Consider the following 69983-nt stretch of genomic DNA (forward strand, 5'->3'; position numbering starts at 1 on the left):
CAATGGGGCTGCTGGCGGGTGCATTAGTTTGTCGCTTTGCTCCATTACATGCTTCCCCGAACCGGACGTCGCGAACCCGGGCTGGCATTTAGAGCGACATTAGAAACGGTAGGAGCCACAGAAAAAATAATGGAAAACCCGGTGCTAGACGAGCGGGAGGAAGAAGAGTTTGCAAAAACGAAAAAAAAAACGGCGAAAGTGTCCGGCATTAGAAGCCGGCACAAGTGCAATCGATGCGTGACGGCGGCAACTCCCTTTCGCGTGAATTTTTACCGAACGCAAAAACCACACCGTAGGAAGTGGCGATTTCAATGGCCAATTGTTCACCGGAATGCCGGCAGCCGGTGGTGTTTGTTTAGCTTTCCTACACCGTGCCAGCCCTTGTTCCATCGTCGCGTTTTTTTTTTCGTTGCTGTTGCCATTTCCAAAACCCGGTCGCATTGTGCAATTGCACTTTGCACGCTGCAGTTACTTTCGCTTTCAATTGTCGATCACGGGCGCAGCGAACCAATCGAACCGAAATGCGCCCCAGACGGGTGAAGATGGCCACTAGAAGGCAGGGTGCGCGCGAGAGAGAGAGAGAGAGTGAACGTGAGAGAGGTCCTCCAGACGGAGTGTCAGACAGTCTGGGTTTGGGTCGGTTGCAGACAGCGACCCGGGGGTTGTGCGATTTGGGAAATAGAGGTCGACCGACGGAACGAGCGAAAATGAGCAAACAACGCAGCACTAAGGGCACACATACAAACACACACACATACAGGCATACGCGCCGTCTGACTGTGGAAAGGAAGCAGACATCAATCGATCGCAAGCAGGGGCGCTCAAATGCACGATTATGCAGTTTGTGTGAGTGCAACGAATGCACCGAAAAAAAAAAGGCTGCACAACCCGGCGTGGCGTGGTTTGGCGGATCGACTTTGGTGCGATCCCTACGCGTTCGGTACGGTTCAAGGACAACGCTTAAGCAGCGTTGGCTTGCACTTTTTTCTCCTCGTTTTGCTTAATTCGTTTCGCGACTCCTCTCAGGTTTTGTTCCACATTTTTTTGTTGTTGTTGTTGCTGCTCTCGCCACGCTGCCTGGCACTTGAAGCGCTAATTTTGCGTTGGCTGCGTTACTCGTGTGTCGATCATTAAGGACTCCTTCGGGTGGGCAGAAGTTTGCGGTGCATTTGGGACGAACCGTTCCCGCAATGGAGCGTGTGAAACGATTCGCAACGACGCCTCGACGCCCGGCCCGGCTCGGCCCTCTCGTGCGCTCAATTAGAGAGACTTGTGCGGGATTTGTTCGCAGCCAGCGATGCGCTTCCCCGCTTCGCGACTCCTTGTGCTGGTGGGTGAGAAAAGGTAGAAACGAGAGTGCAACAAACAAACAAAAAATAATAACGCCCCCTAGTCTCGAGATGCCCGCGATGAGCGACATTCGCCCGGTGCACCGGAGTCCTGTGGAGTGTGTCGCCTCCCACGCCGAAAAAAAAAGCCGATCCCATCTCCGGCCCACTTGAGCGGAACCGAAACCAACGAAAAGGACCCATTACCGTTGGCGGCCGCTGCAATCGAGCCGAAAGTGAGATGGATTAGACGTCGATGGTGTTGAAGCCTTCCCACCGGAGTCCATCCCTCCAGCAAGGGTGCAGCGTTTGGCGTCATCTTCCGAGCTGCACCGTTCGTCGGTCCGATGAGGACGAGCTTGTTTTTTTCTGTCTTGCTATACTCGTGCTCGCAGCATCACTCATTTTGCACGGGCGGATTTTACTTTTTTTTTGCTGCTGCGCTCGAGTGCGCTGTGGTGTGAATGGGAACTCGATGGATGAGAAAAATAGCGCCTGAAAGCAGCAGCCATCCAAATCTGGCTTCTTGGTTCGCTGGAGTGTGCTGTTCTGTCGGGAGATCGCCGTGGTTTATGGCGGTCTAGCTGTTCGCCCCTTGAGCCGTTGGTGTTGAGTGTGAAGTCTCCAACACAGCCCCGTGTGCACAGTGGGCTGTGGGAGTGCAACTCTTATGCAGCTTTGTATAATTAAACACATTTTTGTTTCGTAAAATCGTTCCTGAAGAAATGCTAGCTCAGGATATCTGCATAGTTTTGTAATAACGTATTTTCAACCCAATCAAAGATGGCTGTTCTTTACTCTACTTGTCTCCTGGCAAAAGATCGAAGGGAACGAATTGTCAAAAACTCTAAGGGATATTTCAATTTCATAGCATCTGCACCAAAAACCTTCATCGGAATCCCAAAACAGAAACACCGCTCCATCGGAACGCTGTTCACAGCATTTGCATCCTTATTCCCAACCGACCCGTCTCGTTGGAACACTTCCAGATGGATGGTTCCATCCTACCATTCGTGGTGGGCGAAAGTGCGAAGAGAAGCTGGCGCATAATTATCACAAAATCCCGCACTAATCCCCGGTCTGGGAACGATTTCCACCCGACTAGTCCCGGCCGGCGGTACCACCACGTGCACACAAAGGATGTCAACGGAGGCGCGCGAACGCCTTCCGGAAAATCTGCGATGAAAAATGATGACGCGAGCGATGAAGTGGAAAGCGCGCCAAACACACAACCTCCGGCGAGTGATCCATGCCCGTGGTAAGGCGATCAACACCACCCAAACGCTCGTGGGGGGGCGTCGGGAAACACTTACTCTAATGAACTCTTGAGGCTTTTCGGGCCCGCGCACGCGTCCCATAAGCGATGGAAGAATTCCACCCGAAAGGCATGCAAATTAAGCTTCTCTTTGCGCGCCGCAAAGGCTGGACGCGTTCTCCGGACGCGTTCCCTGGGCGCACCCACTCGAGTGGCTTGGAAGGTCCTTGAGCCACCCGCCACAGGAGTGGTCCAGGCTTCCCGAACCCGGATGTCGTGTCGTACACTCCGTTTGGCGGTGACAATTGGTTCCCTGGTGTCCCCCTCGGTTTGGGTTGGGCGGTTGAGTGGCCGCGAAGTGAAACAAAGTTGCGACACGGTGGAATGCAATTGGCGCGAGGTGTGAATGGTACCGCACGAATGCAATCGGTTGGTGCATCTCATCAACATTCCTGCTGGCGGGCAATTGGCAGGCGAGGGCTATTGTGTTTGTTTTCCACGCAACCGCACAGATGTGGTGCTAGTTTTAATTGCATTATTACGGGGCAAAAGGTGCAGCACGGGCGTTTGGAGCAAAATTGTGAACGGTTGGTTTCACCAGCACCAGCACCCGAAGGGCTCCATTTGCGAGTGGAGTTGAAAGAGTTAAAAAGCACCACCATCTAAGATAGACCTCTGGCGAGTTGAGTCACCCAGCAGTTCTACTCTTACGTTCACCACTGTGCACCCGGGTGCGATAAAACAAACCGAGCTTTCCGATGATTTCCGTGGGGCTCCATTGCACCGAGCCACACCCGAAATGCTAAATCATTAAGCAGTCACTCGCAGGTGATGGACAACCGGCACGAGACCAGATCGGACGGGACAAACAGACTCCCCCCGGGCCGGTTGCATTCGACAGGGGGCGCGTTACTTTGTCGCGAAGGTGCGTTGGGCCACACCTTTCGAATGGGCCTTTGTGCTTGTGCGGGCTTTGAGCCGGTGACAAAGAGGTGCAACCGTGAGGCGAAAGTGCATCCTCCGGTGGAAAGAGGGCTTTCACGAATGGAAATGAACCAAACATCCGAAAAGGCCGGGACGGGCCGGTTCCGGTGGGATAGTTTATTTTCGATTCGATTGACGCTCGAATCTCTACGCTTCGTGACGCGAAGCGATCGCTCTAAAATGGGTGCAATTGGGTGTGCTTTTATGGAGCGATGAAGCGATGACGTTTTTTAACACTTCAAACGCAGCTAATTTTAAGCGAATCGATTCAATGTTGCCCGATCAAAACGGGCCACTTTTTTAAGGCATGCTAAATGTTTTTCGATCCCTTCGGTGTGGCGTTCACCCGCAAATGGTATGCAAAAATGTGGCCCCGTGTCCGTGGGCACGAACATTCCTAACGAACACCGCTTCCCCTTTGGGTAACCGGGTGTACGGTTGGACGCTTTTACTTACGAAACACGAAAACTGAAATCATATCGATCGCTCGATCAAAGCTCATGCCCTTCCGAAAATGCGGCTCCAAGCGGGACCGATAGACGGTGACCAAAACGGAACCAGGTACACACACACACACACCCAGCGATACAGTGGGTCGTAAATAAACCCCCGAAAAAAAAATGTAACACAAAAAAAAAGCCAGAGCCCTCGACAGACAGCCCAAAAATGCTGCTGATGCTATCACACTTCCTTCCCGCGGCGCAAAGGGCTCACGCCTGGCTGCAGGACGAAGCGCCCCAAGGCGCTCCGTGGCCACCGGAAGACACGATTCCGTCTCGCCGCCTCGACGGTGGTGGTGAAGCGTGGTTAGGTCGCGGATGGGTCGTGGCGGCTGCAACTGAAACGCTCCCCAAAACCAAAAACAAAATATCATCCGCTCACACACACAAACTCAGGGCCGAACAGGGAAAAAGCCAAAAGCCGGTCCCGGGCCGGGAAAAGAAACCCAAAATTAAACGAATCGCTACGGTACCGGTGGGTAAAATGGGCCTCGGATGCGCGCGAGCGCGACCCCAAAAAGCCAGGCGGACCAGCGAGGCAGTGAATGCAAAATTTATTGCCGATAAAGGGAACATGATTAGACAACAATGAGCGTAATTGAAGTTGAACATGAGCATTGGCTTCGGTTGCAAATACGGGGAGGAAAAATTTTAAAACCGGGTCCGGGACAAAACATCGAGTGTGCGACGGCTGACAGCCATGGCCGTTTCGAGGTCCGGTCGAAAAGGTTCGCACGAAGGAAACTAAACTAAAGGACCAAGCGACCCGCAATGCGCCCTTCAAGCCGTCTAAGCAGCTGGTGTGGTGCGATCGAGCATCTGCACGATCATGCCGTAAGTCGGATTAGTTTCCATTTCAGTTGTGAAAATTGGGGTTTGATAACAGCAAGGAATTCGAATGGTATTTCCTTTTTACGATATAGTAGGCCATGATCCGTACGCCAGTCGTAGATGTCCTTTCGTTTGAAATGTTAATGTATCATAAAGAAAATAAAAGTATATATTCTCATCGATTAAATAAATGCTTGAAAATGTATTTTTAATTCAGGAGCAATTGAACAAACTGGAAAAACTGCTCATTTTCCTCGATGCACAAGCCATTAAAACCGCGTCTAAACATTTATTTTTCTTTATCATCCACGATGAACATAAATCTTTAAAATCATCTAACGCTTTCCTTAGTCTAGTCTGGTATTTGGCCTGGCATTTGCACTAATGACGGCTGGTAAATAGTTTGTATAGAAAAGGACACAAAACAATACGACCCTAACGGAAGTAATTTCGCTTTTTTTGAGTCGTAGTTTCAATTCGCCAAAGTACACCACGTTCAAATGAGAAGGTTGTCGAGCTCTGCCCATGTCACAAGGAACCACTTCCTGCTGCGACTAAATGTCTCCCGCACTCTTGCATTTTCCTTTGCAGCATTCGAGCCAAGAGCCGATAATTATCTCGAACCGCAATCGGAAGCTGCATCGTAAGGAAACCCAACCCGCACGACCACAACTTGCCGAAACCGTTTACAGCACATCACATGCCCAATTGCCCACACGGTTTGTTTCAGCCCCAAGGACCGAGCGGAAGCCATCGCTTCGAATGGTGGCCCGAAACCGACCACCCAAAATGGGCCGCCACATCCGGGGGACAATTAGGAAAATCCGGCCATTTTCCATCCACTGCATCGGCGTGAGTTTGTGGGCAAATAATTGCAATTTCTTCCCGGCAGCACCGGGACAAAACTCCTTGAAGCCCTCTTAAACGTCTGTCCGGCTGCTGCAGGCATGTAACCGAGCTCGCTATTGTTCCGACGACGGACGGAAACGGAACAGGAACAAACAGCGCACCGTGCTCAAAGCCAAAGTCGCACGAAGAGACGGACAGAAAAAAGGAAGCCGATCCGCACGACACGCGAGGCGGCCTCCATCGCTGGTGGGGGAAGTATCACGCCATCCGGATAATAACCCAAATGGGTTTCCCGTAGCATTCGCGTCCTTGTGCACGTTCCTGTCACGGTGCACGGTTACGTGCAGTGGCATGAGATGTGTCGCGATGTATGCGCCTACACTTGCGAATCCTGGCCAGGCCGTGCTTCGGCTGAGTGCCAACCGGGACCACGCTAATGACGATGGAGGACGCGGAAGTAGCTATTATTATGCTCCACGTACTGCCGTGACGCAGATTTCGCTTTGTCGGGAAAACGTCGCTAGGGGAAGAAAAAGTGGACGAAATGGGATGGGGATTGCAAAATACATCATTGTTGGAGACGCAAAACATCTCGATCTGTTCATTTCGCTGATGTGCGCCACCGTTGTACCGGTTGGCTCCAAGGATTATGCATGTGGAAATGGAAGACGAATTTTCCAGCCACATGTCGCAAACGATGCGTATCGTATGTCAAGTGGAAAAGATGTTACTGGTATGCTAACGTTTTCCCGGGTATGCTACTGTGCACGCGAAATCCGCCACCAGACACAGGAGCGATCGGTTTTTATTTTTCAAACGAATTTTATCAGCATGTTAAAGCCATTTGCAACTTATCAGACCGTGCAGGTGTTGCGGGAAAGATTAAGAAGAACACAAAATATGCACACTATTTGCAACAGAGATCCGCGGCGCGATTCGCAAAAATTCCCAACTTCAAATGGGTTCGCAAATTCACACACGCCAAACACCTGCCTTTGGTTTGGGCCCGATGAAAAATATGTTTTCCTTTGATGTGTTAAAGTTGCAGCAACGGCTGCAAAAAAAAAGGCGTTTGAAATAAATTGTGTGATAAACCATAACCTGGGAGGAACTCCGCGTACGATCCCGTGTTCTACGCGAGTAACGAGTTAAAGTGCCCACCAGGTACGGCACGGTGTGTGTGTGTGTGTGGTGAAAAGTTTTCCAGGCGATTAAAAAACGGCCTACCTCGATGATTTTTCCAGCAGGTTGCTCAGCATCGTTTTGAAGTCACGCCGCAACCACACGCCAAAAAGACCGTGGCCGAGTCTGCCGAGATTGTTTTATCGCTTCCCGCCTCCGGAATGATGATCGAGATCAGATGGGGAGAAAGAGAGAGAAAAAAGAAAATTTCTCTCCATACCGCGACGTGAGTATGTGCCGCCTTTTATCTCGCGCGGTATTTCGCCGGTATTTGAGCGGTACTGCTAAAAACCAAACCATCGTAAGTTGATGGACTTTCGAGCGTCCCGGGCCGAGGAAAAATCGCATCTCAAAAGGAGGCTTCGGCGCTTACCATATGGGACCACCGGCCAGGCCAAGGGATAGAGCGCGCACGGGAGGAAATGCAAAAACACTTTTCCATTAGAAAGGATCAGCGATTTAATCAATTTCTTATCCTTTCGTTGGCCTTTTGCACGCGCGCGCGCGCGCGGCCCCTCGATGGCTTCGAGGCCGGGAACGGAAGCTGTATCGCGACGCGCGGTTCCTTTTTGCGCCATTTTCCGGCCCTAAGCTTCCACTTCAGCGGCTGTTGGTGGTGGGAAAATCGCATAAAAGCGCACCGCTAAGGGAGCGAAATCCCGCGCGAGCCGAATATAGCGCGGGAAAGCGCCTTCGACGGCAGGCAACCAAACCACCAACTCACATGACACGATGTGCAGACCGCAGGGCTCGTGGAAAACGCGGGATGAGCCCCATTTCCTTCCTGTCTGCCTTCCCTTCGTCCCTGGCCACCCATCCGAGCTGCCTCGCGGTGTTGCTGATGGGGCTTGCACTTGCAAATAAAAATGGAAAATCGAAATAATCCGAAGGGAATAAAGTTCCACGAAATTATTTCCTGTTTTTCGCCGGGACGAGTGTACGGCCACCACTGCCGCCGATGGGGGCGCGCACACCATCACAGCGGATGGAAATTGGATTTCTTCAGATAAAACTCCCGGCGCCGCCCGGCCGAAGGGATAGGAATTTAACGAACCTGTTTACGACTTACGCGGTGATATTTCGCGTTTGCCTTTCGCCCGCGCGAGTGGCGCGATTTTTCCGGGCGGTTTTCCAACCCCACTCGTACGTTCTCTCTTGGCCGCCGAAACTCGCACTCCGCGAAACCATTCTTGCATTCGCTTCATTGGGCGGGCCGGTGACCGCGTGGTCGGGTGCGGTATTGCGTGCTTAACAAAACGAATGTAAATTACGCCTGAATTACACCGGCCTGAAGGCGAAGTTGAAGCAGTTAGGTTCGTTCGCTGGGCGGTTTTTGGGCCCGGTTTCCGGCACCATAGCGGATGATGCCATCTGTGCGGGCCGATTTTCGACACCAGGGAAAACCCGTGGCGGGAATGAGGGTGAGACAACAACAGAACAACAGCAAAAAAAAAGAGGCCAACAAAAACTAGCGAGTTTTTCGCCCCGGTGGAAATTGCTTTAAACTTTCAAATCAGATAAGCCTCACATCATCCCGAACCGTGGCACTATGTTGCCGCTTCGTAGGGGGGCTGTTGCCTTTCGGGTGGGTTCTAATTTCGTTTGCCAGCCAAACTCTTTATTGGGGCTAGAAGAGATTTTCGTTTCGAAATCCACCCCACACGAGCCCGCCCGAGACGTTTCCGGTACAGGATCCGTGCCTGAAGGTTTCGGCTGTGTACACGGTACCATGTGCTTGTTGATTGAAAATAATCATTACGAGAGCGCAGGGAAAAACTACGTGAATGAAAATTAACCAATACTCCAAATTAACCAAGACCAAATGCGTTCGATGTTTAACTTAAAATTGTTAGTCATTTAGAAAGGCTTTATCTACAAAGCCTAGCGCACACAGTGTCTGATGGAAGAGCGTTCAAACACTACCAGACAGACCATCATACACATTACAATAAATAAAAAGGTTCGATTTGTGCAGCATCAAAATTATCGTGCCATTAAAATGAGAAGTTTTCGTCTGCGACGTTATCGGGGAAATATTTTAACACCACGAAAGCGCCAACGGACCAGTCTGCAGCGACCAAACCTTAACCGATCTCGGGCGCAAGCTTTTTTGTCACAGCTTTTCCTTGCCAACGGCGGAAAACGAGGCCCCAAGTTCCGCTCATAAACAGCCACCCGGGGACGATAACGTCACTGACGATCATCGATTGTGAACTGCAACGTTCGGGCTCCCATTTCCAGCGAGGCACTTTCCCAGCCGTTTGGCGACACGTGTGTTGCTTTTCCTTTTTCCCTGATTTTTTTTTGTGCTCGTTACTCCTCATCACGACCGTCATGTCCCAAATGGCTATCTGCCAACTGAGTCCTGTTAGGGACACAGAGACAGAACCGTCTGGGGGATCTGAATTCAATTGCATCAAATCGCACCCCGAGACCAAGGGTTCACGGGCCGAGCGGACCTGATGGGTGGGAAAAATTGAAAATATTTCCATGAAAAATGGTACACATAAAATATTTTGCCCGTCCCAACGAGGTCGTCCTTTGTGCGATGGTACTGCACCGGGCAGCGGGCTCGCCAGTTCGAACAAAAACTTGTCCTTAAGGAAGCGAACGAAACAACGCCAACCGAACCACAACGGTTTTCCCGATCGGAAGGGAAATTAAGTACACCGGGAGAAGGGCCATCCTTCCCCAAGAGAAGGACGAATAAAGGGAAACTCGTCAATGCTCGCAGCGACGCGCCAAAGTGATAAAAGTAAAATGAAAAACTAATCATACTGAAATTTATCATCCTCCTCGGTCATGGACTTGCGGCGAGGCGTTTAGGTGCCAGCGTTGTGGCGTTTTTCTTTTTCGGTTACATATTTCTGGGGAAAATGTAAACACGTTCCACCGTGCGGCGATTGGTGTTGATTTGATGATAAAACTTTCAGCAAGTGTAATTTTTCACTACCGCCACGCAACAAAACGCAATCATCGTGTGCGGGAATGGAAAAAAAAACCGGCAACACGACGTCTCCTGAGCGAAAGTAGCCATGATCGTCACGGAAAATTGTTTCAAACGATTGTTTTCTACACTATCGCATTGTACACAAAATGCTCAGCGTACGTAACGTTGACTGCATTTCGCAAATTATTTCGAACATCGCCGCTATCGGACGATATCTTTCCACCGAAACGACCAGCAAAACGAAACGCGTAATTGCTGACGACCAAATCCGCATCACGAATGGATTAAAGATAAGCACGAAGGAAACATCCGGCAGCTACAGTAGCCGATGTTTTACCAACGATAACTCCTAATTGCATAAACACTTCCATAATATGTGCAAACATTATTCACCTCTGACGTGATCAATATTAGGCGTGCGATAATTAAGGTAATTGATTATATTTTGGAAATTTGTTGCAAAACTTCACCTTGAGATCGTTAGTTTTGACAAATATGAAAATATATTATGAAAATTCTGATCCAATTTCTGTAACAAAACTGAACACAAAAATATAACACGAATAAAACTCAATGAAAAAAAAGCACATTTAAAGGCAATCGACGCCAAATGCCTCGATCGTGGACATTCTATTCCATTTTTTTTCCTCCTTCCACGAAAACCCTGCCCCTCTCAAATCACGCCTTTTCCCCGACCCACAGCCCCGGCTGGCAGCGCTGAAATTCAATTCAATCCCGCAAACGCTTCCTTCAGCATCATCAATTTTATTCCACCAATCGTGGCGCTCGCCGTGGCGTCGTTAGGCGAAAAAATCATATTTACTTCCACCCACCCGACGGGCCCACCCGCACGCCGGCACACATGAAGCAACTATTCAACCGGCGCATTGATTTTCCTCGCTCGCTGTACCCTAACCCGATCCCGGGGAAGCTCGCGCGAAGTGAAACGATGATTCTGCACAAGCCTCAAGTATGCGGAGTCTACATGCCCGCCCACCGAGCACGTTCGCGGATGGGTTCCGTGATATCCCTTTTTTTCTTCTTTTCGTTTTTGTTTCCCTTTTTTTTTTTGAAAACATTTTTTCCCCCATTTACGCAAGCAGAGCTCGCGAGTCTTTGTAAAACCCTTCGACGTCGACGATGTTGGGCCGGTGCGATGGGGTGTGGAGAAAATATGGCAAGCCTTTCGCGGCGCTGGCGAGTGTTCGTTCAACGCGAGAAAAAAAAGAGAAGAGGATGAGCAAGCAAAGTAATATACGTGAAAGAATTTCCATCGCTTCCACCGGCGTTTCTAATTCGAAGGATGACGCCACCCACTCACGCCCGCATCGTCACCCAGCGAGGTTTGTACTTTCACTCGGAAAATTCCAAAATCTCAACCCCTCGTAACGGGCTACATGGCTCGTACAGGAGCAACAACAAAAAAAACTGCCCACCCTTTGGCGACCGGGAAGGGGTGAGATGCAAATTTTTCCGCCGGTTTGAAATGTGAATCGTTCGCGAAATCGGCTGTACGTGGGTAACGAGCGCGGAAAAGCGAGTAGTGTGGGAGGAAAAAAAAGGAAGAAAATCGCATACTCAAATCACAGCCCTCACTCTGGCGCGCGCACACGAACATACGAACGTCGGGGTCGTGGTGGCCCATGATGCGGGTGCTATCGCGCTTACCAGCACCCGCCGAGTGGCCACGTAAACGAGATTAGAGGGTGGCGTGTGAGAAGGTCGGCTCGGTCGTCCTCCAGACGTGCCTACACACACGTGGACTCGCGGAAGATGACACTTCACCAGCGCTCATAGCGCGGACGAATGACGTCCATGGATGGCGCGAAGAATCCACCCCTTTTCCACACAGCTGAACGGGCCGTGATAGTAAAAAAAGGACACCCTCACACACACCCAAACACACAGAGCCCGGTCGCTGTAACGTATGACAATTTTTGCGCTCAACATCTTGCGGACGTATGAGGAAAGGACAAAAAAAAAGGATACGAAAACGCATGCGCTTTTCGCGTATTGACGAATCAATCCAAGCAGGCGGGTTTTTTTCCCCATAACCCTTCGCAACCGTTCGCATACGCGAGAGGTGAGATCTCATATGGTTGATACGGTTTTCGCCTTTTTGCCTATAAGGAAGCCTTCGTTACGAACAACCCCGCAGGCATGCCACCCTCGGGGGATGAGGATTGGTGGTTCGGTTCTCAACCGGGTGGGTGTAACATACGCGCGCGCGAGAAAAGTCGAAGACGTCCTCAGACGGCTTGCAAGTGCCACTTGAAACGCACCACATTCGCGTGTGGCAGGATGGCAGGATGTAAGAAGAAGAAGACGAAGAAAAAATCCCCCGTGCTGCTACCGTTGTTGAGGGAGGAGTTGTAGATGCGATTAGTGAAGCAAATAAAAAAAGCCTGTTTCTAGGCGTTGAGAGTTTTAAAAATGGTATATGAATCTGTTAAAGATTTTGCATAGCTCAGTATCCAAACATTGCTATTTTTGATAACGGAATCATACCATTATGTTACTATTAACAAATCTTTTTTCATTGCAAATGCTTCAACGTTCCCAGTTCCATGCGTTACTGGACGAATCACATCGCAATTTCCACGACTCCATGGCCAACCCCGATGCGGTGGATTAAATTATATAAATCTGCAAGCAATTGCTTTCGTCCGTCAATCGTCATCGTTCGCCTCCCTTGCGCCCTTTTGCATTGGACCGTCTCGCGTAAGTGCTTGATTTGGCGCTCGGCGAAATTGTCGTCTTTTTCTACTCACCTGAACGCACTTTGCGTCAGCCGCTGCCGGTTAGACCGCACCGATTACAACCCCCAGCGAGGGAGAGGGCAAAATTGATTCGTAATAAAAACCGTAATCCATCCATTGCCGTCGGTGCCTTCTGGCCCGCCCTGGAACCCATTTATTTCGGACGCATGAAATATGACGAGCCGGGTCGCCGCTAAAACCTCGCGAATACAACGCACTTTTTCCGTTCTGGTGCGCCTTCGCGGGGACATTATTCGACGGGCGCATATCAGGCAAGGCTTAGTAGGCCGGGAAGCGAGCGGAAACATAATCTTGAGGAAGCCGAAAGGTTATGAAGATGCTTCCATCCGGTTCGGGAACTCGACCCCCTAGACGCGGGAGCCAGGAAAATTTGTTCGAAAATTTAATTTATTGCTAGCTTTCGTTAAGTTGTTGCCTTCATTCCTTCGGTGGAGTGGAGAATTGGAGGAAAAACTCACCGTGAAAACTCGACAGCAGCAACTCGCCGCTCTCGAGCCCATTACAAGCCTTTTCAGAACGCCGTTTCGGGATTTGTTTCTAGCGTTTCACAGCAGCGCTTTCGCGGGTAACTTTGCGGGTAACGCGCAAAGGTTCAGCGATTCGTTTGGATCCGTTTATACCGCGCGCAAGTTTTTCTTTTATTTTCCGTTACGAACCAATTCGACAGCTCGCCTCCAAGGAGATGTTGATATTCAAGTGCGCACACTTCGCTCCAGCATTCCCGAAGCAATCTTCACAGCTCAAAAGCAACAAGGTAGTGAAAGTGCGGGAGTTTATGTTGCCTTTTTTTTGCATTTGAATTCACTCGCTTCACGCTACATTTGGTGCAGGCTATTTAATGTTTATTGCTGATAAATTGATTTTGACAATACATTTCCATAACCCGCATGCAAAGCAGCCTGATCCCCGTTGCCATAGCAACATGTTTACGTGCAGATGCATTAAAGAGAGTTTTGTTCAATTGAGTTGAAAACCGATTTGAAATATAGCTATATGCTAATTCTTTTTTTTTCCTATAACGAATAGATATCGAAAAAAGTTTACAAGTGACAGTACAAATATGCATTGCACAAACCTATCAATTTCATGCCATTCCATCGGTTCCATGCGACTCAAACGACACTGTAGCTGTAACGTGGCGTTTTTAGCCTGAATTACTTCATCCCATTCGATTCCCAACTAAATAACGCTACAACGGCTTCGTCAACCCCTTGAGGTGGATATAAAAAAGCGAACTTTTACGACGCATAATGATGGTTGTTGTAAATCATTCATAACGTCATCAGGACGCAACGTAAGAGTTCATACCGCCGGCTCAAAGTTAACTAATTAGGTGCTACAACAACCGGTAATCTGCATAATGGCGTCCCTTTATGTGCCCGTTCCATTGAGCCGTATTTGAATGCAGCACAGCTCAGACGAAACCGAAGTGCATATGAAGTGAAGTTCCCGGCACAACTGAATCTCGTATATTGCATTTGAAATCACTACTGCGCTTCTCCGGCACGCCTCCGTGGGGCTTCGCATAGACGATCGTAATAGCGTCCGACCGGGGGGTATCAGTGCGCGATAACAATCGTCTCTTGTCGTGTCATTCCATTTAAAGACAAGCCCAACAAACGACAGCCGGTGCACAATTGTTTTTCAATACCTGCAGCCTCACCCAAGCGAGCTATGAATTAAAGATCCTCATTTCGCTAGGACGCCTTCACGAGCGTCCTGCATGCATCCTTTTTACACCACGAACACATAAAGGTGCACCCCTTCGCACCCACTTCGAGCATCTCGTACAGTAATTAGGAAGATGGAAGATGTTTTGTTGATAATTTCACGGTCCGTGAGCGCGTTTCGCAAACACGAGCGTTTCATCAGCGAGCGTCGAGGAATCATTCACATTTTCCTCTTCTTTTTCTGTGTTTTCAAACCCACACAGGAACGGGTATTAACTCCATCGGCGTTGGCAACATTGGCTCTGAAAAGCCTCAACAACAGCCGGCATCGGTGCACTCGTTAAAAAAAAATGCTCCCCACCCGCTCTTTGCAAAGAAAATACAAGAAAAACGCAAGTTTATGTTGGGCGACAAACAGTAAAACACAAAAAGCCATATCCCATTCACGCGCCAGCCGGTTGGAAGGAGTCGGCCGCAGGCCCCAAAGAAAAAGCAAACACCCGCACCGGGAAGCCGGGTGGCAGCAAACCGGAAAACACTGAAAGGGAAAGCACTTTTCATGTTTACATTGTGTTCATGCTGCAAATTACTTGGCATTGAAATTTGTCACTCAAAAGGATACCCGGCACTCGCTAGCCCGGGGCAGCACTGGTGTAAACAAAAAAAAAGCACGAAACCCAGGCCGAGTCATCCATGTTTTATGAGCAAACCAACTCCTTTTCCCTCCACCCAACCACCACCCGAGTGGGGGTGGGGGTGTGAAATGGACCGCTTTTCTTTGCGTTTATTTTTTCCATTTTTTGTGTTCGTTTGCCTTCTTTAGCTCGCACAAGTGTCGCATGGCCAGATGCATGGCTTTGTTTTTGCCCGCTGCAAAGGGTTGTATGGGTGTGTATGAATTTGTTTTTTTTTTTCATTTTTGCTTTTTTTTTTCTCTCTCTCCTGCTTTTGCGCCTCCATTGAAGTTGCGTTTGCGTTCCCGGACGCTGTTTGCGTATTCTGCAATACTGCGCTACTTGTGTGCGCCGGTGCTTTATTCTTGTGCAGCGGCAATATTTCTTATTCATCCGTGTGTTTTGCAAACGAAAGCCGGTCCCTTTTTTTTCCTCCCCCGAAGTGCACCCCCGCGGCGCGGGCGTCTGTCCATCGTGATGCATGCCGATTGATGTAGCGTTGGTTGGTGTTGCGCTTGGAGGCTCTTTCTTTTTTTTTTGCCTCTACATTTCAACGCCAAAGAACAGCATAGTTTACATTAACCGATTCGAATGGGATTTTTTGCTTCGCTATTTATACATTATGCATTTTTAACGACAGTCCGAAGCGATTCACTCTCGCTGGTCCGCGCCATTAGTTGAAGTACTTGCATGTGTCAATGGGAGAAGAAATAAAAAGAAACAAAAAAAACCCGTACCAAGCGAAACATCTTCCACTTTCTTCACGCTCTCGTCGCAGAACGTTTCTTTTAGGACGCATAACGATATTGGTCTGTTATTTATTACTTTTTGTGATGCTGGAGAGATACGTTACATTTTCTTTTTAAAATGTTACGAAAAAAAATGTGCACACACAGTACAAGGTTTTGTTTCATTTCGTCCCTTTCACTAGTTTTGCGATGCTCAGCAGCTCCATCGGATGAAGAGAACATGAAAATGTGAAGCCTTGGCACTTCCTAGACCCCACCAGAGCACTCAGCTCGCAATTCCGTCCACTCGCGGTGGTTCTTTTTGGCCTGTCGTGAATGATCTTACATCTCGCCTCCAACCCAAAAAGAAACCCAGGGGCTGTGTCCGCTGCTTGAAGCACTTTTCAAGATTACAGACCCACATGGGCGAAGAGAAAAAAAAAACACACACACACACGAACGGATGCACACTCTTGAGGCATGAAAAGCATCCGCCACTTGAAAATGTTGCGACTGCGACATAACACCCCCAAAGGCCACCCCACGGCAGTGCCGAGACCGGTGCGAGATTATAATCAAAGTCATGAACACGGCTCACCACCAAACAGCGCCTTTCCGGGCGTATTATCCTTTCCACGAGGAAAAGGGTGGAGTATGTGTGCATTTATGTTGTCTGTGTGGCTGTGTGTTTCTTCGGCTTTGCTTTTTTTTTGTCATCCTTTCTCTAATGCTCGTCATCCGCTGGCGGGTGTTTCCGCAAGGAATCCCTTGTTCGTCTTCCGGCCAACGATTTCCAAGAAGGTTTCCGCTCACAAGCGAACAAGGACAAAAGCGCTTCCACCCACAACGACGGTGTTGGGGCGGACGAAAAGTATGCACTTTCGCGAGGCTCGTCGAGTGTGTCGAGGGATGGTTCTGAGCTCAGTGGCACCACGTATTTTTTGTTTTCGTTTTTTTGTATTTTGTATTTTGCATCGCCATTTTTACTTGCATTTTTGTTAACGTTTGAAGTACGCCAGTCGGCACTTTCCTTAGGCCTTCTCGAGCGTCTCCTCTGTGAGGCGTTTGGTCCGTCTTGTGCCCCGTGCCGGGTCAAAAACAACGGCCCGTGATTCGTATCATCAAGTGCACCGAGCCCTAGCCGCGGACGTTTTCGAGTGCAATCGGCCCACCGGAGCGGGAAATAGCAACCCTTTCCGAGGTTTTCTTTCATTTTTTTGTTGTTGCCTCCCTTGCCTCAAAACTCCAACCAACGGGCTCAAGTAATCTCGGGCCCGTCGGAGTGTCCTGAGCGTGGTAAGGATACGTCCGGGGGTTATGTCGCATTTATGCTCGCTTGCATATGCAAGCATTTTCCTCGCTCTTGAGTGGGGTGAGATTTTGACCCTCGGGTTGGGGGAAGACCGGGGCGTGCTTTAGAAAGTGTGCGAAAAATAAAATGTATAAGACTCCAAATTCCCGAGCCCGAGCGCAACCACTTACCGGGTAGCGGAATCCTGTTCTTGCTCGTTTCGATGGGGGGCTCGTCACTCCATTTTTTTTTTATTTCGTTCACCATCGTCCTTTTGGGTTGGTCCCTCGAGAAAATCGCCTTCGCCTGTCCCGATGGATGTTTGCCAGCTGCTTGAGCACAAAGCCGCCGGCATCAGACACTTCAGCTTCAGCGGATCGGGGCTTAGGCAAAAGTCACGTACGCCTCGTAGCAGGATGTGGACCCAGGGCTTGGCCTGGCGCTTCATTATCTTGCGCTGGTCCCGGCCGTGGTGAAACCTCGGGTGCATGCTCAAGTGAAAGGATTACACGGGTTAATTTGTGACATTCGATTCGTCGTCCCTGCGCCAGGACCTTTTTGATGGTCCTTGGCCGTGTCTCGCGGAATGTCACGGAGAACGTCTAATGCCGGGTGAGTAGTGGGCATCAATTTTTGGTTTGTACTCGCTTCACGGAAAACGGATCAAAACCGAGCTTACAGATTGTCGGTAGACGGTTAAAACGCGTTTTTAACATGCTAATAACTTAACATTTGCACAGACAAAACTTACGCACACAAATATCGGACAATATTTCCATCTATTGCTGATCATCAAAATGAGCTTTTCTTCCTTCACAAAAGATCTTGTTAAAATGAAATAAATTCAAAGATAATTCAATCAAATAGATTGCATCCTCGAAGGCTACTACTGGCGCACCTTCACAACGTTTAGCTGCCCTTTCGCGTGCTGCAAAGGTTTTCCACCGAAGCCTTCCCCAAGCCAATCCGATGAATGTCAGCAATAATAGCCCCGGCATTTGCCTCCGTTCCGGTTAAAACGGGCCAATAGACACCGCAACCTGTGCACCTTTTTCCCCTTACGGTCAGCAAAAGAAGCTTTAAACCGGTGCTGAAAACTCCTGCACCCGGTTTCACTTCAAACGCTACGTCAAACCGAGGGAAAATGCTGAAAATTGATCCACAAGTTTCTGCCTGTTTTCTGCCCGCCACAATGCAAGCCAATAAACAATTTCATTCCGCGCGTCCATTTTCCCCCAATCCACGGGTTCGGGTGAAGGGCGAAGGAAACAAAAAAAAACACGCCCGGTGAGTGTTGAAAATGCGCTCGCCCGCGTTCCGATACGATCGATCGCTGACACTTGACGCAATCCCTTCGAGGCAGCTTCCGTGGCTGGCGCAATTTGTCGGCGAAGGGCCACCATCCCGTCAAAGGTGTCGGCAGTCCACAGAACCGAAACGCTGGTCCCTGCGAACGGAATTATGCGCCCGCGGCCATCACGGATGGGGTTCGAGTTTTTGTTCTCGGTTTCCGCGACCGCCCGACCGACCGGTGGAAAAGTATCAATCGCCTTAACTAACCTACCTTGCTGTGGCTCGATTGTTCTCTCGCTCTCTCTCGCTCTCACACGCTTATCTATCTTGCTTGCTCCTGGTGCTGGTTCCGGGAACTCCCAAGGGTGGTTGGGGAAAACCCTGACTAACGAGGGAGCGGCACGGATCGAGGGAGCGGCCGTTGCCGATTGCCGTGGGGCATTTCAAGCGTCCCAACCGGCACAAGACACGAGCTCGAAATAGGCTAGAATGGAGCCAATCGATGGTCTTTAATTCCCGGCTTTCAGGAGCATTCTTTTCCAACCGACACCTTGGGTTTCTTTTATTTCCCTTTTTTTTTGCTGCTGTTGCCCTCTCCGGACGCCGGATGGCAATCTGAAATACGAACCAAGCGTCAAACCCTCCAACCCATCACGAACGGTGCGCAATGGCACGAACAGGCGTTCCGTTTTCCGAAATTCAAACTCCGGAAGCCTTCAGCGAACGCGAAACGCAAACAAGTTCTATTTGGCGCCCTAAAAAGACCCCGCTTCAAATACACGTTTCTGTTTAATAATTACCGAAAATGTCTCACCCGGCGCTCTCTCTCTCTCGGGAAGCTAAACGCACTGTTTGTGGCAAGTGTGTGTCTGTGGGGGGTGTGTTTACGATTGCCACATACGCCCCCCCCATAAGCCAATTCCGTAGGGCTCCGTCCCATCTGTCCTGCCAGACAATCCGGTCCCGTAGCACGGCTTTTTCAAACTCCCGGACCGAGCGTTGGGTGTCTTTCCCCGTGTTTTCCATCTGACCTCAATTGATTTTTGGTCGCCCCCGACGCACGTCCTTCAGCACGGATCCACCTTTGGCATGTCTCCTGGCCAGGCGGAGGCATCAAGACGAACGCATTTCGCCATCAGAAAGTTAGTTTCCGGAGGGAAAAATACAGTTTCCGGTCCGACGGCGCGCAAAGTGCTTGACTCCTCGCTTGGCTGCTTGGTCCTCTGTCTGTTCCGCATAGCGAGCGTCCTACGACGATGAGGACGACGACAAATGGCTTTGTCGCTTCTGGACTGGAAACGCCACCCGCCACCCGCCAAAACTCTGGCCGCGTGTGATTGCGCTTTTGCGTGGGGGAGGAAAACTTTCCACAAAAACCCGAGTGTTTGGGTGAGCTGAGTTTGTTCTTCTTTAAAGTAGCCCCATGCAACACCTTAGCCACGTTCTCTCAATTTCATTCGCCTGTCGCAAACGAGCAGGTAGCAGCGAATGGTTGAAAATACACATTTCCATCAGCTCGACCCTTTCGAAGCTGTCAACCTCCAAAAACCCTCTTTACGATATCGTAAAAATTCACTGCAACACCGCGTGCCGTCTTAAACCACCGACGCCAGCGTCTTTAAACTTTAATTGACCTATCGATTTTCATCCCACGGAACGGAGAGGAAAAAATATACCCGCATTGACCGTCCCGCTCGGGAAAGTCCCGCGGAAAGTCCCGTGAAGATTAAAATCAGTCCACCGGAAGCGACCGGATGGCGGTGGTATCAGTTCAGTGCGCCACCCGCGCGCGGAATGGGTTTTTTTTTGTTGTTCCGAACCGAAGCACCGAAGAAAAGGCACCGTAACCGCAGGAACGGGGAGCCCACGAAAGTGAAAGCTAACACGATGAGGGTGGGAATCCCTGCGCTAAAGGACACCGGCCGTGATGGCGAACGAACGCGGACGGTGGATAATGGCACACCGTAAACGTCCGTAAAAGCGAAGCGGGGTTGGGAAAAGCGAACTTTATTTCCACCCCACTCGCAGCCGCCCCGTGTTGCAAACGTACGTAATGAGAATTTCTAGCGCCCCCGACTGACGGGGGACTGAAATTAAATCGAATAAAAAATTCACGCCATCCTTCGGCAGGATCTTCGCTCCTGCGAAGTGAAGGTCGGCTCCTTTTTTTTTTCGCACCACCCGAGATCTCCATCTCGGGGTGCAGGAGGTCTGATAATGTCCTTCTCGGCCGGCCAGACGCAACAGAGAACTGCCATCCTGCCCTCCCCTCCTACAGCCCCTTCCACCCACACCGCCCTCAAGAACCAACCGGCCAACTGACGAATCATCGATCTGTGCTGAAAGTGCTTAAGTGCTGCAAAACCGCGTCCGTTCGCATCCCAGACGACCGCCTAGCATTCCCACTTCCTCCTCCCACCCTCGCCTCCTCCTCCTCCTCCTCCTGCTCCTCCTGCTCCTCCTCGATCGGACTTCCGGGTGACCCATTTGACTTATTATTGCGTCCCCCAAGTGCGACGGGGCAGTGCGGGACTTAATGTAGGTCATTGTTTCATTTACGTGGGGAAATTACGCGCGCGCGTCTTCGCGCCTTGAAAGAGAGAGAGAGAGAGAGAGTGAGGCAGAAAAAAAAGGAATAAAGAAGAAAGAAGCCTACAACCCCGCCAGGACGACGCCAGACGGACGGGCCCGACTCCCGGGGTCGGGAAGCAATTAATGGTCTCGACTCGGAGGTTGCTTTAACCTTGATCTTCATTCATTATGTATTCACGAGGTGATGCGTTTTCTTCCCGCTGTTTGCTTCATTTATTTTTAGTGCCACGTTGTTTTAGGGCCACGCTAGGACGGGAGTTTTCTTTGCCCGGCTTCCTTTCGGCTGCCTGATGACGGGCTTCGGTTTGCCGGTTGGACGTCCGTCCGTCGCAAAAGCCGGGCCTACGCAAAAGGAAAAAGCGCTTCACTTCCGAGGCGCACAGGGACTCGAAAACAGGGCTCGCAGGACGACCGAGGACGGCGGTCGCTTCCGCCGTAGACGCGATGATTGCGTTTCTTCTTCGCGCCCAAACGCGCCACACCCCGCGTGCGCCCAAAGGTTGTGCGTTGTGTTTGTTTTGATTTTTAATTAAAGGATTATCGCTTCAACGCTTCGACGCTTTCGTCCCGGCTGGCACGGACGTCGAGGAGGGTGGCAGGATTAAATTAACCTCCGGATTGGGGTCTGGAAGGGCAGCCGACGAATGTAGAACAGTGGGCCGGCGCACGTGAACCGGACGTCGAGCAGTTCTTCCTTTTTCCACGCAAATTCCGCCTCGACACGGGGCTTGTTTCGTCGGTTTGCTTTAATTTGCAGCCCGACCCGAACGTGGTGCGTTTCACTTTCGTCTGGATCGCAAGGAAGGACGCCATGGAAGGGTTGCTCGGTTTTCTCGCGACGCCCTTTCGATTCGTTCCCGCGTTTCGCGTTCGCCGGTTGTACGTGCTAATTGCACTCGAAGGATTATGGCCACGCAAGTAACCGGAGAACAGCTGGCTCGCGAGAAGTTCCGGTCGGGTTTCGCAAGTGAAGGCGAAGAAAAGTAGAGCAGCTCGCTTTGTGCCACTTTCTGCAACGGACGCGAATGAAGGAATTTTGTGCCCTTTCCTTGCCACTTGAAGATTGGTTGTTTGTGGTTGTTTTTCAAATGCAGTTTGTTTGATTAATAGAAACATTAAATTAAAAACAACTCGATCCTCAGAGAAAACAAACAAATAAAATAATTACGCTTGCTCCTTCACAGCAACCACGAAATAATGTAGAAAATTTCACTTAAAGCACAGTATTCAACATTATATTGTACACTCGTTCCAAAAATAGCAGTGCTATTAAATTTCATTGCACGTTGTAAAACGTTGCACGTTGCAAGCCATCGCAAAAAACAACGGAAAGAAACGTATTTCTTTTCGTATATTCCTCTCCTTTAAACGCATTAAATCTCTCCATCTTCATCAGCATCTCAGAATTGCCAGAAAAATAAAACCGAAACGCCTTAAGCTGTTAATTGCTTGCGCTAAGTGGATATTAAATGCAAATCAACCCACCAGCCCGGTGCAACAACCTCAAAACGCTGCTCAATAAACCTCCGTTTGCATATGCATATGCGCTCGAAATGCAAGCGAATGTAGGGACAATAACAAAAAATCCCCATGCACCCAGAATCCATCTCCTTTTGCAAGGGTTGTGCAGCGGGAAACAATCTGCCCGTCGGGGCCAAGCGGATGCAAATAAAATGCACACCCAACGCATCGATTACCGTGTTCGCACGTCATATTTCGCTGATCTACCAGTCAAGTCCTGCAAGGGTTGTTCCATCCACTCGAGAAAAAAAAAGAATCCGGCCAACGACCCGAAACCGCCTTCAGTGGCCAGAAAGGACGACGCAACGAAACGGGCACGAAACAAACAACGGGCACGAGAAAACAAAAAAAAAGCGGTGAGACACAATATTTGAAGAGGATTTTCGATTTCGTTTCGAAAGCTCCCCTCCGGAAGCGCTGGGGCATGGCTTGGCCCACGTTGGCGGATGCAACCGCCAACAATTTTATGCATCGTCCCAATTCCATTTCAATCCGCGATACGATCGCGAATTTTCCGCACAACCCTCTGTCCCCATTTCACCGGGGGGGGGGGGGCGCTACAAATGAGTGCCCTGGGAAAAGAAGGGCAAATCAGTGAATCTGATTCGCCGGCATTTCAGCTGATTCGCTTACGCGGATTCACCCGTCTTTATCCGGCTCGCACACGGTGCCGCGGATGCCATCCGATGTGGGTCCGATACGCGACGGCACAATTTATGACCGCAATGCATCGCGCAACTATCGCAGCCAAAGAGCCTCCCGGATTGGGTTGGTGTGTCTTTTTGTGTGCAGCTCCGCTTTTTTTTTCTCTTCTTGCTGCCCCGGAGATGCAACAGCTGCCGACCGATTATTGAAATGCAACCGAACGGGAACACGGTGGCAAAAATAAGAGCACCAAGCACTGCACCCGAGAGTTGCATAGGCTGCTGCCATCGCACAGGGCCACTTCCGATGAAACGATCGGTCGGTGATGGCAACAAAAGAAACGGCTAAAACAAAACACCAGCCAGCGAGCCAGTCAGCCACATCCAGGACCCGAACGGGGATGCTGTTTGCGATGGGTCGTTGTGCGCCTTTTTGTAATGCCAACGAAACGGTTTTAACGATGCACCGGACGGAGTGCATCAGTGGGTTGTCAGTGGGTTCTCGCTTCTTTTTTTCTCGCTCTCTCCATCATTGGATCTGTCTTTTTTTCTACAGGCCCCCATGGACTTTGCGGGTGCAGCTCGTACCCACGGTGGACGCATGCAAATCTGGATGCCGCGCCGGATTTGGATTGAAGTATTTAGGTCAGGCTCGTGTGTGTGTGTGTGTGTGTGTGTTTTGTACACGGGACGGGTTCTCAATCCGGCCGGTGGATTTCACTTTTTCGATCGCATTTCGGTGGGTAATTGCACGCGCGTTGCTAATAGCATTTTGCGCGTTCGTTCTCACGGAAACCTACCCGATGGTTTTGGTTTTGCGGGAAAATATTGACCGAAGGGATTGAGGGAATCGAATTAGTCGGTCGTGCTGGGGGAGCATACGAATTCTATTAGCGAACGGGAAAATGATCGCAGTTTTTTTTTATTTGTTCTTCATGCAATTATTCTTCATGCAATTGACCACGTGTTGCAAGAAATCTCTACAGGAAAACCTCCTTTCCCAGCGCTGTACTGCTGTAATTTTCAATTTAATCCTGAGCTTTCACTAGCGCCATCTATTGTTCGCAAGCAGAAGCTTCACGATGGCGTGTCCTGAAAGTTCCGGAAGCGATGCTGTGGGTTCGTTATTTTCCTTTACGATATAGTTTCGGATTTTGTCGAGACAAATTTATTAGGTTGAGCAAATGCGATACCGAATCAAAGGTATATATAAGCGCTTAGTAACATTTTGACTTTATTTAAATACTTCGCGAGTTTTTTTGAACGACTGAACGACACGTTTTATGAGGCTGTCTATAACCAAAATCACGGCTCACAGTACATGTTGATGATGATCGCGTACGCCAGTGGGCTGAAACCGTTTATTCGATAGCCTACCATGGACGTACCGAGCTGACCGTCCGTCTTATCCACCGTGTAGCCATGGGGTGAGTACTTGTCCGCGTTCATCGTGACAAAGTTGATCTTCTTGTCGCTAGGATGCGTGTAGGAAACCGCCACTGGCAGAACCGATCCTTTCGAGATGGTTTTCGTGTAGCACAGCAGATTATTCGCCGGTCGGGTACCGAAGAAATAGCTCTGCTCATGCGACAACACCAGCGAAAGCGCCCGGATGTTGCCAAGACAGAGAGCACACAGGAACACGAGCCTTAGCGAAATCATCGTTCCGTTAATGTGATGGGGGTCTTCCGGATAAAAGAGGCGAGTTTTCGTGCAACTCTCGCGGTGTCAAATGGCGAGCCGCTACGTCCTGCTTCCGACTGAGTCCTGGTCCGGGATGTGCTGTCGTTTAAATACGTGCCAAATTCGGCAAACCACAATCCGTAGCTCGTTGATGGCCGACTTCTTCTTGGTAACAGTCGCCAAAAAATACTTACCGTGCATTAAACCCATTGGAGAAAGCCTTAACCACCCACACTTTCCAATTGAGTATGTATTTTTATGCTTTCTTCTTGAACTGAAGTTTTTGCTGATTTCAAGATCATTAACGATGTCACGACATTTTCGAAATGGCATGCAATATTTTACTACTGGTTAAACTCTGAAGAAACTACTGTTTAAAATAGTATGTGCAAATAATCGTGAAAATGTTTGTAACTTAAAACATAACCTACAAAATTGAATACATACTAGCTCTGGATTTTATCAATGATGTAGCCTAACTGCTAATTTTTCTGATGCGTGTCCGATCAGAATCGAGTACTCTTCTTTGTAAAGCGATAAATTTCTCAGCATTTACTCCAAGGCAACTAAAAAAAATACTGAAATCTCAATACATGAACCAAAGCGCCAACTATACTACTATTTCGGTATAAGTAATGAAGCTAAAGATTTAAAATATAAATCAAAATCGTTTTATTTTATTTCAGAAGCCTAACTTTAGAAAAACTAAAATGATTGAAATTTTGAACAGACCAATTTTAATTATTGTCATCATCGTTTTAAACAATATGCTTCAAGAATGGCAGCTTTTCCAAGTATACACCGATGAAATTATATTTATTATTTTGATATTCTTTACGAAGTTTATTTAACACAGTAGTATTTTATGTGAATGGAATACGGTAAAATTGATTTCCCGTTGATTTTAAGTGTCACCGTCGTCGTCCCGATTGCACCACTCGTAATATCCGCCGTGTACCCGTGCGAGGAATACTTATCGGCCTCCAAAGTGATGAACTTGATGTTCTTAGCCTGCACGAAGAGAGAAAAATCAAATTATTATCTACTCACCGACTGAGCGCAGAGCTTTCACTTACCATCACAGGATTGGTGTATGTAACATCCTGAGGTAATGTGGACCCCTTCAAGAGCGTTTTCGAAAAGCACAGGATATCGGAGGCATCTTTAGTGCCAAAATAGTAGCTCTGCTTCGACGTCTGCACACCGCTTGCATTCAGGTTGGCCCAAACCACGCCAAAACCGAGGGCGAACAGAGCCAGCCCGATCAGTGCGCTTCCCTGCGTTCGTTGCATTCTGCCGTGCCACGTTTGGGGTCTGTTTGTCATGCGATGCGCCAAATTGCCCGCTTTTATAACCTTCCCGGTGCCGCGAAACGGGGACACAGCTTCCCTTTCGTAGCCTCATTACTTGTGTCGACCGTTTTAATGTCCTTTCGAAATAAAAAATGACCGTATTTTATTAACCTTCTTACTTTTCGGCTCCACTCGGGGTGGAGAAAGTTGTCCATTTCCTCTCCCGGGGTTCGGTGCATTTCCGGACCTTTGCGCGAGGTTCTGGAATATTTCGCGTCAGCAAAGGGCGATCATACACAAAAAAAATGCTCACCAAAAATAAATGGCACACGGCACGGTGCAAGAGAGTGAAATGAAATTTCGCCAACCGCTTCACCCGGTTTGTCCCCAGGGCTCGATACGGAGGATTCTATAAAAGTTACCGCTCCACCGTGGGCCTGTTTCAGTTCCAAGCATTCCGTTCACAGCTGGCTCGAAAGTGTAACCGATAAAAATGCATTCTACGTGGCGTTTTGGTGCGTTCTGTCTCGTGCTAACCGTGAGCTGTCTTTGGCCGCAACCTACGGTGGCTACGCTCCAGGCGAACACCAACCCCTCGGTCAAGGAGTTTGGCACGGCAGATTCCGCCCTGGTGCAGTGCTTCGACAAGACAATCTACGCCTTTAGCCACAGCCCATCCTCGGTGGTTCACATCACGGTAAGCTAGATTGAGCGAGACACAAGCACACAAGCACATCCACTAATCACTCCGTGTTGCCCCGTTTTAGGACAAGAACATCAACTACGTCAAGGTGGAAACGCTGAATACGGCGTATCATGGCGGGGTGAATGCCGAAATCACCGGAGGTGCCATTAAGAAGCCGAACATCGTCATCACGTTGACGGAGGGCTCGAACAAACCCATCTTCAAAAGCAACGTCCGGGTAACGATGTTCTGTGAGGCTTAAGAGCGTGTTATTTATAATAAACCATTTCGATCGCCAGTTTGGTGTATCATCAACGGTACAATCGACTTTAAATGGTGCACGGTTGTTAATTTGCTTTAAATGATGACCTTAGCTAATGGTGTTTATGTGCGCCTGAGGGTACTCATCAGAGCCCACAGTTCATCAGAGATTTAACACTTTCACCAGCGGTTGATTTTGGAGCGAAAATACCTGCCTGATTGAGCAATAATGTGTAAAGCAGTAGAAACAAACGATTTTGCTACGAACAGACTATGCATTATACCTATGCATGCTCTTGAGAACGATGGCTTATTAATATGTAATAGATTTTGAATACACTACAATTCATGATTAAAATTCGACAATCAATTTTCACAAGATTTCTTTTGATGTCAAATTACTCAAGATTTATTTCAAAGCCCCAAAAAAATGCCACCCATTGGCACACACTTCCGCCAGACACATTACTGACCTCAAAAAAGTGCATCGTCCCACGAGCACGTGGGTGAACTTTCATCCCCGCAGCGATTCAAATAAACTTCGAAATATATGCTACGAGCAAAAAAGCATGCATGAAAAAAAATCCCAGCACCAAGTCCCGTTTTATGTTATCGATATAAAAACCCAGCATTCGTCACAGGGAGCGTTCAATCTCTTCGAAAGTCATCGCGAAGAAAGTCATTTTTCGCGCACAAGCAACGGCGTTAATCCCTGCGGGTTTCATTTTTGCGTACCGTGCATTTCGGCAATATTCACAGCAATGGTGCGTCGTTGCGAGCTGTTCCTGGTGGCGTGTGTGTTGATCGGTTTGCGGCCGACCTTTGGCTCGCTGCTAGGGAACGAGAACCTGGTCGTGCAGTTTGGCACCTACGATGCGATGCTGCAGCAGTGTTTCTTCCACAAGCTGTACCACGGCATGATCAGCCCGCAAAGTGTGACGTTTAACAATGCGGTAAGTGCGAGTATGCTGCGATCTGCTTTTTTAATTTTTAACGTGCTCACTTACCGCTCATTTTCAGGCTGCCAACAAAGCGATCAAGTTCATCAGCGTGGAATCGAATCAAGGGTTCGATCATGGTGGCATTTCGGCCGCGATCACCTCGGGAACGGTTGGCACGGGCAAGGTCATCACGTTGCAGGTGAACGCGACACCCAGCATGCTGAAGTTCCTCAACAATGTGACGATTAAAATGTACTGTGAGAAATAAAGAAGAGGTCTAATATATCACAGCAATACCGCGGTGAGTGATTGTGCACGTTATCCCGTTCCGAAAAAAAAGGACATTCTACAAACCCCCAAGCGTGGCTCAAAATTAATGGTGACGGAAAGAAACGACGACGGGAAAAACCTTTTTGAAAAATGCCCACGAAACGGTATGTTTATTTCCATATTTAATTTCAAAGCGATTACATTAAAGTCGCTCCATTCGGTGCGATAGCAATTACCTCAACGTGAGCGGGAACCAGTAAATTTATCCCGCAACACAATGCCTCAACCGGCCAAGGAATCCCTTCCTCGAACCGTGCGACCGAACGCGAAGCCCCAATCATCGCTGCAATCGAGCCCGATTTAGCGCTCGATTGGCGTCGTGAGCTATCCGCACCACGGTCTACCAACTGACAGGTGAATGGTGGTGCCAACGAAGAAGTCATTTAGCGAGATTGATTTCCTATCCCCCGTTGGCGTTACATTGTGGCCAAGGGCGCCCCAGCCAGGATCCGAACCGACACCGGCACCGATCGTCCCCGGCAGTCGATCGTTTGGTGCATAATTCAGCATCGGATCGCGATCGCGGTGCCTGATCGTGACGGTTGGTCGAGTAGGCCATGTAGGAAGGCGAGTCTATTTTATGCTAAATCCCCGACCAGCCACCTTGGATGGTGGGAATTTATGTCTTCTCGTGCAGCGAACGAGTGTCCACGGTTCGCAAATGCGTTCCCGCGCACGACCGCGTGAGCCGCTCGCTGGTTGGCACAGGAAACGTTATTAGATCGCGTCGTCGCGTAAATTAAGCTACCGTGTGGTGTATGTCCGTGCCAGCAGCATCGAACAAGCGCGAGCATTATGCCCTTTTTTGTGCGCCCTTTTTCTTTTGCTTGTTCGCATCGAAGAACTCACTGCAGATCATTTCCACAGAGGGCTCCAAAATATTGGTGTCGTAATTCCGCATTATTTTGTGCTGCTTCTGCACTGAGACTCTTGACTCTTAGACGGCAATGGCTGCAGTTAGCTGGAAAAGATTGCCCAAGTAGTGCTGCTTATGACGGATTTAATCTTCACTCGAAGAAACACATCGCCACTGTCACCCAGCTCGGTTCATACTCGGGCTTTATTTTTCGTGTTCTTTACTTTACTCAGACAAGCCCTGCCCCAAGAACGCCCGGCAAACCCCCATACGCCCACAGGAACCCTTGGCCGCTTGGTTCATTTATTTATTTTTCACCCCCAACTCCTCCCACGGTCTCCCGGGCACCCAAGGTGGCCCAGCCACCGTTCCAGGGGCGCGTTCTGTGCCGCGAAAGGAAATCACAACAATCCCACCGCAGAGCGAGCCACCGGACCCCAAAACGTGTCCGACCGGGTGCCTCGCCCGCGTTCGCCGGAGTAAACTGATTGTTTTTAATTATAAAAGTAATAAATATAAATGAGCCAGCGCATTAAAGGCGATCCGGTGGAGGTATTTATTAAAACATGTGTCGTTCGTGCACGGCAGCAAACCAAACTGGAGCATGCGCGAAACGGGTACGCGCCCGGTTCGAGTACCAGTTTTTGGGGTGGTTGGCTGGGGCGGGGTGGTTTTCAACGGGGGTGGGGGGTTGAAAAGACTCCCTTCTAAAGGCCCACGGACCGACCAACCGGCTTCAAGAATGGCCGATTTTCGACGTTCTCGTTCACCGTGGGCCGGCGTTCTCGGCTCGGGTCTTTAGCGGGAGCCGCACGAAAAGAGCCTTTGTGGGTTTGGTGTCAGTAATAGTTTTACATAAATTAATTAGGCCCGAAAGAAGTTAATAAATAATCTAGGTCTGATGGAAGCCTCCATGAAGAGCGCTATAAGTTATATGAATGGAAATGCTGCGAATACTGCCAAGAAATATGAATAAGAAAAGTGACGAATGATTGTGTGAAATTAAGAGAAAAAATATATAAATACCTTGTGCACAAATTCAACAAACGAGTTTGAATGTAGACGAATATTTGAGTTCTGTTTTCGTTGCCCCTTTTTCCCGTCGACTTTTCGACATGCCCACCCGTAAGCATAATTACACCCAACCGATGCATGTTGTCAATTAAAAAGACTCCCCCGGCCGACCGAAAAAGGAGAAAATAAATTAGCGAAAACCGATGCAAAACAAATGAAAATTTAGATAAGAACGCCGTCGTGCCGTTCCTTTCCGCAAGCGACACGGCGCATGACTAGGCGTGCATAAATTAGTCACCAGCGTTTCGGGAACCGCCCCAGTGTAGTAGCCCGTTTACCAAGGGTTTGCGATCGGATCGCATTCCATACGCCACTCCCACGAAAAAGGACTGAACTGTAAGGACAGCCTAACGTTTCCCGTGCGAAAACCGGAAAACGACCCCGCCAAACGATCGAAGGGCGGTGGGCGTGCTCGAGTTGGCAAGGAACGGATTTAGATCTGTCATTTCGTGCTCCCTGGTGCCCTGCAGCCAAAGTCCTGTGGGCTGGCCCTTCGAGGTGGACCATTTTGTCGCTTGCCACCCCATGCGAGTGGTGGACGTTCCCACCCAGGCCCACCGAGGCCCCGAGATAGTGTCGATGATTTATTGCCACTCGTGGTGTGATAAATAGCGCCCGCGCGATCGAAACCCGATCGAAATCGGGCCCCCCCTAGATAAGCACCGGGTGGTGCCGTTTTGCATACGATTTTCCGTCCGGTTTTTCTTCGTTTTCCTACCCATGTCAAAACACGCTGAAAATCGCTGGACGTTGGCGTGATGCTGTACAATGTCAGTGCTTTTTTTTTTGTTCACACCATCCTATGGACGAAAAGATGCTGTGAAAGATGGAGAGAGAGAGAGAGAGAGAGACAGCTAACACGAATGCAACAACCGAACCCATTACTCTAGCGCGATGTTCGATTTGTGTACCTTGGCGCGAGATAGGGATCGCGAGAATAACCTGCCAATTGAAAAACCATCGCATAGCCACCGTCCCCGTGGGGCCAGGGAAAAATGTAAGCGAAAAAGTCAACCGATTTTTGCCTGCATTTTATCGTCCGACCGATATGCGTGCCTATTTGCGGTTTATTACTCCCTGGCTTCAGGGTATCTTATCTCGTGACAAGCCACGACGTTGCAGGAATTAGCCCTTTGCAGTGATATCTCATTCGATGCGATTCGTTCGATTCGCACTCACAAAAAAAGTGCACCTACCGCAGGCTGAAAGGGCGAGATTAGTGATAGATAATTTTTCATTCTACAAGGCGTGGAGAGATTAGAAACGCAAGATAAGAGCAGAGCGAAAGGTGGGCAAATAGCGCGTTTATCGCTCCTGCCTGCTCATATTAACTTGTTTCTGCAATCTCAAGTCCTTTTGAGGTGGATTAGACAGGTAGTTGAAGCGATCTTTTCTGTCTTAAGCTTAAGAGAAGGGACTAAGAACTAAGCAAATGATCAAACCCCATTTGCTACCATAAAGAATGTTGCTGTTCTTTTAAATAAACAATGATCATCCAATTTAAAAACTTATCTCTTACACCTTTGAAACAGCTTTTCTGCTGCAGCTTTGGCGCAACGATGCAAGGCCAAAACGATCACCTCTCGGATGCAACAATCAACCGTTTGCCAACTGAATCCAAAGCATATCCTCACCGTGATCTAGCATGTGCATTAATTTATCTCACAGCGCATTCTTGATCTCCCGGGTGGCGAAATCGGGCACCAGCGGATTAGATTCGGCCCCCACAACCGACCTACATCAATCGCTTTGTGCATCGATCATAAGCACAAATTGCGAAATCCTGCCCTGATGGCGCATGGGGTTTCAATTGCAACGGAACGGGGGCACTGTGGCGACACACCGTGCAACTCCAAAAGGGGGGCTCCGAGCGAAGAAAAAGGTACGGGGAAGAAAACAACACACACACACACACAACACGATCGAAATTGAAATTCATCACCGCGGCGATCACCGTTGAGATGTGTGTCATTCGATTGCAAATCGTCTTTTCTGGGTCGCCTTCCTCGGAACGGAACGGAGATTGGCCATCCTTTCGATTCCGGATCGATCGTCGGTCGCATTTGCCGGCTGCAAGTTGCGAGAAAATTATGGCAGGCGGCCATATTTTCCCGCCGCACCGTGACATTTTTCCTTCCACACGCGCATTAAGCTCGGGCCCGAATGGGTCGCGGCACATTCCGGCAGACCTCGGCAGCGGATCGATTTAAAAGTGGTCACGTTCTCGCGCGACCCTGCGCCTCCCCAGTCGGTTGAACTCACCGCAGGATGATGAAATCAATTTTTCCCATGCATCTACTGTTTCCTTTGATGCGTACCGGCGCGATTCCACACGGTGGCACCATTCTTCCGTTCCGTGGCACATTCCACCGGACCGTGCGACATATTTCACCGCAATTTGAGCGACCACCGCTACCGGTCGGAAAGGAAGCTATCGATTACAGCTTGGACCCTCTACGCAGCGGAAAGGGCCGAAGCTTTTTGAGGGCTCGGAATGCCATCCCAAAGCTCCCCCAGGGACAGCGACACGTGACAGCGGTTCGGTGAGATGAGTTAAAATTAAATCCGACAATCGCACTCAAGATCCTTTGCTAGCGGCGAAAATAGTGGCTTCTAATTTGCCAATGAGTTAAGCGTGTCAGAAAAAAAGGAGTCTGTGATGCTTTCGTGCATCGATTCACGTCTGCCGTAGGTTGCGCAAAGGATCCGATCGAGCGGCGTACAGTGAGATGAAGAAAAATAAGCAGCAAACATCTACACAAAAAAACCGCGTTCCGGCAGCTGGCAGGCGGCCAAAGTTATGGCTTCCGTTTACAATGGCCAAACCTCGCCCGGCCACGTGTGCATGACGCAAACCCGTCACGCGGTCCGCCCTTTGGTCGGCCTACGTCCAATGTGTGCCGCTCGAACTCGAACCAGCGCCCATATTCGGCAGCGACAGCAGCCGCAGAAAGCTATGACAAATGTAATTGTACAATAAATCCGCAACCACCGCAACACCGTGGTTCAAGCGCTCGGGCGCAATTGCATCCGATATTGTACCGCCGTCCGAAAACGAAACGGAACCGGGCATGTCAGGGTTGCCGCCTTCTCAGCAAACTAGGCGGCAAAACCTTGCCTTGTCTTGTCTACGGAAACGTTTTAGATAGCCCCGTAAGGGTTGGATCGGGATCGGCCACCGAATCGGCAAAGGAGTGTGCCACGTAGAGCTGCACTTTCTTCCTGCCCGCGTGCACAGGAAAGGACAGCCAATTTCGCGATTTATTAGGACCGATTACGGCGGGCCGATCTGCGCGGGCTCGTTTCTCTGCCCGTGCGCGATCGTCGGCATAAATAAGCGACTTTATGAGGAAGACATTCCCAGTTAAGCGTGATGTTTATGGTAAGAGCAGTCGTGCCGCGAGTGCATCCGCCCGAAATGGCGCCGCATTGCATTCAGTTTACCTGGGCAGGAATGATCATTTCGTCAGCGTGTTTTGAAGGGTTTATACTTCCCGTTTGCCTGCGATCGCAGAGCGTATCGAGCAGGCCGAATAAGGCATCGCCATTTACTGTGTCAAAAGTTGCTTGCTAACATTTTAGCGAGCGCAAACGATCGCCTAGTAGCGCGTAAGCGATCTCTAACGGTTTTTTTTGCGCATGCGTTAAATGGGGATTTCGAGAAAAATTATTCAGTCCAGGGCTTAAGAAAACTCTCGTGTTTTTATTTAAAGCTTTCGTGGTTTGAATTCATTCCCCGTGCACCTTTCAGCGGCTTTGGCACAGTTTGGCAAAATTAGGCTCGACCAAAACGGGGCCGATGTTTTTTTTTGTATATTTCGCTTTAAATCGTCACCTTTTCCATCAGGCGAACCACTCCCTAGAGCGCACCCTTTTTGCTCTTATCGCCGAATGTAAAAAACATGAGCCATTCCGATGCAAAGTTTTGTTAGTTGTTTTTTTTTTGTTTTTCAAAGCAAACATTTGAGCTGCTTCCTGCGTCCCAACAAAACGGCCACACGTGCATTAAACCGCTCCGATAGTACAGTGCTCGTGACGCGTTTGCTGGTCCCAGCGGTCATTCCCGTCGTCGAAAACACTATCGTAATAAATTGTGCCGTGAAAGTGTGAACAGGCCCGCTACGGGCACGTCGACCGTAATTCCGTTGCCTATCGGTAGGAATTCTAATTTTCAGCCTTATCTGCCCTGCGTCTGCTCGGGTCGTTGCAATGAAAAGCCTCAAAATTCCCGCGCTTAAAGGCACGGCCCCCGTAAAACGCCCGAGGTCTCATAAATTGCTTGAATTTATTCCCGCTCCTGCCGTCAGCAGCCACGACGGCGACGACTTCATCCCTAGACTAGTGTGGCTGATTCTTCGCTACGAGACCGTGTCCCGTTGCTTATCGCTGCGATCGGTAAGCCTCGTTGTATGGTTGGACGGGGGATGAAAAAAAAACAGTCATGACCTCCTCCAGGTCCCAGGCGGATAATCCTTCGGCGACGATCGGGAGGAAAAACGCAAAAATCCTTCCATCTACCATCGATATCGTAAAGTATGGGAGCTGTCTACCGACTAGGTGTCTGGAATTCGCTGCCCAAAGATCATATCAGGCGCAACCCATGGCGCAAGCACACGTGTTCCAGCGCGGCCCTAACCGAACCACACTAGGGTCACTAAGCCATCTAAGACCCGTGTCTATTCCGCCTTTTCTCGCTCTCTAGCAGGCGAGCTCATTTACACTTCCAGCGCGAAACGATATTTCGGCGAATAAATGGACCATTCGGTGCTAATCGCACTAATAACTTATTCAGTCACCCGAACTCCGCGATTAGGTGGCGGTGGCGGCAAGGAGCGACCGATCCGCAATTAGCCGCCCCATTCACAGGACGCAGGCTGCGTGGGTCGGTGGGAGAAAATCCTTCCCAAAAACCCGACACGGAGAGCGTGAACGTACGTAAAAAGGAAAAAAAAAGGCAAGCCCGCGAGCCTAACTTATGGACCGCTTTTCACGCACCATGTCCGATGGCGAATGTTCTGTTTTGTATGTTTGCTGGCTCGTTGAACGGGGTTCGGTGGATTACGCGGTGGTTCGGCGGTCATTTCCCCCCCCCAAGAGAGGGAAAAGGGAGACCGATTTATTAGACGATTGTTCTACATTTTTGATTTCGTTAATTACCACCAACCCGTGCCTTGGCGCGTCCTGACCTGTTGATTGAGGGCGCGCGGACACGTAAACGGTGCATAAACGGGCATGTCCGGCCGGGCAGCCCTTGCGGTCGGTTCAACAATGTTGCCGGTCGTTTTCCACCCGCTCGTAGGGCGCACAAAACCTTCTACCGCCATTGGTGCACCGCCATTGGTAGTGAGAGGCCAGAACACCCCTAAAAAGCCCGGTGGAAGATAAACTGTTACGATCGTGGCCGGCCAAAGTGAGCCTGCTGGAAAGGGCCACAGAGGAGGCAGAAACAAAACAGACGAATTTACGGTTTCACCTGCGCCGTAGATTCTACGGCCGCGTCCCGGCGACGAAAGCCAACGAACCGAACGCGGCGTATTCGATCCGTTTTGCCGTGTTCGAGCGGATTCATGCTGGCCGCTTGGCACGCACCAGCGCTAGTGACGTGCCTGGATTTAGTGTTACGACCCTTGCGAGGGCAGGAGTTAGAGCGCGTGGGGCTTAATATTTGAAATACTCACTCCCGAGGGCACGGGCTAGGTCCCCTTCATAGGCCCCTAGGCCTTCATAGACCCCTTCTAAGAAAGGAATAAAATAATGTTAAGGTAAATTATACGATCGTCAGGCAGCCCGCGAGATAAAGGTGGAATGGAGCTGTGGGCCATTTTCTTAATTACTTTATTGTAATATTGGTGAGTTATGTCAGCAAGGGCTGGGGAGCTTTCTTCTGTGGTTTTTTTTTTGTTTGTTTAAAAAGGAAACCCAAACGCAAGCGTTCCCAACCGGTCGGTCGGTGATGAATTTTTACAGCCCTTTATCAACGTGCTAGCGGTCGTGAACTCTCTACCGGGAATGGTTTATTTTCTTCTCCGCACCATTTACAACCCACAGTGGGGCTTTTCTTTCTGATTAAATAAATATTGAATAGTTTATTGTTGTTCTGCGAAATGAAGGATTTTTGAGCTCGACGGATGGGGTCTGCAATTTTATACGTATTTAGTTTTGGATTGGAGTCGCTCGTGACGTGTTTCGTCATAAAAATCAAAGACGCATCGCACACGCAGTGAAGGAACACATCCCGAGCTTCTGTGCAAGCGCTCAATGCAGCTCCTTTAGCTCGCCATCTAATCCATAAACATGTACCCAACGAGCCGCAGCATTGTTGCAGCTCCTCAACCGACGCAGTTGGGGCGCAATTAACTCAATTTACCTTCCCAATCGATCGGCCACTCAGCAGCAGCAGCCAGCCGCGGGAAACAATCCACAAGCAACGGAACGGTTGAATTGGAAATTAATTTGCCACTGTCATGACAATGTCGGCAATCTCGGTCGGTCGGTGTTTGCAAAACGGCCCTGCAAGAAGCTGCCCAACCGTCGGGTGCGTGCAAAACAGGCACTCCAGTCCCACATCCAGACCTTTCGTAGGCAAACCCGTGGGCAAACTCGGCAACCCCGGTGCCTACCGGTTCCGAGCGGACGAGCGGAATGCGAAATAAAAATGGAATCGAATTCGAATCCGCGCAAACACCCTAACTCCAGACCCACCACAATCGCCTTTCTCTTCGCGGGTTGTGGGCTGTGGGGATCGTGGTGGTGATGGTGGTGGAGGTGGTGGGAAGAGAGCAGCAAAAAAAAGCGAGACAAAAAGTGCACCGGTGCAACGCTGCATCCCGCCTCTGGTCGGTTGGTTGGGGGTTTTTTTTTGCCCGATCGCGGCCACGTCAATTACTGCCAGGCCGTTTGAATATTTGAGCGTGTGCTGTTTATTTCCAACCGTCCCCAGCCACGGGGCTTTATTCTTCTTAGCTTTCCCGGCGTCCCGTGGACCCTTGGTTTGGGTTTCTTGGGGCCGATTGTGTCTCCCGGAATGGGCGGTGGACCTGATCCTGGGGCCCCCGAGGCCTACTCACGCGTCAGTACGCCCCAACCGCGCACTAGAACTAGGATTAATCTACGTGCCATAAATAAGAATTGTGCTTCTACTATTTCGCGCCGGCCACACTCACTGCAATTCGCTGCAACACGCGCATGCGGCTGCATTGTGGCATCGATGCAACGGGCACACCTTCACGTCACACACCGTCACCGGCTAGATTCGGTCGCTGTACAATTGGTGATGCGATGATCGTGCGGCTCGCGGTGCATCTGCATTCGAATCGGACCCGCGCGTGGATGCACCCGAATGTGCGTTCGCACGGTGTGTGCCTAATGAAGCAATAATCGATTGTCGATCGAGCGCGCTGCAAACGTGGCTAAAGTGCAGCCCCCTTCGAAGCCACGTCAACGCGAACGGTGGAATTATAATCAGCCTATGATTAATGGTGCCACTGGCGACACTGGCGATTGTGCCGATCGCCTTGGCGACAATGTTGTGGCGTGCGTTGGTTGCAACCTAGCAGGGGGTCTTTTCGTTCGTTTGTGATGAAGCGCATTGTTCCTTTCGACCACTATGCACTTTCGAGCGCAATCGCTGGTCCGATGCCGAGTGAGCACAAGCCCACAAGAGCGCGTTGAAGCGTAATTGGAAGCGATGCTGGCAGTGCTGTGAAAAGGCACCGGGAATGGGGCCTGTCAATCCGCGAATGGCCTGCTTTGATGAGGCTGGATTTGTTGCGAAGCATAAATTAAATGGCAATTTGTTCGGTTGAATTATTACTCAAGCATTACGAAGAGCGCCCGTTACGGAGAGCGATGTTTTTGTTTCTATAAATTCCGTACTCTGTGAATGCATTTTTTTCTTTTGCGCATGCAATTCAAATGCCGCCTTTCAGTCTGCACTGTCGCCACAAACCATCGCGTAATGTTTCAACTCGAACATCCATCGGGTGGAATTTTACTATTCTACCAATGCCGGCACTATCTGATGCTGGTAGTTTTTACTTCAATCTTTTTTTTTTACTTAACCATTCATTTCTTTACGCGTACGTTCCGCCTGTCATGGTCTGGCTTGGGTGTTTTTTTTTCTCCGCTACCTTAGTCCTGTTGTTGCGTCCTACGAAATTATAAAAGCTACGGAATCCGGCACCAGACCTAAATGATCACGTGTGTACCGCTCGCTTGCGCCGCCAGCACCAAATGCACTTGCACCACCATGCACCGATGCCAATTCCAAGGGACGACTGTCTTTCATTCGCCACCCTGCATCGAACGGGTGCGTTATGTTGGCGTTATGTGAAAGCGCGTACCGAAACATTCGCAAGTGTGGATTTTTTTTTGCTTCTCCATTTCGGTTGGCAGTTGGCTGAGCACCGACACGGCAGCCGTGGCACGGCCGGAATGCAACCCTACGCTCGGTACACGGAATAGAATGCGACCTGACGTGAAGCCGAAGGTTTTGTGCAATCCGTAAATCCGTTACGGCAAGCGGACCATCGCTATCGGCGTGCGTGCATTTTTGTGCAGCCCCTCTTTAAGGGCCCAGGGCTGACGCAATCGCGGCCCGATCCGTGCCCGCAAGGAGCCACGATCGCGATCGCTTTCCGCCACTAGGCGCGAGGCCTGGTTTTCTATTCCACACCGGGCATCGTTGTCATTGCTGCCGGTCGAGTGCTAGACAGTGCCGGGGTTTTGTTGGCCTTTTTTTTTTTCTTTCCTCGTCGTCTGCGTCGTCGTCGTCGATCACATTTACGGCTTCACGGTGCTTAGCGCGAATCGACGTGAAAGGAAACAACCCTTTCCATAGTGATCCTAGCGGCAGGCCAGTAGCCAAACGCAGCGCAAAAAAAAAATGTGCACACACTCCGCTGCCGCTAGAGTGTCTCCGTTTTTGAGTGATTGGCATGCCTATATTCCCGAGTGGCTCCGGGGGTCTCGGGTCCGCCGGCAGAAACACCGGCGGAAACCTGCCATAACTGTCACCGTGCTGGCATTCCGGGCGCAAATCGTTCGCTACCGCTCGCAAAAATGCACCCCCAGCTCCTTCGGCACGAACCGTCACGGTTGTCAGCGGGTTCCTGCGAGGGGGCTTATATGGGGGCTAGGAGTTGAGAGGAACGTAAGAGAGTGCAAGAACTACGGTACTTCGAGAACGGTAGAACGGAAAAACGGTGGGCGGGAAAATGACAAACGAAAAGGCAACGAAACCCGAACCCTGGGTGAGGTTCGTCGCTTGACCGGTGATTGAAATCTCCATTCGCACCAAATCAATCAGCCGTCAAGCGAGCCCCTACAAATCATTCCACGTGCGTGTACACACTTTTTTTGTTGTTGCTGTTGTTGGGCTGCAATATTTATTGCCCTTACACTCCGTCCCATCCACGCTGTGTATGCTCTTTTTTTTGTCTGGCTTCGGGTGAGACCCTAAAACAAATGAGCAAACATCGAAAGAAGGAAGAAAATGCAAGAAAAAATAAAACGAGCAACCTCAAATAAGCTCCCCGGCAAAAGGGCAGCAGGAATGGGCTGCGATTTATCAGCAGCCTGCATTCCCGGGCGTTGTTTCCACCGCTCTCCCAAGGCCCGGTCGAAGCCAACGGATCGTGCGAAGATCAATTTGAATGGCTTCCATCGGGCGATAAATCCTGCCCCGACGATCCTGCCATCGATCGGACGCGGACGGCGACTCATCACAGGACCTACTTGTCATTTATGACAGTTCGTCCACTTTATCACTCGATCGCGATTCGAACGTGCGACACAACGAAGTGCCCGTGGCAGCTGCACTACCTCACCACCCACCCACGCTTCTTCTCTCCTGCTCGCTCGGCCGGAGACGTCGCGTAACAGATTAGCCGATTTGCATTCGAAGCAAAACGACGGGTGCCCTTGACGGGTCGCTTCCTTTTTCGAGCGGTGAAGACGCCCGAACGCAGGGTCTGGAAAACGCGTACCATGGTTTCTTTGCCCTTCTGTCGCCACGCTAGGCGACTCCGTTTGATCCTTTCCGATGCGTACCCCTTTGTTCGTTTGGTCGCGAAACGTTTGCAGCGCCTTCCCGGGAGGCATGTCCTGTCGCTGCCGTGCGAGCTCGCGTTATTAACTGCTTCTAACGATTTTTCTGTCATTCTGCCGGGCTACCGTTTCGTATCGTTCACGATCCGCAAATATATCAAACTGTCAAAGCACCGCCGGTGAACGGAGCAAGGACGACTCGGCGCCGAACACGGACAGGGTTGGACGGATTCACCGGAATTGTTTTGCGTTTTGTTTGCTATTTTTTTTTTTGTTTTATTAATTCCTTTGCTTTGCCAACGAAATGTACCGACTTGTGAGCGGATGGGGTTTTTTTTTGTTGGGACGAAACCAAAGCAAAATTGAAACGTCGCTCTAACCGGGAAGGACCCGTACTTTCACCGTGCGAATGGGATTTGTACCGGCCCCGGAGTCCTTAAACCCGCTCGAACTGCTGTCGGGGAAAATTCCACAAACGACAAGCACTTCCCGGGTTATGTCCGTCCGCCTCAAAACTCGACACCCAGCGCTGCCGTTCGGCGGGGCTCGCCGTTGGCATAAAGTTTACGTTTCGCGCATAGTTTGCATAAATGAGTGCGGTTGCATGCAAACGAGCTGTTTTTAAAACCGCCCCACTGGCTCCCAAAGTGAAAACCAGGGGGAAACACCTCCCAAAAGGGCACGCGGTTGGCTCGACCGGCCAACCGGTTGCTATTGGTTTGTGTACCAAAGCATATAACCACCATAAATGGAAGCCATTAGGTGATCGACGATTGGGCTAAACGTCTGCTGCTGCTCACTCACCGTGCAGCAGCGAGCGATGCGAATGCAAACTCGTCCGACCTGAGGGCGAAAACGAAAGGCTGCCAGTCTCGATATCGATATCGTAACTCTTCGACCCCTGCGTGGCAAACAGGGGTCGGGAAATGTTTGGCGTTCGCTTTGAGGGTTGCTGCCCGTGTTCTCTGGTCTTTTTCGGTTCGATGAGTCGAGTTGAATGTGAGGAAAAGGCGCCCGGAAAAGGAGACTTGCGCGCTCCAGGTTCAGAGGGAGATAGACGCGTGGGTTCTTCTTGCGGACGTTTTTTTCTTCCCAGCTGGTGTCTGGTACCATTTTGGTGAGCCACGTCTCCTGTCGTTATCGTGCAATGATGTTTTGTACTCGTTTTTTTTTATGTTTTGTTGAACGTTGTCAAAAAGTTAATTAATTTTTAAGACAACTCGATGCCCGCTCTGACAGTCTATTATCAGTTGAATTCTAATTTCGCCATTAAACTTTTGATTCAAAATAAATCAAAATTCATCCGCGATATGAAAAGTCCTGTTTTAGAGCTTCCTCCATACACATAATTAAAGCAAATTGTTAAACATTACAATCTTTGTAGCAATTTGTAAGCCCCGATCTATGGCACCTTATAATTTGTGTCGTTATCAGCCGAACGTGTCACCAGCGTGTCGGTATAAGCCGGACCACGCTGTCACTTGGCAGGTCACCATTAAGCCCGACCGGACACCCGACCGGAATTGGAAGGACCACCAGATACCCTTTTCGTGACGATCAGCTTACACCACCGGGAAGGCCACACCAGCAGCCCGGTGTCCTTGCGAACAAGCAAAGACGGCGCCAGCACGCACCCGAACGCAGGGTGGAAGATAATTTCTCTAATTATAATCATCTTAGCCCGTGATGGGGCCACGATTTCGTTGCTCCCATTTCCCGGGGGGCGCATGCGCGAGCGATTAACGTCCACGGCACGCAAAAGGCCAACCAAAGCTGAAGCTACCCTCGAACGCATCCCGACAGCATCACGCACTTCGTACATCAATCAAAACCCTTCCGAGGGCTTCACATCTGAAGGCGCGCGAACCCACTCACATTCGCTCATGACGATTGGCCGGCTTCCGTTGCAACATTGTAACTATATCCCCTCTTTGGAGGACTCCTGGGTCTCTCAATCCTCGCCTCCCCCGGAGCCCGGTTTCCACGAGTAATTGCACGGTAATCAATCTCGAACCGGCGACGCGGAAGCTGCCCTTTTTAGTTTGGTTTTTCAGTTTTGCAAAAATCACACATCTAAATGCAAAAACCCCGCATCTACGCGTGCGTGGTTGGATCGGTTGTACAGGGCCCAGCAAGCTCGCAACAAAGTCCGCTTATCGAAAACTTAACGATCGCGTTCCATTAGGCCCGAAGGGAAGGCCTTAAGCCGGAGATTAAAAGCGTGGTGCGTGTCGGGCAGCCGTACGTTGGACTTCTGGTCCCGGTCGAGCGAAAGGCCGTCCGAGTGGTTAATTGAATGCGATCTGGTGTGGTAGGATCGACCCTACCGAAGGCTTACGGTGCAGCGGTAATCAAATTAAACCTGCTCATCCGGTCTTCGAAAACGAGGGAGGTTAAAATAAACCCCTGTCGCTAGGCAACGAGCGCGCGCGCGCGTGCGCGTGTCCGTGACACGTTCGGTATTAATCAAACTCCCGTAAAAAGGTCGCTTGCCACAACAAAGTCCTTTACGTCCGGGGGAAGGTGGTTGATCGTTGACAGAAATAAACACATTTAACCGAACAGCGCAAGATCCGTACGGGCCAGATACGGGACGTTGGAGACAAAAACATTCTGCACCACCCGCGAAGTTGTCGCACTTCTGGCGTTACTCTGCTGGCTGCAAGCCGATGAGCTTTTATGGCCACCGTTGGGGAAATGAACCGAGTGTCCGATTGCATCTCGCTGCTTAAAACATAGCCCGCGGAAACGTTTTGCACCGCCATAAAGCCCGACCGGGTCGTTAAACGTCGCTAAAGAGCACGCCGGGATGCCACCACTTCCGGTGCCGGTGAGCGTGTATGTGTGCGCGTTGCCATTAAGCAGCGCGAGGACGCACGGTTTTACTGCGATTTCGGGGTCCCTTATCCTTCCATCGGGGGCAAGCGTTAGATGGGTTCACCCCTGTCACTCATCGCTACGCCGGTGAGAAGCAACAAAAATCACCCCCCACAAAAGCCCGAAGGCATGCAGGCTCCAAAATCACGCAAACGATCGTAAATTATTCGCCCGCAAGGGCGGTCGTATTTTGGGTTTTTTTGCAACTGTTTTATGGCGGGCTTTTATCCGCCAACGAATCCAAGCTCTGGTCGGGTAGCTTTTTTGAGAAACCGACCCCCGAGAGCCGAGGAAAAAAAGCACCTCCACCAGTTTCGGGCTTTAAGTGCATGCATTCGTCATTAGTTTTATGGACGGGTTCATTTCTTGCTCGAGAGACTTATTTACGTTTTGTTTTGACGAGATCCTATCGCGGAAGGTAAATTTTGCGTATTTTTTTTGGGTTCTTATTTTATCTCCAACCAGCACAAACCGTTCGAGCCTCTGGGGATGATTTAAGAAATGCCGCTTAAAAATGCATTCTTTTCCCCCCTTTTTTATTCAGGTCTTCACTCACCTCGACCTGCGTGTCACTTGCGTGTGAGAACACCGTGTCCCAACATGCCAACCGGGTGATTCGCGGGAATGGTTTACGATTCGCGGATTTTTTTTGTTCTTTTGCTTATGAGAGCCCACTCGGCCGGGCTCTCATTTTATCAGCTCATCTCGCTAAATAAAACACATCCGGCGATAATGATTAGCATAATAAATGGCCATCTGCGGATTGATGTTAAATGCTAAATGCTTTTTTTTTTTGATGGAGACAAAAACGAACCATCCCTTGATATGCGTGATTTTATCGCACGATTTGTATGATTTTATGTACGTTTGTTGAGTGTAAAAAAAATGGAATAAAATGTTTGCCATCGTGATACATAAGCAAACACACAAAATAGCACCGATGGTGTTTTTCTTTTTGTTACACCAGCAGCCTATGTATCATCCCTTGTTAGTGCAGAAAAACAAAAGCTCACAATAGAAACAAAAAAGCTCATTAAATTGTCTTGCCCGTGCGCACCAGCTTTGACGAGCTTTTTTCCTATTTTGAGCGTATTTTATTTGCCATTTTGAGCTGTTCTATGCATTAACGAACTCTTTCCCTCTCGTTTTTGTAGCCGACACTTATAACGACAGTAAGTTTTCCAAATAAATCACCTCACATGTTCACCCACCATGATCTAGAAAATGATGAAGCTGATCACGCCGCGATAGATCGAGCTCCATCACCAAAACACCCTCTTAGCATGTGTCACAACAACAAACACGCCCCCGAACGATGCGCGACACACAGGACCCCCGTTTCCCAAGGAGGAAGTGAATCAATCTTTAACAAGACATAAATTACCGATCCCGCATTCGACAGCACCCGCCACGCAAAAAGGAAGCTGCGGCGCGTTGCAACCGACAGGGACCTACTGCGCATTCGCGATCGGCGCGAAACGTGACCGAGCCCGAACCGAGCGACACCCGCGCCCTATCCATCAAATCATGGTAAATGATTTTTTAATAAGAATGCAATAAATTACCGCCTCGTCGCGCGGTGCATCCAGCCGGCGCAGAATGCAACCTGGGTGCAGCCCGTGCCGGTGACTTTGGTGCGATTTAATTTGATGGATACGAGCGCGAACCGAAATAATGAATAATAATGGCGAGCATGGGATCGGGATGGTTTCAGCGAATGGCTCGTAGAGGGCACATGGCCTATTTTGCAGAAGAAAAGAGAATAAGGGCACGTTCGCTTGGTCGGAATCAGCACTCCGTCATCTCCGGTGCAGCACGCTGTGGGTGCAGTGGATGTGCAAGGATGATCGCACGACTACAAACCGCCCTTAAACGCGCCCTCGCTGGGCTTTGAGAACCGCGATCTTGAGCGCACTTTTGGTATGAAAAATTATCCACCAACCAAGAAGGTATTAATTTTGCTCGCTCAACATACAAGGAATAACCGATGGGAACAGATGGGGGTGGTTCGGTTGAAATCGCGATACTAGTAACATATGTTAATGGTGCGTAATGTAATAGGAAACGATATCGATACCCATTAAAAGCCATCCCTTCCAATTACTAGCCAATGGAGGTAGACAAAGGATGATGGATGAAATTGGAAAGCAATATATTTTGTAGCTGTAGGCGCTTCTTCCTGCTTCAAGGTATGGATGAACTTTCCTCTCACCTCAGGGGCTTCGCTTTAAGCTCCAAAATGATCATGAGCACACATCGCGCTTAGAATCAAGCTCCGCCGCGAATTATGCAGGATTAGTCGTGAAGCCGAAAGCGAAAGGAGCCTTTCAAAGGCCGTCGGTAAGTGCAGGAGAAGCGTCGAGACGCTCGAGCAGCCATGACAACAGGACCATCGCATCGAAAACCACCACCACCAACGACGACGACGACGATCGATCAGTCGATCGCTTATCAATAATTCATATTCAATAATTTACAGCCATTGGCATCGGAATCGCTGATGAGTTTCGTGCTTTCGACGGACCAGCCACGGCCTCTCGCGGCTCTCCGAGCCTAAACGAGCCGTCGTGGTCGGAGGTCCAATATCAATTGAAAACGTGTTAAGGGATCCCGCGCTGCTTCGCCCACCTGGTTCGCCCCATCCACGCGCGCGTTGCGGTGAAAAATGTTTTGCTGAATAAAACATCACAAAATTACCCAAGCCATAATGGGCCTAGACCGCGGAACGTGCGAGCCGCCGAGCGCTGAGCTTTATCACCTGCCACCAAATGGAAGTTTCTGCTGCTCGTGACGACCCGCCGGTGCGCCTAGACCCGTAATTGGAGTTTTATGATCCACGAACCACCGAACGACCGCCTGCTCATGCTCAGGGATGCTCGTTTGTTTGGGGCTCGCTTTGGTGAAGGTTTCTATCAACCGTATGTGACCAATTCGTCCCCTTTCTGAGTGTCATAAATCTCGCGGGATGATTTTTGGGACAGCGTCGGTTTGTCGCCGATTTTATTAGCACCCGCAATAATTCTGTTCTTAGAAGTGGCTCAACGCGCGCTTTTTTGTTTCGAAAGCATGCTGTTTTTGACGAGCAGGAATAACTTATGAATATTAATCGCATAAAATGCGCACTAAGCTTTCCATTAAGCTCAAGCCGATTGATTCGCAAAAGCTTCATCAGCTGTGTTGATTTGAATATGAGATCAAATTACTCTTCTTTTGCGGGCGCTTAATTCTTCCACTGACCTATCGGCATGTTTCGTGCAGTGAATGTTAATGAATATTGTTACCGTAAATTATTATTAGTAAGCATTAAGACAATTACATCAACTCAAAGAGCTTGAGAGCTGCGGAAGAAGAGAAAACGGAAAATGAGCTTTCAATTAGCAACCGATAAAAGGCGCATATTTAGATAAACAAAACCTTCTCCTCATGGTACGCTATATTCGCGCTGCAAACTCGATCGATTGAGGTCAGCAATCATGCGGAAATAAATGGTAAATCGCACAATTATGCTCATCTTTCATGTTTTCCTGTTTATAACTTTCAACCAAAGTACACCGCAGCGGCTATGAATCTCCACTTCAAATTCCGCTTTATGGCAATTACAACAAATTGTGTAATGCACGCCTATGGAAAGCACCAGAAAAAAAGACTATCGCTTTACTTTGTGTAAATCGCACCAATCGAATGTGAGATTTAAGCGTTTCGTGGATATGCAAAATCGCTCTTTACATTGGCATTACCACCCCACCGGGCTGTTCCTAAACCATCCGAGCGTTCGAGTCCGTTCTCGCCAATAAATTCCCACCGCAATCACGGACAGCTTTTGCAGATACAGCAGCGTTTCACTATCTCGGTCTCGATTGCAACCGCTCGCAACCCGTCAAATAAACTCGAACGAGCTAAAACGAGAGCTAATTGAGCTCCTTTTCTGGAGCGACGTTCGAATCGCCAGCAAGTACTACTGCCAAAGCCGTGGCCACTCCGGTTCAACTCCCGTACCCGTGCACTATGAATCACCTGGCGGCGGAATGCATCGATCGGTTCGCTGCCATGGCCCGGCAGTGGCCCAGGAATCGCACGATCTAACCTAGCCTGGTCTCCCCCAGTGTCTGGTGGACTCGAATTTCCCTCTGGCAGAACCGGGCGCACGGCTTTCGGGCAGACCCCGTGAACCGTCGATCGACGTTCGACAAGACTTTCCAATTCAAGCCACCCTGCGGCTGGCCGGGCCTGCACGGGATTGGGAAAATTTATGGTTCACCGATTTATAGATTTCATTTCCAGCGGCTCCCACGAGGGATCGCCTGTCAATTCCGGACCGAGCGGGCATAATGCCCGGCTGCTCCACTTTAATGTCGCCTTTGCCCGCTGCTTGTCGCTCCCATGTTTATTTTTTCTTTCGCAATTCCGTCCACCGGACGGGGCCTTTTGAATCCTTGACCACGTTTCCCTGGCGTTGGGTACGGTAGATGCGAAGTCGCCGAAGTCCGTCAAACCTTTTTCCTCTCGATAACGATCCAAAGGTTGCGATTTACAAATATAATCACCGATCAACTGTTCAATCTGCAAACATTCGCTTAACGAAAGTATCGTTTTGGCTATCGTTAAATCGCGTGGAATGGGGAATTTCATTTCAAGCGAAAAAAAAAACCGCAGCTCAACTGACCGTTGGTTGGCCGTTTTTACTCCCAATTACTGACCGTCGCTGGTCGAGCGAATGTTTCCTGTACGTTTTAATTAAATGAGCAATCAAAAGAAGCTTGCAACCATATTTCACCGATCTGTACGATCGCGCCGTAAAAACGGATAATTAAAGTGATCACTTGCAACCTAACGGCATGGACAAAAAAGCGCTCGATAAAAGAAAGTATCGCGACTGCTGGAAACAAACGATTAACACACGACAAACCACGACCCAGCAGAAAAAGGACACACAATTTCTCTGAAGCCACCTGTGAACCGGTGCTGATCGTTAACGGCGTGTTAGCGACCACATTCTAACCGCTGTTATGTCCTGCCGGTTTTTCTTTTCTCTTTCTTCCATTCGAATCCCACCGGTGCTCGTTCGGGCCACACCGACCGGTCACTTAATTAGGTGTGTATATGCAAAATAATAAACATCGCTACATAATGAGTATATTATTGCACATTTTATGACGCTACGGCCCACACCCCATCGAGGGCCATCGGAATGGACGGCCATTTTTCATCGACCTCCGGAAAATTGGCCTCCCAGCGGGACACCAAACGGTCACCGATGCCGATGTTTGAGCCCACGCCAGACCCACCGACTATCGCCCATAATCTACACTTTATGCTCGTGCACCTTCGCTCGGGGCCTGGCTCTGCCGTGTGCCTTTTGTCCTGCCGTAGCTACCTGCCTGCCTCGCCTCGCGTAATGTTTATGATTTATGGAGCGCATAAAATGGGCGCTTATTCCATGCACAAACCGCGCCGAACCGCATGACAATTACGGATTCGTTTTGCGAATCCACCGACTCGGGTGTGTTCCCGTTTCAGACCGCCAGCAGCCGATTAGATTACGGGAGCTAAGTGCGAGTGAAATTCACTCCAACCTGACTGGACCTCCATGAGCTATGCTTTTTTGCGCCGAACGGATCCATCCAGATCCGGGCCCCATTGGGGGTTCGCAAATAATAATGCCAATAAACACCGAGCGCAAAATAAACGAAACCGAGACCCGGCGATGCCGGAAAGACTTTTCCCCACGATGGCCACCAGCAAGCGCGATCGAGAGCGATCGTTTTTCTGGCCCATTACCACGCGGGCGTCCGGGTGAAAAAAAAAAGCGAACGCAAAGCCCACGGAAAGGGTCGGATCATGGCGCGTGCGGTACCATCACGACCACCGATCGCCGATTTTGCTTCCTCGCGCGATTCTCTCCGCGGTCCAGTCCGCGGATCCGCTGGATCCCATTTTGCACGCGCATCTCGCGCGCATGATAAAACGGTAGCTAATTTATCGAGATTGATTTTACACGGCCCGGGCGAATATTATCCTCCCCAAAGCGTGGGGTGGAGCGATTATTTTCCCGCACCCCAGCCAATGGTGGGGGCCGGACCGATGCAAGATTTGTGATATTAGCGGGCATTAGTAGCGGCCCTGTACCTGCACGGCCCATTACACACGCGGAGTGGAACCCGGGCGAGGATTATTGCCTCCGGTGCTGTGTTTGCATAGAAGCGTGCGTGAAGGAAATGATTATTTTTAGCTGCAGGGCGAATAGGGGGAAAATGGCCGAAACGGCACCGTATCACCGGCGCTCCGGCGGGTTCGCTGGCACGTTTTGCGCTGCGGGAGCCGACGGCAATTGGGCCAATTTCCAGCCAAACGAACGATTAATTTAATTATGTTGTTTTTCTGTGCGGGGGCCTTGTGCGGTGGAGTTGCGATCGCTGGATGATGAAGAAGAAGTAGAAGCATAAAAACCACACGATGCCGAAGCTGTGATTTGTAAGCATGCGCCACCGTGCAAATTATGTTTCGCCGCAATTATGCTTTATGAATATAATTAAACGTTTATGGCGTGCGGGGAGGGATTTAATATCGTTGCGGTAAGCCCAATCTCTCACCCACTCGTGAGGTGGTTTTTGTTGAGCCGAATTAAGCTATTAGCTCTATTGTTTCAGTGTAGGTACGTGGAGAGTTCACTTGCGGCTGTAGAAAAAGAATAGATGGAAGTTTATAAAATCTGGATGTTGGTGGATTCTTTCACATTCTATAACCCGAATATGGGCCTCGCGCCGTTACTATAGCAACCAAACGGTGCCAGTGTTGCGGCTCACGTCACACAGCCTCCTTGATGGCACTTGTCAACACCATCCAAACCCACATGCGTACGCGAGTGCGTGAGATTTCGGACGCAAAGCTCACCCTCAGCAGGAGATTTCGTAACGCACGTGCGGAACGTCGATTTGAAATTCAAAGTCTCTCTCCTCCGCGCTAGCAGCCAACGCACGTGTCTTGAGCAACCGATTTGTATTCCAATCGAGGCCGCTTGGTGGGCTCGCATCCTACAGGTTGCCCACAGGTCCCGCGGCAAACACTTTCTCTTACGTCGATGATGCGAGAGTTCCCCCCCCATCATCAAAACCAGCGTTGACGCTTCATGCCCATGTACGTGCGCCTACGGGCTTGCCTGGAGGTTCATGTGGGCACCGAGAGATTTGACACGACCCATTGGTGGCTTGGATTTAGACGATGGTCTCTGCGAGGATGCGACACCACGGCACCATCGACTCCATCGAGCAGCGTCTGGTCTGTCAGCAAGCTTTGCCACGCGCACGCGCGTCCGTTCACTTGACTGGAGGCGCGCAAGTGTTCACACTCCGGTCGCGCCAGCGAAAGGGTTTCCTCGAAGGCATCATTAATCCCACCGCCAGCAGCTTGCACGGTCAACCTTGGCGGAAAGCTAATCAACACAAAAACCCCACGGGCCGGTACGCTAACCGTCGCGTTCGCGGCAAATGCAAATGCGAGTGCGCGTGCTTTTAAACCCGCAAAAAAGCCCACACTTGGCGCGTAATCGCCATTTCTATGCAAAACATGAGTGCAGTCGATTGCAGCAATCGTACCCACCGATGGTCGATAATTTATATCCCCCCCCCCCCCTCCCCCACATACACACACATTCTCCGCCCTTGGGATCGGGTTTTTCCGCTATCGCTGGCGCCTCCACCACCGGTGTGGCTTTCCTCTCCCTGCAGCAGGAAAGTACCCTCTAGGGCTGGAAGCGACGAGAAAAGAGCCCGAGATCCCGGTTGATGGATCTAGAGCACAACCAACGCGTCACCGAGCTGCTTTATCCTGCAATCTGCGCCAATCAAGCCGCCCCACGAGCGGGCAAGCAATCGCACCGCAATCGAACGCAAATAATTCCCGGGCAAAAATTATTATCGGTTGCGTTCCCGCGTGGCGTGCTGGCCGTCTTAAATCATCCCACCGGTCCCGGGCTGCTCAGCATAAAAGACGCATAAAAATTCAAATCAACCGTCCGACGGGGCGAAGATCGTTTCCCGGCACCGTACGATCGCGCTGTTGATGGCACCGGGGTGACGGTTGACAGCCCGGTTGTCCTTAGTTGTGCGATTGTTTGGCACCGACGCGCCTCGGTTCGACCCCAAACATGGCACCCTAAAAGTGTCTCCTTTCCGACACCGGGGACGAGAGGGTTTCTGTAATTTAAGCTATAAACAACGAGCGACCAAACCCCCACGGTATAAATCACAGCCGCGCTGTAGTTTGAAGAAGTTCTTCAATAATTTATACCAAAAAGCTCTCCTTTAAGAACGTACGTTCTGTTCCTCTATGGCGGATAGTTCGGATGGCAAGAATAAGTACGCTTAAAACACGTGAGGCATTCATTAATTTTGTGATCGTTTTATTTCTGATGCTGGTTATATTATATCGGGTTTTTTGCCGAGTGCAACATAACGTGGAGTTCAATGTTAATGCTGATGCCGGTAGCCTTTACATCGGTCGATATTATATATGGCTCAATAGTTTATACGTGTTCCGCTACAAGATCCTTCCCTATTTCTGTTACGCTCACTGTTTGCTCTCTATGATATGCTATTTATTATTGACATTTCCTTACAGCGTCCTACCGCGCTTGCCTACACCAGAGAAAGAGGGTGATCGCTTCATCGCTCGATAGTACGATGGAGCGCACGAAATGATACACATTAAAGCAAGTTTGTTAGCAAGTACGTGGAACTATTGTGGTCGTGTTTTGCACAGAAAGAAACCTAACGAATCAGAGAACACTCGGTGTGGCTAGTTTAAGATGTGATCATTCCCAATTCCTTCCCGTTCGACAGTAACGATGTACCTTCGTGTAATGTAGTGGAGTAGGGGAGCTAAACTTTTTGTGCGTTCATTGTGACAAAGAAACGAACCTTCTCCATACGGTTCCGTCCGCTGACGGTTGCGTTTGTAAAATTAAATTTCACAATAGTACCGCGAGCAGTCTCAAACCCCTAGATTTGTGATGATTATATTACTTGTAGTGGTATTCTTAAGTATTATACCGTGTGCTAGCATACAAAGTTGGTACTATCATCAGTATTCGCGGTGTGTTCTTGGATACGTTTTCATTTTCTTTGCCCTAGTCTTTTGCGTTCATTTTTATTCCCTCTTAACTACAATTAACTACAAATTTGTACACTCTTTTGCAAATTGTTTCCGATAGGTGTATTGAGTTCGACAGCACGTTTATGTTACGGTTAATTGTTGTAATAACATCCTACCGAACAGGTCTAGTCCGTTCTTCGCTAACTACCGATAACACTAGCATGTGCCATGTCTCACCGTAAAGAGGAAGATCCGGAGAGATAGAGAGACTTTATATAGACTACGAGATATAGTAGCGTTGCAGTATGTTGGTTTTGGTCGCTTTTCATACGGTAAACCAGTTGTGGTTGAGGTGAAGGAACCAAAATCGAAGACGAAACGGGCAAAACGGTTTTACGCAAAAGGTCCTTTCCTAACGGTTACATTGAGAGTTACACCTGGTTGTTGTATAATTTTCTATGACGACAAAATTCTAGTACATTGCCGAAACGAAAGCAGAGTAAAAGTGTTCGTATAAAACTTGGTTTCTATTCCAACACGTGCAACACCGCTAAGCTAGGACTTTTGTTCAAGAATGCCATCAACCGCCCATCACAACACCGATGCCAGTTTTACTTTTCTTTTTACGTTATTGTCGAGAGTGTTATTTTCTTTGCTTATTCTTTTGTCATCTTATTACAAAACGTTCTAACAGCCTTCTTCCATGTCTACTCAGGTGTGAAGATATTATTGGATTACTAAGTACTTCTATCATTAGGATGCTACATGCTGCATGCGTTCTCTGTTTGCACAAACATTCGCGTTGAATTGCTATCCGTTATCCTGCCAGCATTCAGATATTCTATGTGCCCGTAATATGCTAGCTATCTTTGTTACAAATCCGCATGAATCGCAGTTAAACTGGAAGTAAATTTTAAAGCGGCTCTACTAAGAATGGATCGTGCGACGTTTTCATCTGGATCGTACTTTTTTTAAAGCAATCTAAATTAGCTGCATTGTCATATTTGAAACACTAACTACATGTAACGTCAGGAACGGGATTTTCTACACAGTGTTTATCGAATCAGGAACGAATTTATTTCTGAATGCGCGCAAACTCACTCGGTCTCTTCTAGATACAGTCTTATGGAATTGTGTTAAACTGTATATCATGCATTCTAAAGCAACGCCGCAAGAGTTGATTTTACGGACCGTTGCATTGTCCTTTCCGTTCGGTTCGATATTAAACAACGTTACATGAAGAGATATAAGAGACTCTAGTAGAAGGAACTGGTAACAGCAGGAAAAGAGAACTACGAAGCCAGCGACATAAGTATGTGCGAGCATTCCTCGTGCGCGCATCTCGCTGACACGATTTTGTGTGGTTTAAACCCACATCGCATTGTGTAGAAATAATAAAACTACAATGCCATGTAACTCAAGTCTTTGAATCGCGTTCTTAAAGCAATCTTAAAACAATAAATAAACAGATATATATAACAACAAGGTATAGCTAAGCCTGAATGGATGTACTTATCCTAATTAGAAAACATATGCTAAAGGAGTATACCAAACAAAGCAAAACCAAATTGAATCGAACAACTAAACCGTAAGGATGCTGGAGCAAACAGCTTCCAGCACATCGCGTATACAAAGGAAAGCGCTTTCGTGCGGAACCAACAGCATATGGTTGATTTGTTTGTGCATAATTTCTTGTATCGACGTCAACAGTAGTTGGGCTGTTTCGGTACTGTTTCCAATGTAAGCTCTCTAGGAATTGATTTACTGTAGGTATTTCAGCAACACCTATGCGTGAGTACTATTCCATTATACACTAGACAAATAATGTATTATTTGTGCACAGTCTGCCGTGAAATGGCTCCGACTCGTTCGTACAAAGTCGAGCAGATGTCGTTCCACGAACTATTTACGCTATTCCTTGCTACCGTAATTTCGAATTGAGCTTTGGCGATTGCTCCCCGTGATGATAGGATTGTTTTCAAGGCATTAAGATGAATGGTTCCGGAGCGTGCCGATAAAGTATTCTACAACCTTTGCGGGATTTTTTCCATCTATGGCAAATTGCAAAACAAAAACTAAAACAATACCCTACTCGTGTACCCTTTGGACAGGCAACAAAACTATGGCAAGGATGGTTGTGTACGATCAACGATTCCAATACATTTGATACAGTATGTTAATGCTACGATGATATTTGGATTTCAATTTCCTTTTACAACCTTTCCCATGTCGGCTTCTTCTGTAATACGAATCCCACACATCATATCCCTGTATGGTGCGTCTTATCTCTGCTACTGATTATTGTGAGCGTGGGCCATACGGTTCCATAGTACAAAAGGTGAAAGCGTCTAACAAATGTTTCGCGAATGTGCGAAACGGGATCCGTTCGGGTGCGGATATGCAATCTTTTTCTCTACGATAAACGCTACGCGTTCTAGCCAGGAAAGTTGGAGAGAACTCTATTCATATGTACATTTCCATTACACTCTAAAGGTACCAGTATCATATCACGAAAGCCTCGCATAATGCTACCATCGATGGCCTTGTTCCACTCGATCGCAAACGGTGGTAGGCTGCGTGTCTCTGTTTTTCTTCTCTCATTTCAACCTTCTTCTCTCTATGCTGCGCTTTTCATATTTTCCTGCTTTCCCACCGCACTCAAAGCGGTTTGTGATGATAGAGTAGAAAGTTGACCGGAAAATGGGCCTACGAAATCGGCCCCCCTCAGTACGGGTGAAGTGAGATAAATTTCGTTCGGTGTGTAAGGCATTTTAAATGGAAGTGGAGAAGACTGCAGGTCTACCAGGGCAACCAATGGCCGTTGGAGGCGATTTAAGGACTCTCCCATGGGACATTCACCTTAGTTGTGAGGGGCACGCTTGCCAACCATGTAATTTTTCCATCGTTCCGCCGTTTGCGATATCAGAGGGTCCGGATCAATGGTGGCCAGCAGCAGTAGCTGATTCACGTGCGTCGCGTGATAGTCCCATCGGGCTAGATTCGGTGCAATACCTGCCAGAGAGAGAACCGTTAAACCGGTGGTGGAAACAATCGAAAGAATCCTCTACATACCGAGTGTGAAGTGCCGAAGATCGTAACTCGTCCCGGAACCGGTATCATACAGAAGAAGCATCTTTTTTAAGCTCGCCATACCCTGCTCAAACAGCACCGCTGCTTCGTTCGATTGGTTTACAGGTGCAGTCGAGTTGAGATCATACAGCCCAAGCAGCGAGTATATGAACCCGTTCAGCACGAACGAATGTGGTGTCGTCGGGTATTCCTCGTACCAGGCGTACTTGCCAAGAAAGGTAGCTAAAACGCCACCCTGGTAGGACGGGATTCGAAACAGCTTTAATCCGTCCAACGCCGCTCGAAGGTAGCGCTTGTCACCCTTCGAATGAAAGTAAGCTCTCGCTAGCAAGGATATCGCATGGCCTTGCGCCATGGCCGAATACCAGCCACGTGACAGCTCACCGAAACCGGAACCAAGCTTCCGACGCACCGGTATCGGCCAACCACCCGTGCTTGGATCCTGGTGCCTAATCAGCCAATCGGCCGCATCATAAAAGTGGCTGATATGTTCGCTCGTCGAGAGCGTCAGATTATCGATACTGCCGTTGCCGAGGAGCGAAATCTCGATCACTTTCAACTCCGTCCGCCGCATCTTTCGCCGCTTGTCCGTGTTCGCGTACTGTGGCATGCCTTTCTGAAGATCGACGAAGAGATCGCGGGTCAGATGTTTCCACGTGCCGGTACTGTTCAACCCGATGCCATAGTATATGTTCTCGTCCTGCACACCAATTAGCAGATCCGCCAGTATGTAGTACACGTGGTACAGCTTCTGAGTCTCGCGGTTCTGCAGTGTGACACAAACTGTCGAGTTGGGTTTCAGCAGTACGTCGATGCTTAGCACCAGATCGAGCACGTGGTCCATCGGAAGCACCACGGCCGTATCGAAGGATTTGCCGGTGGAAAACGTAAGCACCGCTGTCGTTACCATCCGAGTTCGGTCGAACGTGCGGTTCATCGAGCTACCCTTCGGAACTATCCATCCCGCTAGCTCCCGTTCACCATCCTCCACCATCTTGCGGCGTGGTTCCGGTTCGGTCAGATTTTTGCTGTAATGCGACAACCCGAACTGGGCGATCTGCGTGGCGTAGAAGTAACCCTGACTTTCCCATTGCGTCGAAATCGGCACGCCATCGATTGCACTGATGCATTTGACGCGATCGCGCATCTCCACGTTGTAGTTCTCGAAGTACATGAAGATGCCGCGCGGATCGTATGCACCCTTCGGGTAGTTTACTTTCCCATAGCTGTGCGTCCAATCGAACCGCCTGCTCCCGTCAACGACGTTCAACGATCCGTACACGTCGAAATACTTCTGCAGGAAGGAGAACGGCAGGTATACCTCTTCACCTTCCTTGCGACACCCGATCGCATACTCTTGGTTGATGATGCAGTCGATTTCCTCGGTCTGCTCGAATGGATTTTCTACAAAAATACATACCATAACGTTTACTGTGATATCTGGCAATACGGTACACACATGCCGGATTCTTACCACTATCCCCATGATGCGGTGGCCACTTCGGTACGAGCCCTCGTCCAACGCCACAGTTTGCCCACAGCGCGAACGTTATAAGCGCAACCGTCACACAGAGGACGATCAACAGGAACTTCAAATTCAACCGCATAATTACAAGGAAAAATCTTGTCTGTGAATTGAAAGATAAGAACATCGTTATCAGCTACAGTGTATATTCCATCATCGAACCTTAAAGTTAACTATGCGAAAAGGAAATCGGATTCACAGTGGATCAAATTTAGCACGTTCATTGTCAAAAGTGATTCAAAAACTGTCATAGAATTGCGGAAACCCCACGGAACCAATGCGTTATATGCTAGATTGGGTCCGTTTATCATACTTCTCAGAATCATTACTATGAATAACCCGTCCTTCCCCACAAGCGGTTCTTCTCGTTGGATTTGCGTGACACCATCAATAATCATAAATCATAGACGGGGAACTGATCGATAGCCTAGCAGGCGGGTCTTTCGCTTTCCGATAGTAAGACGAAATCGTAGTAGCCCTGGTTGCTTCCTGGCCGCATCAATTGGAAGCAATGCAGCCTGTGATAAGACCTAAATGATTGAGATCTATGATGTGCAAAAATATACGTACACCGGCAGGGTAGAATATTTGATTGCAACTACGAAAATAATCTAAGTTCCGGTACACGGAGAAAATTGTGCCGGTTTGCCTGTAAAGTCTGTATGGTAAACTCACATGTGCTTACTGGGTATTTCGTGTAAAAACGATAATTATTTGGTATGGACTGCCAATAGTGTTACCTTTTGATCTGCGGATGCGCCAACACCGTTTTTTAACGCAGTCATCGATCTCAGAGGGAGTTTGTATCCTGGGTGCACTTCCGAATATGAACCAACTGTTCCTGCAGAGGTCTGCAGTAAAGTAAAAAAATACCAAGCAAATCCTGGCGCACCTTGTTTGCAAAACTTCCTCTGTCTAGCTCATCGTGGGCGAAAGTTTTTCACATTTTCGTACAGTTACACAGGAAAATAAGGATACTGTTTATCCGCGCCCATGGTAGGCTTTTCACGGGCAATTTTTTCCTTTTACTAATTTAGCTCCATTTCGCCCTCAAAAACGATTTGTTTTCATTCACTTGCGTGGGATGATATGACCATATGACGGGAATGGGGTAGAAAGAACTCCACCACTTACTTTATGCTCACTACCGATGGGACAGTGGCAATGTATGCTGCTGAACTTAACATTTCCCGTGGTTGTCTAGCACTTGATTTGCGAGCGGTGTAATTTTAAAACATTTTACTGCATTCACTTTTTGATCGATGGGTGCCATTGACGATTACCCCTGGCACGGCAGCAAAAGAACTTCATTCGCGTAGGAACCGGGTGTTACATTAGTTCTCCGAATAGCACCACTCCTTAATCGTTTAGCTGACGTACGTATTGCAACAAGGATCGGCACAATACGCAAAACTAATCGAAAATATTCGCAAAAAATCGTCCTGCGTTGTTTCGCGATTGTTTACGTCGTATGTGTATGTGTTTGTATTTTTTTTTCTTTTTTTAACTCACCACTAAATGACAGCTGACACAGACAGCCATGGTGAATATTACACGTGCTGTAAGTTTTTCGTGGTGAAATTAGGATCACTTTAAAATTCAATGTAAAATCTAAAAAATATGCCAACATGATACAAATCACTTTTACAGCAATCTTGAATTCTAGAAAAATGACAGTATTGCTTTTTACGGGGAAAAAAAATCAGTTTTAATGGAGTCAATTTGTGTATTGCTTTCATTCGGTGGTCTGAACCAACGAACAAACTTTGTGAATTTCATCGAACGGTTTAAAACAAATCAATTTTATGTAGATAATATATCATAATATGAGCTTTGAAATGCAGAAGCATACGTAAAGTGGATATGTTAAAGGATATTTGATCTAAGTTACTAGCTATGCACTCAGTACTGACTGACATGCGATTCAAATAGGCTAAACATGTGCATGAGTATTGAGATTTTTTCATTAGCTTTGAAATTGAACCTCGTTCTTGATAGAGCCTTGGTGCTAGAAAGTAGTTAATATTTAATGTCCTTATAAGCTTCTTATTAGTAGGAATAATGTCATCCTAATTTGAACCTACTTTTGCATTGCTAAGTTTGCAACATCACGTGTTTATAAAAACAATTCTATTAGAATCAAATTCTATCAGAACAAATGGAATCAAACTGTACATGTACACTCGTTAAGGAAGTAATTATTCTTAATGTTACTTTTAAGGATAATAAATCGAAAATAACGGCTCCATTCTGAATGACCCAAAAGTTTTAAATTAAGCTGCCAGGCAGACCCTTTCTGACAATCATCACGTCACATAGTGCGTATGTGTGAGAATTGTTTTGGATAGCATTGTTATTAGTGCAGAATTTAGTAAAAGTTTGGATTAATTATTAATTTATACCATTTTACTACATGCTGATTGCAAGTATAGCCCACTAGCTTCAAGATAGTCGTCGTACAATGTGCAATAGCTATTGTGCGGCCCGATTTGATTCCATCAGAAGTGACACAATTGCAACGATACCATTTGCCTAGGTTAGCTGCTGTGCTACAAATCGAGATTGTTTCTAAACTACTCTCGATCGTATGCCAGCACATCCGCTGGTGGATCTATTTGAGATACGTAATATCGAAAACAGTGAGTCATTTCCACAGTTCGCACCTGTCCGATTTTCGTGCATTTCGGGAGAAGGCGTGGTGTACACCCGGACAGTACAGTTGGCAACTGTGGGTTGAAAGTGGAGCACAATATTCAGGCGTAAATCCGTTGCAAACTCTCTTGAATAGATCTGCTTTCCTTGCCAAAAGTAAAGCTAGATGTAAACAAAGCGGAGATTATCGTGAAATCTGTTGCGTGTGCTGGTTATTCCGTGCAGCGGCGCACCTGCGTTTTTTCCCAGAAGGATTTCATCGGCATCGTGTAAACAATAACTCTGCCATCACGTCAACCCGCCAGTTGGCATTTATTTTACTCCCGTGAAGGGTTTTCCCCTTACCCTCGAAGGCGCACTGGATTCCAGTGAAAACAGCGAGATTCTTTCGTCAATCATCCAGTAGAAGTTCCCGAAATAACAGCAAGTTTCAAAATGGCTGGACACAGCCTGAGCGACGATAAAGTACGCACCGCCGACGTCATGGTGGATCGAAATATGCTATTCGACCGAATGTGTCTTTCCGATCCAGTGAAGCAGGCGCTAGCGCGTAACAACTTCATATACCCCTCCCCGATACAGACTCGAGCCATTCCGCTTGCCCGGTGTGATTTCGGTAATAAAAAAAATAACATCAACAATAATAACAGAAAAAATGCGTCATGCGTCTAACACCTTCTGTTTTTCTTCTCAGATCTGCTCGTGCAAGCGAAAGCTGGCACCGGAAAGACGCTCGTCTTCGCCATCACGATCGTCGAGTCGCATGATCCGGAGGTAGCTTTCCCACAGTCGCTCACGATCGTTCCAACCCGGGAGATTGCGGTACAGGTTGAAACCGTGCTGAATCGGATCGGTGCCGAGGTGGCCAATTTCAAGGCGCGTTCGTTTATTGGCGGTATGGAGATCAGCGTCGATCGGAAGAACCTACAGAACTGTTCGGCAGTAGTCGGTACGCCGGGACGAATATTGCACCTGATCAAGAGTAACGTGCTAAACACGTCCTACATCCGCACGCTGGTGATGGACGAGGCAGACACGCTGCTGCAGTCAAGCATGCGGGGTGATATCAATAAAATCGTAAGCGCCCTGCCCGAGAAGCGCCAAACGATCGTGTGCAGCGCGACGTTCTACAACAACCGCGATCGGGAGCTACTACAGTACATGAACGCAAAGTTCATAGGTGTAACGCCGAAGCGGGAAATTCCGCTGCTATTCGGTATCAAGCAGTTTGTCCGGGAGCTGCCGGCGGAACCCGACAACGTGAAGGATCTGTTGGCGAAAGTCGGCGTACTGAACGAGATCTTTCAGCAGATCAACTTCTCCCAGTGTGTGGTGTTTGCGAACACGATCGCCAAGGCGGAAACGTACTGTACTTACTTGAAGAAAGCGGGCTGGCCAGCCGAGGTGATCAACAGTGGCATGGAGCAGCGCATCCGCTTGAAGGCGATCGATGATTTCCGTGCGTTCCGAGCGCGTGTGCTCATTGCGACGAATCTGATCGCACGTGGTATCGACGTTGAGAGCGTTAATCTTGTTATCAACGCGGACGTACCGAAGGACAACGCCACCTACCTGCATCGGATAGGGCGGGCGGGGCGCTTCGGAACGAAGGGCATCGCCATCACACTCGTCTCGGGCGTAAAGGACATGGAACGGTTCCGACGCATTCTGCACGATATCGGTGGAAACGAGATGTTCGTGTTGAAGCTACCTCAGGGCCAGCTGGAGGATGTGTGGCAGTTCGAGCGCTATGGCGACAAGTACGAAAAGCTGTTTGCCTCGCAGATGATACAGGAGATCCGTGATAAGGATGCCGACCAACTTTTCCTAAAGGCGATGAAGATGATCGGTGAGCAGAGCAATGGCGGCGGTGCTGGAGAACCACCGCGGGCTAACAATAACGACGAGGTGAAGCTGGATGACAGTCTGGAGAAATCGACCTCGGACGAGGAAACGGTCGTCGAGGTGGATGCACCACGTGCCACGGAAACCCCAGAAGGCAGCGCGTCTAACGGAAAGCCCACAAACGGCCACGCAACTGAGCTGAATGGAAACGTGTCGCCAGGAAAGCACACTCTTACCTCTCAATCAACCTCGTCGGCAGTCGTCATGGATGGGCTGTCGATGTCGATGGAAAAACTAAGCCTCGATCGCAAACAACAGCCTAACGGTGATCGTGGCGAGAAGTCGAAACGGCTCGACTCATTGAACGGCAATCAAAAGAAAGCAAATGGCAACGAACGGCACATCGTGATGGATGAGGACGTCGAAGACGATGATAGTGACGATGGCGAAGGGGATGAAGATGATGATAATGCACCACGGCCAGGACCATCGCGGAATGGAATCGCAAAAACCGCCCCATTAGCGTCTGCGTTAAGGGGCAGCTTGTCGACTCCCGTTCCCGATGCCGACGGGACGCAACAGTTGCTGCTGCTGAACGGTGGCACCATCACGACCATCGTCACCACGAACGGAGGCGATGAATCGGATCACGAAAGCAGCTCTTCGCTCAGCACCAACGTCACAGAGAAGGTGGAAGTGGGCTCGGATTTCAACGCGCCCATGTCGCGGCTAAACCAGATCCCAGATCCACGGTTCCGGCAGATTGGTTCTGTTGATTGCTCAGATATCGATCACAGTTCAGACAGTGAGGTGAACGGCGGCGAATGTCCCCCGTTCGAGGCCAACAACGATGCGCTGTTTGCGAAGATCATGGAGCAGAAGGAGCTGGGAGTGGAACAGCAGGAACACCAAGTGCAGCTGCACTCGATCGATGGGTGCAGTCTGGAAGTGCACGATGATACTATTAGCGACTGGGGAACGACACGTAAGAGCATCGTACCGGACGTGGTTCCGTGTGGCAGTTCCCACGGTGCCTCACGTCTGCTCGGTGCTAACCGGGGAGCACTGGCCGAGGAGGTAGGCGAGGAAGAGGAAGAAATCGAACTGAACTCGAACACGTGTGGCTCGAACAGGGGATCGCTCTTCGAGGAGGAAGTGGAGGATGTCATTCAGGCGAACTTGCCGAACCGGATCCGCTTCCAGCAGCAGGATTCGCTCGAAGTAAACTCAAACACGGTTGGTTCAAACGTCGGATCGACGCCTGAACCGCCCGAGATGCTCGACCAGCAGGCGCTCCCGATCATCAATCCAAACGAAGCGGATCCGATCGGTCCGATTGGGCCGGAATGTGCATCCCACGACGTGGACGATATGATGGACGACGCGAGTTCGTACTCGTCGTACGACAGCGATGCGTCCAATTCGTCCTTCTTCGATGATGTCGACCGCGTGTCGGTTGCTTCGGCCAAATCCACGCCCAAAGAGAACGAACCGCTTGCGGTTGCCGACGCGATTATGGTGGTGGTCGCTACCGGCCAAACCGGAAGCCTGGAACAGATCGATCCCGTCACTTCGAACTCGGTTTCGGTGGCCGCTTCGCCGCATCTATTCGCTGCGCCGAGCATTCCCACACCGCCCATCATGGCCAGCACCATTATTCCTCCGGTTGGCGCTATTGGTGGCACTGTACCACCGGTGGCGCCTTCCGCCATGGACGAAGAGCGTTCGCCACGATCGCCCGCGTTTATGGCACGCATGGAAAACCTTTTGCCACCGTTTCTACCGACCGCTCCGATCCCGCCCGTCTGGAATGACGCTCAAGCTACGGCCCTTTACCACCGGACGTACGCCTTGTGGAGCAACCAGTACTGGAATCAACTGACGCAGATCAACGATTACGTGCAGTTTGCGAGCTACGTCCGGCGTAACGCGTACAGGAGTCCATAAAACGGATACAGTTCCCAGTTTGATCTACCCCTTACACATACCCAGTGAACCGGGGCATTGCTGGCAGCGAAATCTCCCACGATTCGCGCTGTACAGGATCAAGGGATAACACAGAAAAGTAAACCGATTCCTCTACTCCTACTGCTTTCCTGCGCTATTTAACACGTTAACAAACGAGCACTCGTAGCCCGATCTTAGATGCTGAGAAAAGGGATGTTCCGCGGATGCACCACGTCAGATGGGAAGAGGGCGGACAGGGCAAATCAAATTTGTGATCTGAATGTTGAACAAGCGAACACGTATTAAAAACACATACTAATTCTTGCTGCACGCCCTGCCGCGTAGCATATATATATACATATTGTAGCGAACAGCTTAGCTAGGTCAGAGGAGAGATCCAACTCCGGTGTCTAATCTACTAACCTTTTTTTTAAACAGGGATGGTAAGAAGAACAGAGCAAAATTGTGGCCCCAGTATGCGTCAATCGTTGGCCACTTATTATGTACTCGCATTCTTGGCGCTTTAACCAAGCAGGGAAGCAATCAAAATGGAAAGAATCTTACTTCTTAAGGACTGGCTCGAAGGAAAGGACGGCTTGTATATGTCGTATCAGTCTCTACGGCAGGGCTCTCGTATTTGCTTTTAACAAAGAACTATTCCATACCGGCGAATGTGGCCCGCGCGGTCACGATCAGTGGGTGGGTTGGTGTATGTGTGTGTGTGTGGAGTGGCAAAAGGATAGGCTAGCAGCTCGTAGATAGCTCCTCGCTGGAACTCGATTGGAAATGAGGCAGGAAAGGGGCTTCAAAAGCAGTCACAGGCCTATCGATGTTTCACTACGCTCTGCTATGTTAGTTTAAGGGTTTATATTAGCATTAATTTGATGTGTATTTTTCGTTCGTTTTCTGGATGCATTCGCTGTAAAGGAGAAATAATCATTATCGCATCTTACTACATGCAAAACAAAGTGCTGAAAAATAAACCAATGTATATCTAGTTCCAACGCAAAAGTGGTGTCATGTTTTTTTTCGTTCGAATGTTCCAAACCAAACGCAAAAGGGTTTGCCTTTTTGTGAATTAAAATTTGTATATTTGTTGTGGTCCTAGTCTAGTTTCACTTCACTACGATTCCGAAATGGTAAGAGTTTATTTGCTCCGTTATAATATAAGTACATCATATACGTGTACGCAAAACCTTACGATTAACTTTGGAATTCACACGAATACGATTTGCTTAGTGCACGAAGGATGCGGAAGGTAATAAAAAACCGACCCTCCTTAGGCCCAATGCGCGATTCCGCGTGCTACATTCACGCCATCGAACGAATGTTTAAAGTTGACTAGAATTCCGTGCTCACGCGGATAAATGGATAGTTCCAAAAAACGTGTTCGTCTGTCTGTTACGCCGCCAGCTGAACAATTGACTTATTTGTTACCGGATCACTATCTAACAGCTGGCTGCTGGTGCGCTGGTGCAGAAAGAATGAATTCCTTTCAGTTCCTTACGGTCTGTTCTATCGTAATTTGTTTGGCTCCAAACTCGCAACAGCTGAACGAAGTAGTTCATCACAAGGAAGTGTCTTAATGGGGTAATTTTTGGCATAACTGTTCATTGCGGTTCGCTAGGTTTAGTATGTCATTTGCATGCAGTTTGGACGTTACGTTGCTCAAGTCAAAAGAAAATTGTAGAACAATTAGTATACAAAAATCGGCGTTATTGCTTCGAGCCCAAATGCATAACTACAAAGTGGTGTGTTAGATATTGGCGTTTCGTAAATGCATTTTAATAGAAGAATCTCTTACGTAACGTAAGCTGCTCTTCCTTCTATGATTGCTATTTTGCAATAGTTGCCCGATGTTTCCGGTATTATTGTCTTTCGAGCGCGCGAGTTTCGACGCGTGATCCATTTACTCGCAACACGTGCGTTTCATTGCACGTGCCTTATAGCAACTTGCGATTCTCTTCATCTCCATAGTCTACTAGCTCTTTTCGCAACGTTTTACAGTCTTCGATGATAAAACTAAAACAATAATAAAAGCAGAATGAATAACGGTGCGAATAAAGTAGCAGCTTGAAGGTGGATTACCTATAAAACAGTATTGTAAGCGGTGCCGTTACCAGATGCCAAATCGAATGCGCATCGAACGTCCAGAAGATCGGTGGGAAGTCGTTTATTTCCAGCAGCAGAGACGATGTTGCCAGAACGATAAATATAAAGCACTTCCAAACGTATCGGCGCTTCTTGCGCTGCAGAAAACACCACAAAATCCATCCTAATGCTCCGCTCATTCCTGCAGCATTTGAAACGTATTGACATTGAGAGGCTACATAATTTAGCAAATATCCGCAAACTTACCGGTCACGATATTTGCTTTCATGTTGTACGAATAATCAAACCGCCCGACGCTAAGATACGAAAAGTGATTGATAAAGAACAACACGCACAAGAAGCTGAATGCAGCGCGCACCACGATCGACATGCGGTGTATCATGCGCATGACCATGCAGTGGAAGGAGGCGAGAACCATCGAGTAGGCAAATGCATAATCTAGCAGCTCGGTCACGGGAAAATCTCGCGTATGGAAAAAAGCAGACCAAACCCACGCGTTGAGACAGATGTAGGAAAATACGCGCCAAGTGCCGTACATCGGGCTGTCGGTGCGCACCTCTTGCTTAAACCGCTGCAGCATTTTGTAGTGCGTAATAAAGTTGGCTACGGAAAACAGCACGGATGCTGGTTCCTGCATACCGAGGAACCTCACGAATGGCCACTACAAACGGTAAAACAAAACGTGCATCGTTAATGGTGCCATGTGCTTACTTATTTTCTATTCCAGTGCTATTTGGAGGACATGGGCCTGTGGAAACTAGCAAATCTTTCCTTCAGCTATAATATACCCTGTTGGATTCCAGGATTCAGAATGGAATTGTCTAGCGCGAGATTGAACTAGAGAAAGCTCAACCGATCTTTTTAGCGCAAATCCTCGGTGATAGCAGAAGGATTTGAAATTTCCTACACCATCCCACGACACGTGGCGAAGCATCGCGCACATGTAAATATTTTGCATCATACCAAACCCTTACTTTTCCGTAGAATTGCGGCGTGGTCCAATTTCGATTGTGAAAAGCGTTCGTCGTCTTCCACATGCAGTCGTACCCGCACTCGTCGTAGCAGGTCCAAAGCAGCAGTTTATTGATGGTGTCATGCTTCCACTGTAGTTCCCGCTTATACGAAACCCCGGCTAGAATGGTGATGAAAAACATGAAGAAATCCATTTGCAGGATTCTACGACTAATGCTTACATTGCGTGCAGTTGTCCAAGGAGCAAAATTTCAGGCAATTTTGGTAGAACTGACTGCGGTCACCACCGGAAGCCATAATTAGCCGGAAAAAGTATATCAGCAGCAAAATCAAAACAAGCGCTATCACTCGGTAACGAATCATGGTGCTGAATGGATATCTTGCCCCAGCTGAAGCGAATTGATCGAAACAAACGCACTGGAACCAAACTTAAGATTACAGTGTCATGCTAGCAAAAGATTACGCAGCTAACCCGCCACACGCGTGCCAATAGTTTTGTTCTGATTTGTTTTGTTCTGATTTGTTTTGGCCTGGCCCCCGCTAGGTGCATATGCAAGCGAAATTGTCATTCAGATCGTTTGAAATCAAAACAAATAGCTTCTAATGCACTGGATGATGTTTTGGTTCCAATATAAGCATTTATAATCACATAAAATCAATAAAATAAACATCGATATGCAAAACGTAGCTAATCTTTAAAATCGAATGAAATAATCTGAGCTCCAATGTGCAAGCATGTTATAAACTACTACTACCCAACGGATGAGACATTTCTTCAAATATTTTTTTTGTAGTTTGATAATTTATTTGCTTATATATTTAGAGCTAGAATCATTCAAATTTGATTTAAATGCCCTCAAAATGTAAGTACCAAATGATTATAAACGACCTTTTCGCACAAAACTGTCAAATGTGTTTCTAGTTTACATACGTCAGTTGTCAAAAGCATGCACCTAACCCAGCCTTTCTTTCTGTAATACTTTGACTTTTTCCCAATTGATCATATTTTCCCGTTCAACCAGGTTTTAACAAAGAGATAAACATCGTCGTGTGAAATAAAGTGTGTACCGCGGGCTACCCCTATCGTGAACCTACTTCTGCCCGCACCAAACAGTTGAAATCGAGAGATTGCGCCACGAAAAAGTGATATTCGTGCATCGAGGACCATCCCTAGTACGCAGTGAAACCCCTGGCCATAACAGTGCTTCTGTGCGTGAAAATCATCGCATCGTGCGAAAGTGTGTGCACTGTGATAACGGATTTTGTACAATTCACGTAATTCCGCTTCACGTAGGCAAGTGAGGAAAAAGTGCGTCAACAGCATCACACCCTGCAGCAGCGTAACAAACCGCAAATATGTCGTACGCATACTTGTTCAAATACATCATCATAGGAGACACAGGTAAATTGGCTCAAGATCGCAATAGGCAAAAAATAGTAGAACAAGTTTATTTACGCCTCAAATTTACCACCTCGCATGGGTTTCCGCAATATTCGGAACCATACGGATACGGATCTGATTACACCGCGTTTCGAAGGGCCAGAGGGTTTTTTTGGGTGTGATTTAATTTGCGTTGCGTAGGCGGTCGTATAAACCCACACACAGCTAGAGCAGCTTTCGTCATGAAACAAGGCAAAGAAAGCACAACACCAGCAATATGGACGTGAGGATAAGCTGAAGAGGACGATTTAGTTATCCTTTCCCACAAATACCCGCATCTCGGATGGGAATGCGTCAAGGGAAGAATTAGAAATGGTGTAAAAACCTCCCCCAGCCAGCCGACCGGGACAACGCCGACAAGCACGACAGCGGTGGTGAATAAAATCGATAATTTTTCGTCATCAAATGCCTCCCTCCTCCGAAGCTCTCGTCAGGCGGCGCAGCGTAAAACATGGCAGGAATTGAGCGGTACCGATGGCATAGCAGGACCAGCTCGTTGGGCTACGGTGCCGTGGTGTATCACCATATGGGAGATATTTTTTTTACAAACCAGATGAATTTGCCTGTTCCTACGATGCACTCATGATGCATTATTGGACGGAGGTTCTATTGCAAGCCACACACATACACACCCATCAAGAAACAGAACTGAACAATTTTTATACATTGGAAAAGAGTAATCTAATGCGCGTCCCTTAATGGGGTCAGACGGACATCACGGCACAGCGAGTGAGGCTTCCGCAAGTGCTCTTTGTTCATACGGGGTGGTTGCTTTGACTCACTGTCTAGGTCACTACTGTGGTTTCACAAATTGGCCGCACGAACACCCCATGCGCGGATGGGGACACGTACATAAGGTGCGCCTTGCGCGGACCTTGTTCGCAAATTGCTTCCAAGTGGCCGGCCAGTCAGCGAAGGAAATGGCAGGCAGGCAGGAAAAATGCCCAACAACCTCACGAGTGTTTTTTTCTCCCTCACTTCTTTTCTGCAATAAACGCCAACGGAAGGTACGACTGGCTGTGCAGGTGGTTTTTACACCGCCGTTACGAAAGTTCGCATCTTGCAGCATGGCCTGGGGCTTTGATGCGCAATATGGAATGCTTGCGGGCGGGCAACAATACGATAACACGCCTTCTCGGGCCGATCGTCAGGAGCTTTCAGTCTCGTCGGAAACGGGAAATTATGCTAACTATATCGAATCGGCACGAGGAGGCCAAAAGAAAGTAAAAATGAGCAGTAACCGCACTGCGGGCGCAATGGAGAGAGAAACAGGGAGAAGCGAAACTATGTTCAATGGCTTGAAGTAGTTTGTTTATGTTGGCCGGAAGCATGAATCATGCAGCGCAGGCGGCAGGGGGTGCACCGTTGTTGGCGTGATGCACTGGAAATGCAATTGCATTTTGCATGGGGGTGGGTTGGGTTTATGATGATCCACTACGGGGGGATAAGAACTGTTATTCGAAAAGAGAAACGGTGAATCATCTGTTTTATCATTTACACGATGTTTGCCAATAAAATAAATGAGTCTATATTTATTTTTTTTATTTATTTTGAATGCTCTTTAGCATCATTTTTGTTCGTTACGTAAATTCATTATTTATGTATCCATTTATCAGCTTTTGTTACCGTGTTTTATGTTGATCAGTTTCATTTAAAATCACATAAACATTCATTACACCAGCAGAGAGCGCGTGAACATTTCCATCGCGTCTTTTCCCGAGGCAATTATCTTTCCCAAACCTTGATAACTGACCGAAAGTGTGCCTGCTCGAAAGTGTAATATATGACCTTTTGACACGCGATTAGATAAGTGCGGTTGGCGTTTGATATTGCTCCGTGCGCGTCTCACAGCGATTTTGCGAAATTCTACCCATTGCAGGTGTGGGCAAATCCTGTCTGCTGTTACAGTTCACCGACAAACGCTTCCAACCGGTGCACGACCTCACGATCGGTGTCGAGTTCGGTGCTCGCATGATCACCATCGATGGCAAGCAGATTAAGCTACAAATCTGGGATACGGCTGGGCAGGAAGCGTTCCGGTCCATCACGCGTTCGTACTACCGTGGGGCGGCCGGGGCTCTGCTCGTGTACGACATTACACGCCGCGAGACGTTCAACCACCTAACCACCTGGCTGGAGGATGCTAGGCAACACTCCAACTCGAATATGGTCATCATGCTGATCGGAAACA

General features: G+C 48.8%; 8 protein-coding genes across 8 annotated transcripts in view; 4 read left to right on the forward strand and 4 right to left on the reverse strand.

Moving 5' to 3' along the window:
• Window positions 1–24377: 24377 nt before the first annotated feature.
• Window positions 24378–24734, reverse strand: LOC128727153 (uncharacterized). Its single transcript, XM_053821029.1, has one exon. It carries the CDS (start codon window positions 24732–24734, stop codon window positions 24378–24380), a length of 357 nt encoding a protein of 118 aa, XP_053677004.1.
• An 864-nt stretch (window positions 24735–25598) lies between these two features.
• LOC128724821 (uncharacterized) lies at window positions 25599–26047 on the reverse strand. The gene is made up of 2 exons (XM_053818542.1): window positions 25832–26047; window positions 25599–25766 (listed from the first exon to the last, which is right to left on the reverse strand). Exons 1-2 carry the CDS (start codon window positions 26045–26047, stop codon window positions 25599–25601), a joined length of 384 nt encoding a protein of 127 aa, XP_053674517.1.
• Window positions 26048–26540: 493 nt separating this feature from the next.
• On the forward strand, window positions 26541–26994 carry LOC128727025 (uncharacterized). Its single transcript, XM_053820884.1, has 2 exons — window positions 26541–26744; window positions 26815–26994. The coding sequence occupies exons 1-2, from the start codon at window positions 26541–26543 to the stop codon at window positions 26992–26994; spliced, it is 384 nt and encodes a 127-aa protein (XP_053676859.1).
• A 760-nt stretch (window positions 26995–27754) lies between these two features.
• LOC128727021 (uncharacterized) lies at window positions 27755–28202 on the forward strand. The gene is made up of 2 exons (XM_053820876.1): window positions 27755–27946; window positions 28014–28202. Exons 1-2 carry the CDS (start codon window positions 27755–27757, stop codon window positions 28200–28202), a joined length of 381 nt encoding a protein of 126 aa, XP_053676851.1.
• Window positions 28203–55068: 26866 nt separating this feature from the next.
• LOC128726163 (D-glucuronyl C5-epimerase B) lies at window positions 55069–57608 on the reverse strand. The gene is made up of 4 exons (XM_053819954.1): window positions 57564–57608; window positions 56773–56926; window positions 55281–56702; window positions 55069–55220 (listed from the first exon to the last, which is right to left on the reverse strand). Exons 1-4 carry the CDS (start codon window positions 57606–57608, stop codon window positions 55069–55071), a joined length of 1773 nt encoding a protein of 590 aa, XP_053675929.1.
• Window positions 57609–59910: 2302 nt separating this feature from the next.
• Window positions 59911–64267, forward strand: LOC128725506 (probable ATP-dependent RNA helicase DDX20). Its single transcript, XM_053819258.1, has 2 exons — window positions 59911–60091; window positions 60170–64267. The coding sequence occupies exons 1-2, from the start codon at window positions 59911–59913 to the stop codon at window positions 63265–63267; spliced, it is 3279 nt and encodes a 1092-aa protein (XP_053675233.1). The 3' UTR covers window positions 63268–64267.
• A 943-nt stretch (window positions 64268–65210) lies between these two features.
• Window positions 65211–66714, reverse strand: LOC128726532 (post-GPI attachment to proteins factor 3). Its single transcript, XM_053820347.1, has 5 exons — window positions 66573–66714; window positions 66354–66511; window positions 65626–66040; window positions 65356–65560; window positions 65211–65289 (listed from the first exon to the last, which is right to left on the reverse strand). Exons 1-5 carry the CDS (start codon window positions 66712–66714, stop codon window positions 65211–65213), a joined length of 999 nt encoding a protein of 332 aa, XP_053676322.1.
• A 704-nt stretch (window positions 66715–67418) lies between these two features.
• Window positions 67419–69983, forward strand: part of LOC128725740 (ras-related protein Rab-2A) — a 5192-nt gene continuing 2627 nt past the window's right edge. Inside the window, exons 1-2 of the mRNA XM_053819505.1 lie at window positions 67419–67753; window positions 69672–69983. The exon at window positions 69672–69983 is cut by the window's right edge and continues 4 nt beyond it. Of these exons, the coding sequence (XP_053675480.1) occupies window positions 67708–67753; window positions 69672–69983 (358 nt within the window). The 5' untranslated portion in view covers window positions 67419–67707. The remainder of the gene's footprint in view (window positions 67754–69671) is intronic.

Source organism: Anopheles nili, chromosome 3, assembly GCF_943737925.1.
Source record: "Anopheles nili chromosome 3, idAnoNiliSN_F5_01, whole genome shotgun sequence".
Taxonomy (NCBI): Eukaryota; Metazoa; Arthropoda; class Insecta; order Diptera; family Culicidae; genus Anopheles; species Anopheles nili.

Bases quoted from the DNA above. Each gene is read 5' to 3' on its own strand.
- LOC128726163 (XM_053819954.1), bottom strand. From the start codon at position 57,608: ATGACTGCGTTAAAAAACGGTGTTGGCGCATCCGCAGATCAAAAG. The intron at 56,927-57,563 runs GTAACACTATTG...TTCAATTCACAG, and splicing joins GCGCATCCGCAGATCAAAAG to ACAAGATTTTTCCTTGTAAT. The intron at 56,703-56,772 runs GTAAGAATCCGG...GTATTTTTGTAG, and splicing joins ACCGCATCATGGGGATAGTG to AAAATCCATTCGAGCAGACC.
- LOC128725506 (XM_053819258.1), top strand. From the start codon at position 59,911: ATGGCTGGACACAGCCTGAGCGACGATAAAGTACGCACCGCCGACGTC. The intron at 60,092-60,169 runs GTAATAAAAAAA...TTTTCTTCTCAG, and splicing joins GCTTGCCCGGTGTGATTTCG to ATCTGCTCGTGCAAGCGAAA.
- LOC128727021 (XM_053820876.1), top strand. From the start codon at position 27,755: ATGGTGCGTCGTTGCGAGCTGTTCCTGGTGGCGTGTGTGTTGATCGGT. The intron at 27,947-28,013 runs GTAAGTGCGAGT...GCTCATTTTCAG, and splicing joins GTGTGACGTTTAACAATGCG to GCTGCCAACAAAGCGATCAA.
- LOC128724821 (XM_053818542.1), bottom strand. From the start codon at position 26,047: ATGCAACGAACGCAGGGAAGCGCACTGATCGGGCTGGCTCTGTTCGCC. The intron at 25,767-25,831 runs GTAAGTGAAAGC...CTCTTCGTGCAG, and splicing joins CATACACCAATCCTGTGATG to GCTAAGAACATCAAGTTCAT.
- LOC128726532 (XM_053820347.1), bottom strand. From the start codon at position 66,714: ATGATTCGTTACCGAGTGATAGCGCTTGTTTTGATTTTGCTGCTGATA. The intron at 65,561-65,625 runs GTAAGTTTGCGG...CAAATGCTGCAG, and splicing joins GAAAGCAAATATCGTGACCG to GAATGAGCGGAGCATTAGGA. The intron at 65,290-65,355 runs GTAATCCACCTT...TTATTGTTTTAG, and splicing joins CTTACAATACTGTTTTATAG to TTTTATCATCGAAGACTGTA.
- LOC128727153 (XM_053821029.1), bottom strand. From the start codon at position 24,734: ATGATTTCGCTAAGGCTCGTGTTCCTGTGTGCTCTCTGTCTTGGCAAC.
- LOC128727025 (XM_053820884.1), top strand. From the start codon at position 26,541: ATGCATTCTACGTGGCGTTTTGGTGCGTTCTGTCTCGTGCTAACCGTG. The intron at 26,745-26,814 runs GTAAGCTAGATT...GCCCCGTTTTAG, and splicing joins CCTCGGTGGTTCACATCACG to GACAAGAACATCAACTACGT.